The sequence below is a fragment of the Hypanus sabinus genome, unplaced genomic scaffold, assembly GCF_030144855.1.
Source record: "Hypanus sabinus isolate sHypSab1 unplaced genomic scaffold, sHypSab1.hap1 scaffold_1187, whole genome shotgun sequence".
In the NCBI taxonomy this organism is placed as follows: Eukaryota; Metazoa; Chordata; class Chondrichthyes; order Myliobatiformes; family Dasyatidae; genus Hypanus; species Hypanus sabinus.
In genome coordinates, this window is record NW_026779248.1 from 25,130 (window position 1) to 97,218 (window position 72,089).

Sequence of the window (72,089 nt, forward strand, 5' to 3'; positions counted from 1 at the left end):
CTCCCCCAGCAGATTAAACCATTCCCAACACATACATGTTCCTCAACCAGTGGAGCACCTCACCACAGTCATTGTTTGTCTCATCAGTCAGACAACCAAATTATTTTCTCTGTCAATCAGCTTCCAAATGTTGCAACTCTGTCATTCGTTGCCACGCCCCGCTGCTGCTTCCCTTCTCATCATACGTTCATAATCCAAAGCCCCAATCTCTGCCCTGTGTAGACCCCCCTCGGGTTTCTGACCCTGCTTCGTTGAACATCCGACAGGTGGTTCCCCATTCTGCTTTCAGTCTTTAAAGGACAGGGGTGTTTTCAACAAATTTTAGAAGCAGGGAAAATGACACATAATATGGAAATGAGTCGTGAATAAGGAGGTTAACTAGCAAAGTCATTCTTCCTCAGTCCAGAGATGAGAGGGGCGAAGAACATGTTGGAGAGAACTGCAGTCATCTCGTCTTCTTCAGTCTGCAGATAATGCAAGGGGAACCTCTTCCACCAGAAAATGGTGACTGCAACCCATTTCGCAGGGAGAACGAGAGGGGAACAACAGGGGAGGATTTAAAAGGCGTGTGGTGGAACAGAATCAGTGGTAGGGTTTAGCAGGCCTGAGTTGACTCTACTGTACACTAGCACTGTTATAAATTCAACAGATTCCGAAGACTTACTAATGAGGCCGACATAATGCAGGTGTTCCAAACTATAAGTGTACAGAAACGGAGAAAGTGCGCTGTTGAGAGAATTCGGCCTTTTCTCCTTGGAGCGACTGAGGATAAGAGGTGACCTGATAGAGGTGTACAAGATGATGAGAGGCATTGATCTTGTAGATAGTCAGCGGCTTTTCCTCAGGGCTACAATGGCTGCCGCGGGGTTAATGTGCTTGGGAGCAGGTACAGAGGAGATGTCAGGGGTAAGTTTTATACTCAGAGTGGTGGGTGTGTGGAATGGGTTGCCAGCAATGGTGGTGGAGGCGGCTACGATAGCGTCTTTTAAGAGACTACTGGATAGGTACATGGAGCTCAGAAAAATAGAGGGCTATGGGTAACCCTCGTAAATTCTAATGTCGGGACATGCTCAGCACAACTTTGTGGGCCGAAGGGCCTGTATTATGCTGTAGGTTTTCTATGTTTATTTTTTTCCTTTACTCCACTTTTGTGGAATCAACAAACAGAGAGGACTGGTTTAAGGTGAGAGAGGATTGATTTAATAGGGATCCCAGGGGAAAATCATTAATCCACTCTCCCTTCCGTTTCATTGTTTAACTAACACGATGAGTGCACTCTCAGGTTGGAGGAGCAACACCTCATATTACTTCCGGTTAGCATGAGCATCGATATCTTTAACTTCTATCTCCATGTTTTCATTTCATCAACCCACACGCCAGTCTCCTCCATTCCGTCTCCCCACTTCTCTCTTCTCCACGGCGGATCGTCTCCCTCTGGTTCCTCTTTACTTTCTCCCCATTGTCCGCTCTCCTCTCCTATCAGATTCCTCCTTTTCAGCCCTTTACATTTTCCACCAACCACCTCACAGCGTCTCACTTCATCTCCCACCTCCCTCACCCACTCACCTTCACTCTTATCTGGCTTCACCTATCACCTACCAGCTTGGACTCTTTCCACTCCCCGCACCATCTTATTCCGGCTTCTCCGCACTTCCAGTCCCGATGAAGGGTCTCGGCAGGAAATCTCTGTTTTGCTTTATCCCCTCTATAGAAGCTACCAGACCTCCTGACTTCCTCCAACATTTTGTGTCTGTTACTCTGCATCTCCAACATCTGCAGAATCTCAGCGGGACAGAGTGCAGAATGCAGAGACTACATCGGGTCTCACTGATGTCGAGGAGGCCACACCTGGAAAACTGGAAACAGTGGATGACCCCAACAGTCACGATGCTGAAAAGTTGCCTCAAATGGAAGGACTGTTTGGGACCCTGACTATTGGTGAGGAAAGTGGTTTCGGGCAGGTCTGGCACTTCACCCACTTGCAGTTGGCTTCCAGTCCACTTCACTATCGCTGTAAACCTCTCCCTTCTGTGGACAACACTACCACTTGGTGGCGATTTGCCACAATAACAGGACCACCGATTTGTGGACTCCATTGTCACGAGAGATGAGCTTACCAAAGTTGATTGGAAGGGGACACTAGCAGGGATGATGGCAGAATTGCAATGGCTGGAGTTGTTCAACTTGACAGCCTCAGGGTTGAAGAGAAACACATCATATTACACCTGCAGAGCTCCAACATGAAGGCATGAATATCGGTTTCTCCTTCCAGTAAAAAAAAATACTGCCCACCTTTCCTTCTACATACCCCCGAGTAACGTAACTTTACACATTCTGACCACTGATATCTGGGACTTCCATATTACTGCCAGTGTCTTCTACAGATAAGAGTGATGTACGATACTTATTCAGTTCATCAGCCATCATCTTTCACCCTCACCCCATTAATACCTCTCCAGCATCATTTTCCGTTGGTTTGATATTCGCTTCTGTCTCTCTTTTACACTATATATGCCTGAAGAAAAAATTGTATCCTCTTTAATATTACTGGCTAGCTCACCTAAGTATTCCATCATTTCCTTCTTAATGATTTTAGTTGCATTCTGTTTGCTTTTAAAAGCTTCCCAATCCTCCAACTTATAGTAATTTTTGTTCTGTGCCCTCTCTTTGTTTTATATGTTGTCTTCAGTTTCTCTTATCAGCCACGGTTTTGTCACCTTACCTTTAGAATACCACTTCCACTCTGTGACTTCTGAATTGCTTCTAGAAATTCCAGCCATTGTTGCTCTGTTTCATGTTCTTTTTAAATTAATTTTGACATTTTTTCTCTCATGCCTCTCTAATTCTCTTTATTCCACATCGACTAGTTTCTCCTTCTCTAATATCGGGGTGAATTTGATCAGATTAAGAACACTTGCCCCTGAGGGTTCTTTGGACTCAAGTGACCTAATTAATTCCGGTTCATTACTACACCCAATCCAGAATAGCTGATCCCAAAGTGGGCTCAATCACGAGCTGCTCTAAAAAGCATCTTGTAGTCATTCTAGGAATTCCTCCTCTTGAGACCAACACCATCCTGATTTTCCTAATCACCTGCATGACAATCCCCATGACTATTGTAACATTGCCCGTTTGGCACTCATTTTCCATCTCTCATTGTAATTTGTGGACCACATATTTACTACTGTTTTGGGGTCACTATAAAATTCCCATCAGGGATGTTTTGTACATTTGCTGTTCCTTAATACTACCCACAGATTCTACACTGCCCAACGCTATGCCACCTCTTATCTAATGATTTTATTTAATATTTCACCAACAGAGTCACACAACCCCACGACCAGCTTGTTATTTCACTAAACATATAAATATCTGGGTAACAGGAGAACCTGCAGATGCAAGAAATCAAGAGAAATTCACACAAAGTGCTGGAGAAGCTCAGCAGGTCAGGCAGCATTTATGGATGGGAATCAACATTTCCGGCCATGACCCTTCTTTGGGACTCTTGATAACCACGTATCTGGTAAATCAACAAACAAAGACAACAGAAAGTAGTGCAATATTGAGAAAACCTGTGACAAAATTTATTTCAAGGCTTTAAAAACTGCGGAACAGAGCTCAATAATCAACAAATACAACAAAGGCAATAAACACTTCCATCAATACCGACACTGACTTTTTTTAAATGAAAATATCTTAGTCCCATTTCGATCATAAAATTTACAAAGATAAGTAAGAACAGAAATGACAAGTTTAGAAAAGACTATTTACACTCAAACCCACCGGGATTAACACTTCCTTGGACAGAAGGAGGAAGAAGAATAACGCACATGAGAAAAAAACGACCACAAGACACAGGAGCAGAATCGGCCATTTGGCCCATCGAGTCTGCTCCACCATTTCATCATGAGCTGATCCAATCTGCCCTTTAGTCCCATTCCCCCACCTTCTCACAATAACCTTTGATGTCCTGACTACTCAGATACCTATCAATCTCTGCCTTAAACACACCCAATGACTTGGCCTCCACTGCTACCCGTGGCAAAAAAATGCCACAGATTCACCACCCTCTGACAAAAAAAAATTCTCCACATCTCTGTTCTGCATGGGCGCCCTGCAAACCTTGAGTCATGCCCTTTTGTACTAGGCTCCCCCAGTCACTCTTGAAATTGCATTCAGCAATGGGGATGGACTAATATCCAGCCTGCAGCTTATTGGAACTTTCTCCCCAATGTGAACCCAGTCGTGTGTTACAAGGTTAGATTATTGAGTGAATCCCTTCCCATATTCACAGCAGGTGAACGGCCTCTCCCCAGTGGAACACAATGATGCAGCATTCGTGAAGACGGTTGAGAGAATCTCTTCGCAAAGTCTGAGTAGACGATCATCATCTAACCTGTGTGAACTTGCTGGTGTTTTAATAGACGAGATAATCGTGTGAATGCCTTCCCACATTCAGATGTCGACGGCCTCTCCCCAGTGGAACTCACTGGTGTGCCAGTAGATCAGATAACTGAGTGAATCCCTTCTCACAATCTGAGCGGGTGAAATCCCTCTCTGCTGTGTGAACTGACTGATGAGTCACGAGGTGAGATGATGTGGTGAATCGCTTCCCACAGTCTGAACAGGTGAACGGCCGCTCCCCTGTGTGAACTAGCTGGTGTCCCTATAAGTTGAATGATCGAGTGAATCCACCCACACAGTCTGAGCAGGTGAACAGCTTCTCCCCAGTGTGAACTTGCTGGTGTCTCTGTAGGCTGGATGACTGAGCAAATCCCTTCCCACAGACAGAGCAGGTGAAATCCCTCTCTGCAGTGTGAACTGACTGGTGAGTCACTAGGTGAGATGATGTGGTGAATCTCTTCCCACAGTCTGAGCCACACAACCCCATCAGTTCCATTATCCAAGTCATTGACAAACTATGTAAGAAGTAGCGGTCCGAATACTGACCCCTGAAGACCACTAATCACTGCTGGCCAACCAGAAAAGGCCCCTTTTATTCCCACTCGCTGCCTCTTGGCTGTCAGCCATTCCTCTGTCCATGCCAGTATTACTTCTGACTTTTATCCTGTTAAGCAGTTTCATGTGTGTCACCTTATCGGAAGCTTTCTGAAAATCCAAGTAAATGATATCCACTGCCTCTCGTTTGTCCATCCTGCTTATGACTTCCTCGAAGATCTGTAACAGACTTGTCAGGCAAGATTTCCCTGTACAGAACCTATGCTGGCTTTGACATTATATCATTAGTCTCCTAGTACCCCAGAACCTCATCTGTTATCATGACTCCACACTTTCCCAGCCACTGAGGTTAGGCTAACTGGACTATAATTTGCTTTACTTTGCCTTCCTCCCTTCTCATACACTGGATTGGTATTTGCAATCATCCTGTCCTCCGGGACCATGCCAGAATCAAGTGATCCTTGACGTGTCATGACCAATGCATCTGTTATCTCTCCAGCAACCTCTCTCAGGACTCTGGGATGTAGTCCATCTGGTCCAGGTGACTTATCCACTTTAAGAACCTGTGTTTGCCTCAAACGTTTTCCTTTGTAATAGCAATGGCACTCACTCCTGTTCCCTGACACTCATGGATCTCAGGCGCACTGGTGGTGTCTTCCACAGACGGATGCAAAGTACCTATCAAGTTCATCTACCATCTCTTCCCCATTTGTACCCCATGAACATCATTTTCCAGTGGTCCAATATCAACTCTCGCCTCCCTTTCGTATATTTTATAACCAGTTGATATTATTTTATAGTTTGCTGTCTTATTTCACCTTTCCCCTTATAGCTTTTATTTTTAATTTGCCTGTTGTTGGATGTTAAAAGCTACCCAATTATCCAACCTACTACTCACTTTTGCTACCTAATATTCTTTTGTACAGTCTTTCACTTCCTTTGTCAGCACTATGTCTGTGGGACATATCTATCCTGTACATTATGAACTATTCCCAGAAACGTCAGCCATTTCTGTTCTGGCGTCATCTCCACCAGAATCCACCTGGGGAATCACCTCTCTCATTCCTCTGAAATTCCCTTTCATTCCATTGTGATACTATGCATCTGACCTGTGCTTCTCCCTCACAAATTGCAGTAGGAATTCAATCATTTTATGATCACTGCCTTCTACTGGTTCCTTTACATTAACCTCCCTAATAAGATCTGGGTTATTACACAACACCCAATCTAAGATCGCAGTTCCCCGAGTAGGCTCAACCATCAGCTGCTCTAAAAAGCCATTTCGTTAGCATTCAATACATCCTCACTTTTGCGATCTCACGCCAATCTGACTTTCCCAATCCTCCTGCAGAGTGAAGTCACCCACTACAGTTGTGTCATTAAATTTATTACATAAAAGCCAAACATTCAGCAGTACCTGGGGCAGAAGTGAGGATAAATGCTTTTACCAAGGAGAGAAGGTGTTGTTGAAGCTGAAAGGCCTGAAGGTAGATAAGACACCGCAGAGTTCAGAAAGAGGTAGCTGAAGAGATTGTGAAGGCATTAGAGTCATAAAATACTACAACACAGGAAAATGCCATTCGGTCAGTCTAGTCCGTGCTAAAGCATTAATCTTCCGAGTTCCAACAACTTCCACCTGGACCATAGCCCTCCATATGCTTATCATCCAGTGACCTAAGCAAACTTCTCTTAAAGATTACAATCGTCCGTGCCACTTGCTCTGCAGCTCGGTGCACACTCTCCCCGCCTCTGAATGAAGAAGTTCCCCCTTAGTTTTCTCTTCAAGTGATGAGTAATCATCGATCACAAATCATTAGATTTTGGAACGATTCTGGTGGACCAGACTTTTGCAAATGCCACTCCAGTCTTTAAGAAGAGAGGGGGCACAAGAAAGAAAATCATTGGACAGTTAGTCTGACCTTAGTTGTCAGGAAGATGTTAGAGTGTACTAAGAGTGTGTTTTTTGGGTACTGTAATTGGTGAAACATGATGAAGTAGGCCAAAGTCAGTCGGATTCTTTCAAGGAAATCTTGACTGACAAATCTCTTTGAATACTTTGCGGAAATAGCAGGCAAGATAGATAAAGCAGAAGCAGTGTATGTTGTTTGCTTGGATTTTCAGATGATCTTTAACAAGGTACCCCATGCAAGGCTTATTGAGAAAGTAAGGAGGCATGGGATCCAAGGGCACATTGCTTTGTGCATCCAGAACTGGCTTGCTCACAGAAGACAAAGAGTGGTTGCAGACTGGTCATATTCCACATGGAGGTCGGTGACCAGTGGTCTGCCTCAGGGATCGGTTCTGGGTCCCCTACCCTTCGTGACTATTATAAATGACCTGGATGAGGAAGTGGAGGTATGGGTTAGTAAATTTGCTGATGACACAAAGGTTGGGTTAGATTGCAGGGGGATATTGATAGTCTGCAAACCTGGGCTGAAGAGTGGCAAATGGAGTACAACCCAAAGAAGTGTGATGTTTGTCATTTGCTTTGGTCAAATATGATAGAATATAGTATAAATGGTAAGCCTCTTGGCAGTGTGGAGGAACAGAGGGATCTTGGGGACGGAGTCCATAGGACACTCAAAGCTGCTATGTAGGTTGACTCTGTGGTTAAGAAGCCATTCTGTGTATTGACCTTAATCATCCGCAGGCTTGAGTTTAAAAGCCGAGATGTAATGTTGCAGCTATATTGGACTTTGGTCAGACCCCACGTGGAGTACTGTGCTCAGTTCTGGTCGCCAAACTACAGGAAGGATTTGGAAGCCATAGAAAGGGTGCTGAGGAGATTTACGAGGGTGTTGTTTGGATAGGGGAGCATGCCTTTTGAGAATAGGTTGAGTGAACTCAGTCTTTTCTCCTTGGAGTGGAGGAGAATGAGAGGTGACCTGATCGAGGTGTTCACGAAAATGAGAGACATTGATCGTGTGGATAGTTGGAGGCTTTTTCCCAGGGCTGAAATTGCTAGCACGAGAGGGCATAGTTTGAAGATGCTTGGATGTAGGTACAGAGGAGATGTCAGGGGTAAGTTTTTTTTACACAGAGAGTGGTGAGTGCTTGGAATGGGCTGCCGGCAATGGTGGTGAAGGCGGACACAATAGGGTCTTTTAAGAGACTCCTGGATAGGTACACGGAGATTAGAAAAACAGAGAACTGTAGGTAACCCTTGGCATTTCTAGAGCAAGGACATGTTCGGCATCGCTTTGTGAGCCAAAGGGCCTGTAACGTGCCGCAGGTTTTCTATGTTTCTAAGGTGCTGCACGTGAGGCTGCTTAACAGGATCACAGCTCATGGAATTACAGGGAAGAAACTTGTACTGACAAGGGAGAAAGTGTCAGAATAATGTGGGCAATTCTGTTTTGCTGTCGGTAACGAATGCTGTTCTGTAGGGGTCAGTATTGAGACCGCATCGTTTCATGTTAAATCTGAATGTTATGGATGACGGAATTGATACCTTGGTGACGAACATTGCGGTTGATACAAAGATAGGTCTGGGACAGATAGTTTAGAGCAAAGCGGGAGTCTGCAGAAGGACTTCGATAGGTCTGGAGAATGCCAGCAAAGTAGCAGTTGAAATACAGTGTATGCATGTCATGTACATTTGGTAAAAGTAATTGGGCGTAGAAAAAAAATAAATGGGAGAAACTTGAAAAAATTAGATGTGCATAAGTGCTTGTGAGTCCTTGAGCAAGAGGCCCTAAAGGTTTGCTTGCAAATTGAGTTGATTAAGGATGACAACTGCAATGTTAGCAATATAAGAGCAGGGATGCGATACTATAGCTTTATAACGCATTGGGCAGATCACTGTTGGTGGATTATGAGCAGATTCCGACCTGTACTTACGATTTATTATCTGAGCAAAAGATGTGTTCGTATTGGAGTGGGTCTGCAGAAGTTTCAAAGAATGATTCCAGGAAGACCAAGAGTGGATGACCTGGATGAGGAAGTACGTGGGAAGGGATTCACTCAGTCATCCAACCTACAGAAATTTATCAATATCCACTGCTGCTGATTTCTACACACAAATAAATCAAAAGGGATATGCCCAATCAAATAGATGATTAATCGATCAATAGCCCCCAAAACAACACGTCCCAGCCGGACACATAACAGGTGACTTTACATCTCACAACAGTGGATTCAGTAATGAAACCCGTGATTAATGTTGTTGTCCCTCTGAAATCATAAGAAACGCACTAAGGTGCAGTTAAATGAGAGCGCATCCCCACAGGTGATGTCGCACAGACCCCCCTCGAGCCTGACGTCACGCATGGGCTTCCCACACCGGGATCTGCCCTTACGTGCACAGCGTCTTACGTCATCCATGCGCTGGTGTGCTCAGTCTTTATCAGTTTAATAGCTTGGCTAAGAATCACGTGACCAGCCCTCCCCCACCGCTGTCAACAGAGGATTCAGGGGCTGCGCTATTCCCATTGGTGCAAATGTCAATCCCTTGTTACCACCAGTCGCAGAGGTGGACAAGTCGATGGGGCGTTACCCCCGCTGAGTTCGCCGCCCGCTCCGGCCACATCACAGCGGAGTAAATGTCCGTTTTTTGATTTATTTCCATTTCCCTCCAAGGGAAGTTGGGGCGTTTGTGAAGCGTCTCCTGCGGCCGGAGTCTGATGTGTCGCCGAGAGGTGGAGACCGCTCGGCCCGTCGGTCTGATGCCAGCTCCCTGGGGAGGGAGAGGAGGGATTTTATTGAAAGGAAAAAGATGGTGTGACAGGGAGCGGACAGAATGTTTGTCCCGGTGGATATCTGTGGAAATGTTTGAGCCCACGGTGGTGGTGAGCAGAGGGATTCACATGGGGGGGGCGGGGAACACCGACAGACGGTTCACCTGCAAGTGGGGCCAATGACGGGGGTAGGAGGTGAGTGGTTGGGGCAACACGGGGCTGCGGAAGATGGACATTTTTTGCACAGAGGATTAAAAAAGTGATTGGAGAGTATTTGTATTAGAGAGTGCAATGAAGTTTCAACAGACTGATCCCTGAAATGGTTGTGTAATCATATAAAGAAAGATCAAATGTGATAACCCTTTCATTTAGAGAATCGAGGACTGAGGGGTGAACACATTGCAATGCACATCATTACTGGTTGAAACAGGGATCCCAGTCTCTGAACAAGGGGGTGGATGCCTATATTTTATAATAAAACCCCTATTGGTTTACCTTTACCTCCTCTCCTAGTTTTATGCTTGCCCTGGTCCTTCACACCCCCTTACCTGCTTAAGATTCAGCCCATTAGCAACAGTCAGCAATTCATTCTTTTTGGCTTTTCGTAATGCCTCAGGGGTTGGCACTTCCAGAAATTTATAAATGTCCATTGCTGCTGATTTCCACACACAAATAAATTAAAAGGGATTTCCCCAATCAAATCAATAATTCATCGATCAATAGCCCCCAAATTTGTTACGAACCATAATGCTTTAGAAACAAGCCAGCAGCAATAGACTACACCTGGAGTCTGGTTTTGATGTTAAATCTGTCTTTATTAGAATCTACTTGTAAAATTGCAACTTAAACAAGATAAACAGAAGTTAACAGTGTTAAGTTTATAAATGTGTGTAAATGTAACTCCCAAACTATTGAGCTTGGGGGAAACAAGGCTTACAGTCTTGAGATGATAAAGTATGAAAGTTCAGTTGAACTACAGATTAGGCGATGAGAGAGAGAGAGAGAGAGAGAGAGAGAGAGAGAGTTATAATCCAGGGTAAATGGCGAGAGAAGGCAAATATGTAGAATTGCACAGGTTCCACGGTGGTAAAACGAGAGAACAGTCGCTGGAGATTTTATCCGTCATCGTTCGAAATACACATACAAATTATCATCGAAAGTGACTTGTCACAAGGGGTATCATCTTCAAGTGAACTACCACACCACAGCCAGGCAAGGGTTAACACATAAGTGGTCTCCACAGGATACCCCAAATCCGATCCACTGTTAAGGATCAAACGAGGTGACAACCACACATTCGATGTACGGCGAATCGATAATTAACCCACCCTTGTGGGCATAGGAAGGTTCCAAACAGTGACCCTTGGCCACTAGTTCCCTGGTTTCGATTCTTCCATTTTTCCTCCTTCGTCTCTGTCTGACTCTGAGTGTCTGTGTCCTCGGTTAAAACTAAACAAGCTGCGAGCGATGTAAACAAGCTGCAAGTCAGACTGAGTCGGCATCCTAATCTCTGTCTCTCTCTCTTAAAATGACAGTCCACAGCAAACAAAACCCAGGGATTCATAATAACAAGTGTTGTTATGAATTCAACACCACCAGTGTGCCAGAGATCCGTGAGTGTCAGGGAACAGGAGTGAGTGCCATTGCTATTACAAAGGAAAACGTTTGAGGCAAACACAGGTTCTTAAAGTGGATAAGTCATCTGAACCAGGTGGACTACATCCCAGAGTCCTGAGAGAGGTTGCTGGAGAGATAACAGATGCATTGGTCATGACACGTCAAGAATCACTTGATTCTGGCATGGTCCCTGAGGACAGGAAGATTGCAAATGCCAATCCACTCTTTGAGAAGGGAGGAGGGCAAAGTAAAGCAAATTATAGTCCAGTTAGCCTAATCTCAGTGGCTGGGAAAGTGTGGAGTCATGATAACAGTTGAGGTTTTGGTGTACTAGACTAATGATATAATGTCAAAGCCAGCTTGGTTCTATACAGGGAAATCTTGCCTGACAAGTCTGTTACAGATCTTCGGGGAAACCATAAGCAGGATGGACAAACGAGAGGCAGTGGATATCATTTACTTGGATTTTCAGAAAGCTTCCGATAAGGTGTCACACATGAAACTGCTTAACAGGATAAATGTCAGAAGTAATACTGGCATGGATAGAGGAATGGCTGACAGCCAAGAGGCAGCGAGTGGGAATAAAAGGGGGCCTTTTCTGGTTGGCCAGCAGTGATTAGTGGTCTTCAGGGGTCAGTATTCGGACCGCTACTTTTCACAGTTTGTCAATGATTTGGATAATGGAACTGATGGCTTTGTGACAAGGTTTGTGGATGATACAAAGGTAGGTGGAGGCGATGGTAGTGCTGACGAAGCAATGCGATTGCAGCAGGACACAAACAAATTTGAAGAACGATCAAGAAAGTGGCAGATGGAATACAATATTGGGAAAAGTACGGTAGTACATTTCGGCAAAAGGAACAATAGTGAACTGTTATGTGATTGGGGAGAAGGTTCAAGCCACAGAAGTACAGAAGGAAACGTGATGATGATGATGATGATGATGATGATGATGTCCTCGACTCAGGACTGACTCGGGGCAGCGTCGGGCATTTCCATGCCTTACAAGGCGCGAATCGGAAGGTTGTGTAGGGAGCTTCTCCTCACATAGACATTTCACAGTATTTTTCTTTATTTTATGAGGTCGAATTGCGAGCTCAACACTCAACCCGGCACGGATGGAAAGCGTACAAGGGAGAGGACCGACTGTATTCAAACCCGGGAACCTCCGTTACGGAGTCCGGCGCTGACGTCACTACGACACCAGGACCTTGGGCAAGACTCCCAGAAGATTAACTTCCGGGTTGAGTCTGTGGTAAAGAAGGCAAATACAATGCTGGCTTTATTTAAAGTGAAGTAGAATATATCAGCAAGGAGATAATGCTGATACTTTACAAGAGACTCCTCAGGCCGCACGTCAGACCATAAGAAATGGGAGCAGGAGTCGGCCATTGGCCCATTGAGTATGTCCCGCCATGCAATAAGATCATGGCTGATCCGTCAGGAAACTCAGCTCCATCTACCTGCCTCTTCCCTATAACCCTTCATTACCTTATTCTGCAAAAACCTATCGAACTCTATCTTAAATATACTTCGTGAGGAAACCTCAACTGCTTCCCTGGACAGAGAAGTCCACAGATTCACCATTCTGTGGGAAAAGCAGTTTCCCCTCATCTCCGTCCTAACTCTTCTCTCCTGAATCTTGAGGCAATGTCCCCGAGTTCTACTCTCATCTACCAATGGAAACAACTTTCCTACTATCTTATCTATCCCTTTCAAAATTCTGGGTATTTCTATAAGATTCCCTCTCATTCTTCTGCACCCCAGAGAGAAAAGTCCCAGGCGACTCAATCCCTCCTCATCCCTGGAATCAAACTGTTTCACCTTCTCTGCATTGCCTCCAAAGCCAGTACTATATATCCTTCCTCGAGTACGGAGACCAGAACTGGACACAGTACTCCAGGTGCGGCCTCACCTGTACCCTGTATAGTGGCAGCATTACCTCCCTGCTCTTGAATTCAATCCCTCTACCAATGAAGGCTAACATTCCGTTAGTTAGAGTATGCGGGACTTCTATCTTAGAAAATGTGTGTTATCATTGGAGAGAGTCCAGTGGATCTTCAAGAAGACGATTTCGGGAATGAAGGGGTTAAGCATGAGAAGCGTTTGCCAGCTTTGGGCCTGTATTCCTGCACTGACTTATGTTTAGTAAATGTGGGTGGAGGGTGTTCAGAAGCTGCAGAAGGCTGTAAATCTCGTCACCTCCATCTTGGGTACGAGACTACAAAGAATCCAGGACATCTTCAGGAAGCGGTATCACAGAAAGGCAGCGTCCATTATAAAGGACCTTCAGCACCCAGGACATGCCCTTTCCTCACTGTTACCATCAGGTAGGAGATACAGAAGCCTGAAGGCGCACACTCAGTGATTCAGGAAAAGCTTCTACCCCTCTGCCATCCGATTCCTGAATGGACTTTGAAAGCTTTGGACACTCTTCAATATACAGTATTTCTGTGTTTACACATTTTAATAAAATATTCATCACACATAATTGATTTACTTGTTGATTATTGTTTTAATTAGTTTATTATTATTATCTATGCCAGAATATGTATTGCATTGAACTGCTGCTGCTGTCAACAAATTTCAAGCCAAATGCCTGTTGTAATAAACCTCATCCTGAATCTTGAATCTCACTGAAACCCACTGAATGTGGAAAAGGTCCGGATAGGGTGGATGAGGAGAGGCCTTTTCCTATGGTGGGGGTAGCCATAACAGAGGGCACAGCCTGAAAGCGGAGGAGCAACCTTTTAGAGCAGTTGAGGAGGATTTTATTTAGTCAGAGAGCAGTGAATCTGTGGAATTCTCTGACACAGACGGCGGTGGGGGCCAGGTCTGTGGGTACATTTCAGGCAAAAGCTAATAGTTTATGGATCAGTCGAGGCATTACAGGATATGCCGAGGAGACAGGTGCATGGGGTTGAGTGAGAACCGGGATCAGCCATGATAGAACGGCGGAGCAGACTCAATAGAGCTGAATGGCCTAATTTTGCTCCTATGTTTTATAGTATTATTCTGCATGTGTCTTACACAGTGAAGATTGACACAAAATACTTGTTACATTCGGCCGCGATTTCTTTGCTCTATTACTAACACGCCAGCATCATCTTCCAGTGGTACAATATCAACTCTTCCCTCTCTTTTACTCTTTGTATATCTGAACAACTTTTGATACCTGATATTATTGGATCACTTACCGTAATTTTTCATCATGTCTCTCCTGTGTGTGTGTGTTTTATTTTTGTTGTCTCCTGTTGGTTATGTAAAAGATTTCCAATCCTCTCACTTCCCACTGTTTTCTTACTATATTACATGACCCTGCTTTTGCTTTTATCAAATACAGGAGAAAATCTGTGGATGCTGGAAATCCAAGTAACACATACACAAAATGCTGGAGGACCTGGGAGGCCAGGCAGCACATATGGGAAATAGCAAACAGTCGACGTTTCGGGCCGAGACCCTTCATCAGGACTGGGAACAAAAAAGATGAGACGTCAGAGGAAGCAAGTGTGGGGGTTGGAGGGGTGGAAGATGTGGTAGGTGATGGGTGAAACTGGGAGAGGGGGAGCAGTGAAGGAAAAATCTTTGGATTTTATTTCCTTAACGATTCTCGAAAGATCAATGCTAATGCCTCCACATCACTTCAGCCACCTCTTTCGGATCTCAGGGGTGTACACTATTTGATCTAGGTGACCTATTTACCTTCAGACCATCTCTGTTTCCCAAAGAACCTTCTCCCGTGTAACGTAACTTTACACATTCTGACCACTGACATCTGGGACTTTCATATTCCTGCCAGTGTCTTCGAGAGATAAGAGTGACGTACAAGACTTATTCAGTTCATCTGCCATCACCTTGCAGCCCCACCCCATTTCTACATCTACAGCATCATTTTTCAGTGGTCCGATATCCACTTCAGCCTCTCTTTTACACTATATGTACCTGAAGAAAAATTTGGTATCCTCTTTAATATTGCAGGCTAGCACATCTATGTATTCCATCTTTTCCTTCTTAATTATTTTAGTTGCATTCTGTTTGTTTTTAAAAGCTTCCCAATTCTCTAACTTCCTAATAATTTTTGCTCTGTGCCCTCTCCTTGGTTCTTACATTGTCTTTGGTTTCTCTTTATCAGCCACGGTTTTCACACTTTACCTTTAGAATACTACTTGCTCTTTGTGATGTGCATATACCCTGTGCCTCCCGAATTGCTTCCAGAAATTCCAGCCATTGCTGTTCTGTTTTCATCCCTGCCCGTGTTCTTTTCAAATCAATTTTGACCAATTCTTCTCTCTTGCTCTCTTTTTAAATCTTGTTATTAATTTTAAACAAACATAAATGAAACGTGAATACAAATTGTTTGGGAGTACATATTTAACAGTTTAAATAGACATTCAGATATATAATAATAAAAATAGATAACCTCCCAAACTCATAACATTGATGAACAAAGAAATAAAAAGAAAAAAAAGACCTCAGAAAAAAAAACACTAACCAACATGGGCCATTCAATAATGTTAAGTACGTATACAGTAGTGCTAATAACTCCGAACCTCCATCCAAATAATTAAATATAATATAAGTAAGGTTTAGGAAAAGACAATTCAACTCATATGAAAATGTTTCATCATTTCCATCGAAATACATCTTTATGTCATCAGGGACGCACCTTCTGAATTCTTCAATTAAAACCAACTCTTTCAAGCTGTTAAAATCATCATACATGATCAGATGTGCACCAGCAGTCAAAACACACAAATTTCTCATAAGCAAATTCTGTATGTCTGGTTCATAGATTTCTTCAAATTTCTAAACTTTTGCCTGTCTGCTTCTGGGACCAACTCGTAAGGTTTGAGCACAGCCTGTTTCACTGGGTCATAATGTGTGGTGCGTGACCATGTGGTTAAGGTGGTGAACTAGCGATCTGAAGGTCATGAGTTCGAGCCTCAGCCGAGGCAGCTTGTGTGTCCTTGAGCAAAGCACTGAACCACACACAGCTCCTGCATATTTATAGCCCAGTGGCGATGATTGGGGCAGCATAAATAAGTAAATAATCAGCTGCTTCAGCTACTGTCAAAGCAGAATAGGCATGCTAAGCCTTCCCTTTAATTACACTTTGTAAGAGAATTTTCTGTCTGTTTTTCTGCCTTTCCAGCCTGAAACTGTCTCTGCCTTTCCAGAGCCTCCATCTTCAATTTTTCTAACTTCTACTGGAGCTCAAGCTCACTAGGTTTACTTTCAGGAAACACCTCCAACTCCTCCACTTTAAACACACCCTCAGATACATAATGCTCAGCTGTTATCCTCTGCATCACTGCCCTCCTCATTGTCAATTTCACCTCAGCAAGTATTAACGTTCTAGCAATACTCAACAACTCAATCCTTCTGGTGTCCTCTAATGCCTGAGAGGTTCACACTTCCAGATATCTATCAACATCCATTGCTGCTGATTTTCCACACACAAATTAATCAAAAGGGATTTCCCCAATGAAATCCATATTAAATCAATCCTTAAATTTGTTCATATCCCAGGTGCAGGCCCCATTTTGTTACAAACCGTAACGCTTTAGAAATGAACCAGCAGCAACAGACTACTCCCAGTGGCCATACATTTTAATTCCATGTCCCATTCCCATTCTGATATGTCTATCCATGGCCTCCTTTACTGTCAAAATTAATCCAAACTCAGGTTGGAGGAACAACACTTTATGTACCGGCTGGGTAGCCTCCAACCTGATGGCATGAACATTGACCTCTAACTTCGATTAATGCTCCTCTTCCCCTTCTTACCCCATCACTGACATATTTAATTGTTTGCCTGTTTTCCATGTCTCTCTGGTGCTTCCCCCCACCTTTCTTTCTCCCGAGGCCTCCTGTCCGATGATTCGTTCCCATCTCCAGCTCTGTATCACTTTCGCCAATCACCTTTCCAGCTCTTAGCTTCATCCCACCACCTTCGGTCTTCTCCTATCATTTTGCATTTCACCCTCCCCCCACCACTTTCAAATCTCTAAGTATCTTTCCTTTCAGTTAGTCCTGACGAAGGGTCTCAGCCTGAAACATTGAAGTTCTTCTCCTTATAGATACTGCCTGGCCTGCTGTTTTCCACCAACATTTTGTGTGTGTTGTTTGAATTTCCAGCATCTGCAATTTCCTCATGAGTGTTACGTTTATAAATATAACTAGCAAACTATTGAGCTCGGGGGAGACAAGGGTTGGAGTCTTGAGATGGTAAAGTATGAAAGTTCAGTTCAACCACAGAATAGGTGATGAGAGAGATATTTGTAATCCAGGGTAAATGTTGAGAGAAGGCAATTATGTCGTATTCCACAGGTTCCATGGTGGTAAAATGAGACCAACAGTCGCTGTAGATTTTATCTGTCATCCTTCTAAATTCACAAACTAATTATCACCCGAAGTGACTTATCATGAGGGGTATCGTCTTCAAATGAATTACCACACCACAGCCAGGCAAGGGTTAACACATAAGTGGTCTCTGCAGGATAAACCAAATCAGATCCACTCCTACGGATCAAATGATGTGACAACCACACATTTGAGTACGGTGAATCGATAATTAGCCCATCCTTGTGGGCAAAGGAAAGTTCCAAACAGTGGCCCTTGGCCACTAGTTCCCTGGTTTCGATTCTTCCATTTTTCCTCCTTCGTCTCCGTCTGACTCTGTGTCTGTGTCCTCGGTTAAAACTAAACAAGCTGCACGCGATGTAAACAAGCTGCAAGTCAGACACATTTGCTCTCTCTCCCTCTCCCTCCCTCCCTCTCTCCCTCCCCACAGCAAACAAAACTTAGGGATTCATAACAATGATCACTCCCCATTCTGAGCTGACAGGTGTGCCAGTAGGTGGGATGACTGAGTGAATCCTTTCCCACATTCTTAGCAGGTGAACGGCCTCTCTCTAGTGTGAACTCGCTGGTGAGCCAGTAGGGTAGATGACAGAGTGAATCCTTTCCCACAGACTGAGCAGGTGAACGGCTTCTCCCCAGTGTGAACTCGCTGATGTACCAGTAGGGTAGATGACTGAGTGAATCCTTTCCCACAGACTGAGCAGGTGAACGGCTTCTCCCCAGTGTGAATTTGCTGATGTACCAGTAGGGTAGATGACTGAGTGAATCCTTTCCCACAGACTGAGCAGGTGAACTGCTTCTCCGCAGTGTGAATTCGCTGATGACTCTTTAGGGTGAATGATCGAGTGAATCCCTTCCCACAGACTGAGCAGGTGAACGGCTTCTCCCCAGTGTGAACTCGCTGATGTACCAGTAGGGTAGATGACAGAGTGAATCCTTTCCCACAGACTGAGCAGGTGAATGGCTTCTCCCCAGTGTGAACTCGCTGATGTACCAGTAGGGTAGATGACTGAGTGAATCCTTTCCCACAGACTGAGCAGGTGAACGGCTTCTCCCCAGTGTGAATTTGCTGATGTACCAGTAGGGTAGATGACTGAGTGAATCCTTTCCCACAGACTGAGCAGGTGAACGGCTTCTCCCCAGTGTGAATTTGCTGATGTACCAGGAGGGTAGATGACAGAGTGAATCCTTTCCCACAGACTGAGCAGGTAAACGGCCTCTCCCCAGTGTGAACTCGCTGGTGACTCCGTAAGTCAGATGACATATTGAATCCTCTCCAACACACTGAGCAGGTGAAAGGCCTCTCCCCAGTGTGAACTCGCTGATGACTCTGTAGGGTGGATAACCGAGTGAATCCTTTCCCACAGACTGAGCAGGTGAATGGCCTCTCTCCAGTGTGAACTCGCTGATGTCTCTGTAGGCTGAATAAATTAGTGAATGTCTGCCCACAGACTGAGCAGGTGAACGGCCTCTCCCCAGTGTGAACTCGCTGATGATTCCATAGGTTGGATAAATGAGTGAAGCTCTTCCCACAGACTGAGCAGGTGAATGGCCTCTCCCCAGTGTGAACTCGCTGATGTCTCTGTAGGTTGGATGACTGAGTGAATCCCTTTCCACACACTGAGCAGGTGAACAGCTTCTCCCCAGTGTGAGCTCGCTGATGTCTTTGTAGGTTGGATGACAGAGTGAATCCTTTCCCACAGACTGAGCAGGGGAATGGCTTCTCCTCAGTGTGAACCCACTGGTGAGCCATTAGGTCAAATGACTGAGTGAATCCCTTCCCACAGAGTGAGCAGGTGAACGGCCTCTCCCCAGTATGAACTCGCTGATGTCTCTGTAGGTTGGATGACTGAGTGAATCCCTTTCCACAGACTGAGCAGGTGAAAGGCTTCTCCCCAGAGTGAACTCGCTGATGTACCAGTAGGGTAGATGACTGAGTGAATCCTTTCCCACAGACTGAGCAGGTGAATGGCTTCTCCCCAGTGTGAACCCGCTGGTGAGCCATTAGGTCAGATGACCGAGTGAATCCTTTCCCAGAAATTCAGCAGATGACCAGCCTCTGCCCGGTGTGGTGTGAACTGATTGGTGTGTTCACAGGTGAGAAGACCGACTGAACCCCTTCTCACACACAGAACAGGTGAATGGCCTTGCCCAGTGTGTGAACCTGCTGATCTAACTTCAATTGTGATAACCGAGTGAATCCATTCCCACTGTCTGAGCAGGTGAAAGGCCTTTCTCCTGTGTAAGTTACAGGTGTGACAGTTGGTCAAATGACCGAGTGAATCCCTCCCCACAGTCTGAGCAGGAAGGATGGTCAATTGGATCCCTTGCTCCACTTGTTAAATATCTAGACAGAGACAACAAAACTGGTGTGCCGTGTTTGAGCTTCCTGGAGACGAATTCCTTCTCAGTTTTAACCTGTAAAAAGATTTACAAAATCCATCAATGGGTGTAGGACAACATTTCAGATGAGATTACTTGAGTTGCCAAGTTTTCATCTGGTATCACACTGTTACAGTGAGGTTAAACACAAGTTGGACAGAGAAATCATCTCCTGACTGGTCAGAGTGCTGGTATCTGGAATGACCATCAATTCCCTGATGCTCTTCCTGTCTCTATAAGAATGGGGCATTTCTGCCATCTCCTGGCTCAGTTTGACTCTTTCCGTTGGTATTATTCCCTGTTCCTGCTGAGCAGCATGGGTTCTTCGCCCCACAGTAACTGAAACACTCTCACACAAATAGTCTTTCTTGACGTGTATTGGAGTGTTATATATTGGAGTATAAATTTTGCTGGACCAAAACTATGCAGTCAGCTTTGACTTGCTATTTGCTATGCATGTACCGAGAATGAAATCTTAGGAATGTAGAAGACAAAGGTGTGTTAATGAGGGGTAGCTGAGAGATGAAGATTAGAATATGATTAAATCAATTGGTAGAAACAATGGTGGCAAGATGTACGTGTAGTACGTGTGATACGCAACTATAGATTGATTACATATGCTAATACAACTGGACAAGTACTATAAAAAATGCTGTGTCCGAGGATCGGGTGGGGGGGGGGGGCAATCAGCGACTAGCTCAATGACTGTCTCAGCTTTGATTTGCAAATTAAAATTTAACCCTTCTTGAAGAATCTTCTGCGTCTCCTGGTCATTTGTGAGGCACGAAAAACCACGACATAATTGGCGTCAGGAACAGGAACGGAAATAGACCCGCAGAAAGGAAACGGCAGATTGTGGATGCTTCCCAGCCCTCTGGGGATCCCCACAAGGCTAACAGAATTAAGGATGCACCCAAACAAAAGGTAAGCGCTTTCTGCGACAATTTGGACTAAGAATTCGGTTGGCTTTGGGGAGGTCTTGGAGTCTCTGAAGTGTGGAACCACTGCCGAAGGGTCTCTCCGGTCCAAAGAATCTGGCAGAGTTGGGGGTTAACAGAGGAGGCTCAGAGGATTGATCAAGAACACTGCAGTGAGGGTAAGTACAAATAATTTAATAAGACGTTAAGAAAAAGTCCACGTGGTGTTGGTAGATCACTGTAGGTATCGCTTCGTACGAAACGAAGGGCTGAACGGGCAGGGAAAGGAAATTAGACTAGGCGTAGAATTAGAGTAAATTTAGTAAAGAAAAAGTCCATGTGGTGTTAGACAAGGCGTAGAATTAAAGTAAATAATATTATCCAGTAAACAAACTGTGAATCTCTGAAATACCTTAAAAAGAGAGAATAACCTGACAGGTAAAGGAATGGCAGTAGAGATTCTGAGCAAAAAATTCCTGTTAATTAAATATGAGATCACAAAAACTTCAGAAAAATGGGGAAAAGAACCAAAAACCTGGCCACAAAGTGGCCAAGGGAAGGAAAGTTTGATGTAAGCTTGTGCAAAGATATGGAGGGACTAATTAAAAAATTACAAACCAAAAGATAAATCTAAGCAAAGAGGACAAAAAAGAGAACGAGAAATGGAAGTGCAAAAACTCTTCAGAATGGAGGGGGAAAGGCTGAGGGGGACAGGCAGAATATTGATTACAAGCGAGGAAGACACTAAGGTGCCGGAGAAACACCAGAGAGAGAGGAGGGTACGGTGAGAAGCTGGCTTCAGCTCCGCACCCGGATGCGAAAGAAACAGAAAAGCCCCCTCCCTATAATGCGGAAGGAACCCCTAAGCAGTGCCCCCTGCTGACGAGAATGGTAAACATGCAGGAAGAAGTACAGGTTTGGGATAATGAGGAGGAAAAAAAAACAATACGAGAAGGAAAAAGCGGCGATATGGAAAGCGATACAGGCAGAAAGGATAAAGATAGAACAGGTACAGAGAGAAATGGGAGAAGAGATTGAACGGATGAAATACTTGAGAGAGGAAAAGGAGAATGAGGAGTATCGGTTATTCTATAGAAATAAACAGACTAGAAAAGAAAGTAGCTCATCAGAACAGGAAGAAAAAGAAGGTGACTCATTGGAGGAGCAAGAGTTAAGTAGAGAGAGAGAGGATGCGAGAATTTGGGGGAAGAGGGAGGAGGCATAAGCCTAGAAGGGGAGATGGAGGCGGTAGAGGAACAACTTGCAGAAGTAGAGAGAGAGCTAGATAAGTTACTCAGAGGGGATTGTCAGGAGAGATGCGAAAAATACTCTAGGGGCCAACCAAGTATAGAATCAAGACAGAAAGGAAGGACTCCACAGGGAGACCAAGGGAAGAAGAGGACCCCAGAGACATTTGTGTGGGAGGCAGTAAAGACATACCCTGAGACAGATGGGGAGTCAGGCGAGGAGGAGAGCCAGGTCAGGTGGGAAGAAGGAGGAAGAATGATGCCTTTGTTAGTTAAAGGATCAGGACAAGTGCAGTATATCCCTTTGGGATCCCAGGACCTAGAAGGGCTGAAAACCACTCTGCCCAATCTACATGAAGGAGCAGGGAAATGGATTAGAGCCTTTGAAGAAGAAACAGCAGGACGATTATTGGCTATGGGAGATTTGAAGGCACTGTTGATAAGGTTGATGGGAACCTCCAAATTTAACAAACTAATGGAAATGGCTGGCATAGTAAACTCGAACGACCCAAGAACTGATGGAGATGGGTTTGAAAGAGTGAGGCAGAGGGTATGGCAGGCTTTACCCACCCAAACTGGACCCCAAATCCTTAAAAGGGGATCCATTGGGAGACACTGAAAACCCAGCAGCCTACGTCCAAAACCAGTTGAAAATGTGAAGACTGGAGACTGAACAAGAGGTGGAGAATAGCTTATTTATGACCTCACTGTTCCGACATAACATTTTGGATGCAATGCCTCGACAAGTAAAATCCAAACTGGAGGAAGTGGTTGGGCTGACGTCAATGACCCCACAAGTATTTAGAGACCACATAGTCCATGCGGTTGAGAAATACCGGAAAGACAAACGAAGGTTGGCTGAGCAGCAGGAAGAGGTGCAAAGAATGTTAATACAAATGCAGCTTGAAGAACTCAAAAAGAAGGAAAAAGAGAAAAACAAAAAGTTGCTGCCAGCAACCACCGGTTCGAGGACAGCCATCGAACTGGACAAAGCACTGCTATATGGAGGGACCGATCATACTGTAAGACAAGGGCTGGAAAACCACATGCCAATAATCATCTTTGGAGGAGCATTCCCACAAATGCCCTATCAGGAACAGACTAAATTCAAGCAGCCCAGACAGGACTGGAAGTCCCAAGGAGGGGGGCAGAGGAGCTATGGGCCGAGGGGACCAGTGAAGAGACAGGGGGAAAGAGAGGTAGAGAGATTGTGCTGGGTATGCAATCAGCCAGGTCACATGAGAAGAGATTGTCTGTTTACACCATGGCCTGTCACACACCAGCAGGAACTGATAAGGGAACTAAAGTTTAGTCAAGGACAAGCCCCCACAGGCCCAAGCGGACCTGCGAACCCCTATGCGAGGTATTAGGGGTGCCCCGAGATCTTGAGTGGGAAGGGACATTACCCAATGATAAGGGAGGCAGATGAGGAACCCATTGTTCAGGTTATGTTAGAAGGACAACTGACACCAATGATGATAGATACTGGAGCCACGTACACTTGTGTACAGCCACAGTCTGCCCTTCACCTTCCCATGTCAGGAAAGTTTATTAAGACGGTAGGGTTCTCGGGGAAAACACAGTTGACACAGTGCATGGCTCCAGTGCGGTTGAGAATGGGAAATAAAGAAATTGTTTTGCCGGTGCCAGTATTTAAAGGAACTCCAATTAATTTGTTAGGCAGAGATGCCTTATTGAAATTGGAATTAAAATTAGATTGTACTAGAAATGGGCTGAGTGAGGAAAGAGCAGGGGCTCAATTGATAGTGCGAGAAGACAAGAAGGCTAATGTCTTTTGGATAGGAGACATCACAGATCAGATTCAGGAAACCTGGGAGAAATGGAAAAAGGGCGCCCAAATCTGAGCTACATTGTACAGTGATTTTTGACAAGACTCAGAACAGGGAGTTCGAGGAGAGATGGCAACTGGAGGCATCTACCCAACAGCACCTGGAAGGGGAGGCTGTGATAATTGGAAAGCAAGGGGCAGCTTTACAAGTTAAGTGGAACACCTTATTAGAAAAATGGTACAGGATACCGGAGGCTGTGCCCCACATAACGTTGTTGGTAAACAAGGGATATCAGTCTAAAGACTTAGGACCCTTAGTTAAGAGTGCTGAAACCGTAACAGTGTGGAGGAAAATCACGCCCGAGGTGTGGGTATCAGAAGACGACAATTGCATTAAAATAATGGTAAGTGTAGTTATGGTAGGGACAGTGAGAGAGGTCGAAATAACTCCCCAACCAGACCTGCCCTTGCTGGGAAAGGATACAGGCCAGCAGAAAGATAAAAGGTTCTATGAGTTGCCGTCTATTCTGTGGTCACAGCCTGACAAGGACGTAGGGAAAATAAAAACAGCTCGTCCGGTGGAAATAAGGCTGAAAAAAGGAACAATTCCACCCAGGAGACCACAATACCCACTAAGTCCAGAAGCAGAAGAGGGAATAGCATCGACAGTGCAGGGATTGCTTGAAATAGGGGTGCTTAAAAGAACAAACAGACCATGTAATACCCCGTTGCTGCCGGTCATAAAAGCAGATAAATCTAAGTGGAGATTGGTGCATGATTTGCGAGCGGTAAATGATGTGGTAGAGGACTGGCCAGCGGTAGTCCCCAACCCACACACGCTTTTGACTAATGTCCTACCAGAAGCAAGTTACTTTTCAGTGATTGATTTGTGTTCGGCTTTCTTCAGCATTCCTCTAGCCGACCAGTGTCAGTATCTGTTTGCATTTACTTACAGAGGTGCTCAGTATACCTATACCAGAATGCCGCAAGGATTTAAACATTCACCACACGTTTTTAATCAGGTGTTGAAGGCAGACCTAGAGGGCATGCCATTGGAAAGTACATTGTTACGGTATGTGGATGACCTGTTGATTTGCTCCCACAGTAAGGAACAGTGTGAGCAGGACACTATAACTCTGTTAGAGAAGCTGGCATACGGAGGACATAAAGTATCCAAAAAGAAACTGCAATTTTGCACGCAGCGAGTGGAGTACCTAGGCAGGGTAATATCCAAGGGAGTGAAGGTGAGAGCACCAGATCAGATTGAGGCAATAACTAAGGCCCCCAAACCCCAGACTGTAGGGCAGATGATGACGTTTTTGGGAATGGCAGGGTACAGCTCAGATTGGACAGGAGAATACGCTGAGATTGTGGCACCTTTGGGAAAGATAATGAAAGAAGCAGGACATACAAATTTGAAGAATGGCTTACAGTGGATTGGAGAGGCGGAGATAGCTTTCAATACTATTAAGCAGGAATTGCTGTCAGCACCAGCATTAGCTTTGCCTGACTATGAGAAGGTTTTTCATTTGTATGTATCCAACCGACAGGAGGGTTATGTCACAGCGGTTCTAACACAAGAGACAGGCACAGGAAAAGCAAAACAGCCGATAGCAGACTACAGTACGAGACTAGATGAGGTGGCTCAGGGGTATCCACCCTGTTATCAGGGATTGGCGGCGCTGTACTATGCATACGAAAAGGCGTCACCTGTCACCCTGGGCTATCCTGTGACTCTGTCCACACACCACAAAGTAGCAGAATTGTTGGAAAGTGGGAAATTTGTGCTAACGCCAGCCAGGATAGCAGCGGATCAGATGCTATTGACATTTCCTGACATATCAATACAGAGATGCACTACCAGTAATATAGCCGATTTTGGCCCTTTGGACTATGAAGGCGAATCCCATGATTGTGTAGGGAAGACGATGGCATTTGCCAAATTGAGTGCAGATTGACGGTCAGAACCTCTAGAGGATGCAGATAAAAAAGTTCTGTTCATAGATGGCTCTTGTTATAGGGATTATGATGGAAATCATGCAGTGTTCTCGGTAGTACAGCAGGATCAGTCGAGGTATAAGATTATTAGGATGGAGTCCTGTCTCCAACCGTGTTCCGCCCAACTAGCGGAAATCAAAGCCCTGACAGCTGCGTGTGAAATGATGGAAGGTGAGAAAGTAGACATCTATACTGATTCGGCATATGCTCATGGAGTTTGGCATTTGTTCGGGGCAGTGCGGAAGCAGAGAGGTTTTAAAAAAAGTAGCGGAGATCACATACAACATTGTCAGCAAATTCTAGACTTAATAAAAGCTATAATGAAACCTAAAGCATTGGCTATAGTAAAATGCCAGGCACATAAAAAGGGAAATGATGTAATTACAAAGGGAAATCAAGCTGTGGACGAGGCAGCCAGAAAGGCATCTGGATGTACATCAGCTGTCATTGCCTCCCAGGTAAGCCTAACTCCAGAACCTGAGGTAGAGGACCTAATTGAAATACAAGGTAAGGCAACTTTGGCAGAACAGACAATGTGGAGAAAAAGGGGGGCCAAGCAGAACCCAGAAGGCTTGTGGAGCACGGAAGACGGTTTGTTGGTAGTGCCCACCCCTCTACTGACGATTCTGATTTCAGAAGCGCATGGGATTGACCATTGTGCACGGGGGGATAAAGAAAATAAAGGATGGTTTTTGGTTACCTTATTTACAGGCTTCAGCGGACTTTGTCTTGTCACAGTGCGAGGTATGTGCACAGAATAATGTTCAGAAGAGAATTACAACCCCAATAGGTCACACTCCTATACCTGAGGGACCATTTAAACATCTAGTGATCGATTACGTAGATATGATAAAGACAGTGAGAGGGAAAAGATACATGCTGGTAGTAATCGATCGATTTAGCAGATGGGTGGAGGCGGTACCTTCAAGAGATCAAGGGGCAAATACAGTGGTAACATTTCTGACAAATGAAGCGATCCCAAGATTTGGAATACCTACAGAAGTTAGCTCAGACAATGGTTCAGCTTTTATCCAGAAAGTGGTCAAATTGGTACTACAGGCGCTGAGGAAAAAGCAAAGATTTGGATGTGTATACCACCCTCAGTCACAGGGCATGGTAGAGAGAATTAATGGAACCCTGAAAGCCAAACTAAATAAAATTTGTGCAGACACTAAACTTAATTGGGTTGATGCTTTACCGTTAGCATTGATGTGTTACCGCATGCAAACTAATCGAATGACATGCCTGACACCGCATGAGGTGCTCACTGACAAGCTATCATACCTGTGACAGGGGTCAGCAAAAATGTTGAATGGATAAACTATATATACTATAATCAGCAGAGATTCATCAACTACACCGATGATGCACTGGAGGCCTTAGGGCAACAGCTAGATGCAACTAGCAGGATGGCGTGGCAAAACAGACAGGTACTGGATTGGCTTTTGGCAGAAAAAGGGGGTGTGTGCGTAATGTTTGGAGAAGAATGCTGCACTTTCATACCGAACAATACTAGCCCAGAAGGGTCTTTCACCAGAGCAATGAATAAATTAAAGAATCTGCGGTCGGAGGTCAAACATAATGCAGGATTTGGACATCAGTTCTTTGGTTGGTTGGAAAGTAGACTCGGAGCATGGGGAGCATGACTGACTAAAATTGCAATAACTGTCAGTATTATATTGTTGAGCTGTGCGCTTGTGCTGTGCTGTTTTCTTCCTTGTCTCAAATCTCTTGTAGTGCGTGCTGCAACCAAACAATTTCCGATGCTCGTGGCAATTACTGAAGCAAGCTTAGTGGAGAAAGAATCACCGAAAATGTATCGTTACAGCCTACAACACCTGCAGGATGAACATTAGCAAAACGACAGTGGGGGAGTAGATTGTAAGGGCTTCTGAGTCTTTTTCCCTGTCTCAGGTACAGAGGGACAGGTTTTTGGCTCAGCGGCCCAGGGTAGCAGGGAGAGAATACTTTGAGGTCTTGGTGCAGAAAATTATAGTTTACCCGAGATTTGGGAATAAATGCTTGAGTTTATTGAGGCTTTTGTGCGCGGACTCTTAGTCTTCTTTCTCTGTGTGAAACCCTCTGGGTCTCAAAGGGGGGATATATTGGAGTATTGGAGTATAAAAATATTATGGAGTATAAAACTTGTATATTTTGCTGTGTACCTAGTCAGTTTGCTATGCTCGTACTCAATTTAGTAAAATGAAGTCTTAGGAATGTAGAAGACAACGGTGTGTTAATGAGAGGTAGCTAAAGAAATGTAGATTAGAACATTGCTCAGTTCTGAGTTTATTATTTGCTGTGCATGTACTCAATTTGGTAGGAGACTGAAGTCTTAGGAATGTAGAAGACAATGGTATGTTAATGAGAGGTAGCTAAGAGATGTAGATTAGAACATGATTAAGCCAATTTATAGGAACAATAGGGACATGATGTACGTGTAGTACGTGTAATACACAACTATAGATTGATTACATATGCTAATACAACTGGACAAATACTATAAAAAATGCTGTGTCCAGAGATCGGTGGGCAATCAGCGACTAGCTCAATGACTGTCTCAGCCTTGATTATCAAATTAAATTTTAACCCTTCTTGAAGAATCTCCTGGTCATTTGTAAGGCAAGAGAAACCACAACATAATTACCCCACAGATAGTAAGGGATAAAATTGGTCCTATTGAAGATCAGAGTTGTCGGCTATTTATGGAACCAAAAGAAATGGGGGGAGATCTTAAATGTTTTTTTACTAAGGAAACTTGCATGGAGTTAATGGAAATAAGGCAAACAATTCGTGAGGTCATGGAACCTTTTCAGATAGAAGAGGAGCTTGCTATCTTGAGGCAAGTCAGAGTAGATAAATCTCCAGGACCTGACAAGGTATTTTCTCGGACTTTGAAGGAGTGCAGAGAAGGTTTATGAGGATGTTGACAGGACTTGAGAACTGAGTTACAGAGAAAGGTTGAACAGGTTAGGACTTTATTCCTTGGAGCATAGAAGAATGAGCGGAGACTTCATAGAGGTATATAAAATTATGATGGGTATAGATAGAGTGAATGCAAGCAGGCTTTATCCACTGAGGCTAGGGGAGAAAAAACAGAGGACGTGGGTTAAGGGTGAAGGACAATAAGTTTAAAGGGAACATTGGGAGGGCTTCTTCACAACTGGTTCTGACAGAGGCATAACTGGTTCTACTGGGCACATTCAGTCTCACTCCCAACCAGTGTTTGAGTAAATGAGACTCACCAAACTTTCTCCTGACTGAATCACTGGAATCTCCAAGTCAGATGGGTTCTCTACAGTCGGTGCTCTCAGTCCTCGGGCTGGTTCACGTTGCTGTTCCCACGTCTTCAGTCGTGGTTTGCTTCCAGTTACGGTTTTTCTTCCAATAAATCTCTCACCACAGGTCTAACTTTAACCAGAGAGATAATGAAGCACATTAACAATAAAAAGGAGAACCAAACATTTCTGCTTAATGTTACTCTGAACAACACTCACTGACTGTTAAACACTGAAGGCAGATTTAATGATCTCTGTGAACCATCTTTCATTGTCCCTCACATGTCACAGAATGATATGGGATAAGAAGGAGCCATCATTCAATCATGGTAAGACATACGACACAGGAACAGGTGATTCAATCCATCTGGTCTGCCCACCATTTAACCACAACTGATTTTTATTCCAACAACATATTCCTGTCTTCCTCCAGTAACACTGAAGCTACTTAGCAATCATGAATATATTAATCTTTGTCATAAATATACCCAAATGGCATCCTCAACCAACCTCTACGGCAAAAAATTCCACAGATCAGACATCTTTTAGCCAAAAAATTTTTCTTATCTCAGTTTTAAAGAGAAGTATCTTTATTCTGAGACTGTGCTGTCAGATCACAGACTCTGTCTAATGGAAACCTCCCCTCCCTTTCCAGTGTATACAGGCTTTTCAGCATTCGGTAGGTTTTCTTAACCATACATCCCTCCACTACCACCACCGTCCCTCTGAACTCCATTGCGCACAGGCCCAGACCCATCAAATGCTCCTCATACATAAAGCCGATCATTCCTGAGATTGTTCATGTAAACCTCATTAGCAACAACTGTACTGAACACATTTCCAGCAATAACAGACAAACTGGTACCAGATAATTGACAGGGAAAAGTTGTGCTTTCTTTACTGATGTACTATCACAGGACGAGTCATTTCCATTTCCAGGTTAAATCAGGTCCATTTCAGGAAGTACAAATCAGTCCTGGGTAAATGTAATAAAAAGAAACTGGAATTACCAGAAACACTCAGCGGGTAAGGAACAGCTGTGGGATCTACAATTCAGGTTAATAACGTTTCATCAGAATGACTTCAAACATTTTCAGATTTTAGTGCAGATCTCCAGCAACTTGAAATTCTGCTTGATTTCCACCAATTTTACTTGGATCAAAAACTGATATCCCAGGACCCAATCTCACAGAGTCACACAGCTGAATCTGCCACTCACCGACCCTGAGAGTCTCTTGGACTCGAGTCCCGTGCTTAGTGACGATTCCTGGGGTTACACCCATTGCTACTGGTCATCTATGTCAATAATTTAGTTGAGAAAGTACAGGGTATGGGTAGAGAGTTTGCAGCAAGTTCAAACAAATACTGTTTTTGAAAGACAGTCAGTATAAACACTCCCCTCTCTTTCCCTCTCCCCACTCAGAACTGACCAAAAGCGACTTCAGAAGATGCAAGAGTAACCACTGTGAGGGAATGGGAGTGGTTTCAATGGGCCGGGCTGCTGGAAGCACATTACCAGACCTGGAGTGATTGTAACTGGGTCTGACAGAGGCATAACTGGTTCTTCAGGGCACATTCTCCAACTCCAACTATTTCCTACCTTCCTTTGTACAGGTATGTAATGTCAATGTGTGTTATGTGGTAAACACTTGTGAGAAGGGATACTCTGTGGAAATCACTGTCGGTAATACTTTGTGTGTTGGATCTGGATTGGGAGTACCTTGCGGAATCTACCTGTGTGTCAACCCCTGCCTGGGTGGTCATTCCCTTTGCAGACAGTACTCCTGTGATAAGCTACTTTTAGTGATAATACATATGTGGATTTAGAACAACGACGGATAAGACCTACGGCGACTGTTTTCCTGTTTTACCACTGTGGAGTTTATGGAATTCAACGTAATTGCCTTCTCCCGACATTCACCTTCGATTACCAATATCTCTCTCTCGTCATTGATTCTGTGTATGAACTGAACTTTCATACTTCACCATCTCAAGACTTAAAGCTTGGTATTCCCTGAGCTCATTGGTTTGGGAGTTATATTTACACTTATGTGTACTCGTAACACCTTTAACTTTTGGTTATTGTGCTTAATTTGTTATATAATAAGTAGATACAAATAAAGACAGTGGTTTTAACATCAAAGAAGGTAAAAGGGTTAACACTTCATTAAAAAAATAGCAGCCTGTTTTTCTGACAGAAACTGCTGATGATCAACCAATGTGCTAAGCCTTGCTGAGCCATATTTCTTCTTGAGGGTAGCTAGCCAGGGTTTCAGGATGCTTATCTCCTTGTGCAATCATGTGTAGAGATAGGACAGCTTCAGTCTGTTCTGTGTGTGCAAGCCATTATGACTGTTTTGTAATTTGTCTTTAGGGGCTGTCATGCAGTAAGTAGCTTTGGCTCCAGCCTGTCTTGGGTGGGGAGTATCTGGATGGATATATCTGGGGTGTAAGGGGAATTGTTGGTCAGTTAGTGGATTGGGTGGGAACAGTCATCGAATGTTCCTGTTTGAGCGAGTAACTGAGTAAGCCCCGGGTACTTGGAATAAAGACTTTGTAATTATATGGTATCTGAGAGACTTTCACCGGATTCGATTTCCACAGATTGGGAGTGGTTTTAAAGGGCTGGGCTGCTGGAAGCACTGTACCAGACCTGCAGTGATTACAACTGGGTCTGACAGAGGCATAACTGGTTCTTCTGGGCACATTCAGTTTCACTCCAGCTATCTCCTACCTTCCCTTGTACAGGTATGTAATATCTAAAGGACCAGTGTTTGAGTAAATGAGACTCACCAAACTTTCTCCGGACTGAATCACTGGAATCTCCGAGTCAGATGGGTTCTCTCCAGTCGGTGCTCTCAGTCCTCGGGCTGGTTCACTTGTTGCTGTTCCCACGTCTTCAGTCGTGGTTTGCCTCCAGATGGGGTTTTTCTTCCAATAAACCTCGCACGGCAGGTCTAACTTTAACCAGAGAGACAATGAAGCACAATAACAATAAAAAGGAGAACCAAACATTTCTGCTTAATGTTACTAAGAACAAACCTCACTGAAATGTAAACATTGAAGGCAATACAGTAATGATCTCAGTGAACAATCGGTTATTGTCCCTCACATGACACAAAACGATATGGGATCAGAAGGAGCCATCATTCAGTCATGGTAAGACATAAGGAACAGAATTAGGTGATTTGATCCATCTGATCTGCTCCATCACTCAACCATGGTTGATTTTTATTCCAACACCATATTCTTGCCTTCCTCCTGTAACCCTGTAGCTACTTAGCAATCTTGAATATATTAATCTCCGTCATAAATATACCCAAAAGGCTGCCTCAGGCAAACTCTGTGGCAACAAATTCTACACTTCAGACACGTTTTGGCAAAAAAAAGTTTCTCAAATGAATTTTAACGGGAAGCATCTTTATTCTGAGACCGTGCTGTCAGATCACAGACGCTGTCTAATGGAAACATCCTCTCCGTGTCTACTGTATCCAGAGTTTTCAGCATTCGGTAGGTTTACTTAACCATACATCCCCCCACCACCCCCACCGTCCCTCTGAACTCCACCCCCACCATCTCTCTGAACTCCAGGTCCAGAACCATCAAATGCTCCTCATACATAACGCGGATCATTCCTGAGATTATTCATGTGAACCTCATTAGCAACAACTGTACTGAACACATTTCCAGGAATAACAGACAAACTGGTACCAGGATAATTGACAGGGAAAAGTTGTGCTTCCTTTACTGATCTACTATCACAGATGAGTGATTTCCATTTCCAGGTTAAATCAGGTCAATTTCAGGAAATAAAAATCAGTCCAGGGTGAATGTAATAAAAAGAAAGTGGAATTACCAGAAACACTCAGCGGGTAAGGAACAGCTGCGGGGAGAGGAACAAACTTTACAATTCAGGTTCATGACGTTTCGTCAGGATGACTTCAAACATTTAGTTTTTAGTGCAGATCTCCAGCAACTTGAGATTCTGCCTGATTTCCAGCGAATGACAGACTGGTGACAGTGAGGGGTGGGGAAATTTCCAAACACAGTTTGAACGCCAGACTCACGGGTCTAATCCTACTGTTGTAAACATGAAAAAGCCGTTCCGGAGACGTCAGAACACACCAGAGCTACTGAATTAATGATACATACTACTGTATAAAAGATTCAAAAATCACAAAGTTAGAATAAACAACAAGAACTTTGTCATATATACTTTGACTCTCACCAAATTTTTATCAACACACCATAGAAAGATTCCCATACGGACACCTCACGCTCTGCATGGTAACTGCTCTGCCCGTGACTGTGAGAAACGGCAGCGACCTTTGGATACAGATCAGCACATCACAGAAACCATTCTCACCCCGAGACTTCACGGTCCCTCGGTAAAGCAGGCAGTGAAATCAAAGATCCCCACAACCTAGGACGTTCTCCTTTCTCACCCACCCCAGTCCGGGAGAAGACACAACAGCCATAAAACTCCAGGACAAACGCGAGGAGCCTCAGGAAGCGAGTCTGGTTCGGGAAAGTTAATGGGACTCCGTGGCCAAAATCACACCACGTGATCTGGCATCACAAAGCGGAGGGCGGAGCGAATCTGCGGCACACAGCCTCACGTGACCTGTCGGCGGGACTTCCATTTCAATTCTGCGGAAACAGACAGCCTGGGCTCCTGGTTTGGATCGTTCAATGCAGATTAAGTGGAGTCGACACATTTCTGACGAGCCCGGATAGTTGGGAAACAAATGAGTTCCTGGCCCTCAGTTCGGGGCTCACGGCCAACATCGGATCTCCCCGCTCGGGATCGGTCTCAATACTCACCGATGGGAAAGTGATATCTTCGGCCCGCAGACAGTGATCCCGACGGAAGAGACGAAAGTCTTTCCCGAACACACCACCGACCCACTTCAGCTCTGAGCGGAGAGGATAACACCGTCCACCCGGAGACTGTGAACATGCGCGAAGAGATTGTTACATCATCGGGAGGCGGGGCCTCGGAAACAGACGCGCAGATGCTGCCCACCTGCGGTTAAATGGGAGGGGCAAACGGGATCACGTGTCAGGATTGGTGACACCGCCCCCACCCAGGCCCCCATCCAGCTACTCATTCGTCTGTGGAAAGAAGCAAACTTGCCGCTCACATCTCCTCTCACCTTAAATGTATTAGACATTTCAAACCCCAGGAAAAATATATCGTCTGTCCACTCTATCTATTCCTCTCGTAATCTTATAAACGTCCATCCACTCTCACCCCAGCCTGCGCCGCTCTGGAGAAAACAACACAAGTTTGTCCAACCTCTCGTTATAGCTCATGCCCTCTAATCCAGGCAGTGTCCTGGTAAACCTCTTCTGCGCCCTCTCCAAAGCCCCGACATCCTTCCGAGAATGGGGGCGACCAGTACTGTATGAAACACTCCAGATGTGGTCTAACTAGTTCTATAAAACTGTGTTACGAGCTGTAACGTTTTAGAAACGAACCAGCAGCAATAGAGTTCACACTGGAGTCTGGTTTTGATGTTAAATCCATTGTCTTTAGTAGTATCGACTTATAGTATAGTAACAACGAAATAAAGGAAAGTTACCAGTGTTAAGTGTATATATGTGTAAATATAATTCCCAGACTATCGAACGTGAGGGAACAAAGCTTAGAGTCTTGAGATGGTAAATTAGGAAAGTTCAGTAATCCAAGGAATAACTGACGGGAGAGAGATATTTGTAATCCAGGGTGAAACGTAGAGAAAAGGCCGTTACTTCAAAATAACCGTCGACGAAGTTTTTATCCGTTGAATCCGTCCACAGACGAGTTATCAGCGAAAGTGACCTGTCACAGGAATACCGTCTTCCAGGGGTTACCACACAACATACCCAGGCAAAGGTTAACACAAAATATTCCAAACCCCACTCCTATGGATTATACGAAGTGACAGCCACACACATTCGTTGTGTTTCCGTGTACCGATGATCAACCCACTCTTGTGGGCATAGGAGAGTTCCAAGCCTCAGCTGCGACTAACTGAAACGATCAGCTTTTCCAGTCTCTCTCTCTCACTCTCTTTAGACTGGCCGACTGCCTGTCTGCAGATCTCTCTCTCTCTCTTTCATGGTTCAGTCCACAGTCAGCGCTGTCAGCCTGTGTCTGACGTCATAGTCCCGCCTCCTCACGCCGGCGCTCTTAAAGAAACAGTCACAGTACGACCGCAGGCTCGTAACAGCCGCAACACAACTTCCCGACCTTTGAACTCAATGTTTCAACTAATAATGACAACGATGTCTTTTGCCTTCTTAACCACCCGGTCAAACTGTGCAGTCTCTTTCAGGGAGCGATGAACTTGGAGTCTAAAATCCCTTTGATCATCGACACTTTTCAGGGTTTTGCATTTAACAGTGTACTGTCTCATCCATTCGACCTACCGAGCTGCCAAGATGATCATCACTAATCAAATTTCACTGAGATTTCTCAGGTCCTGTTGAATTTAATGCCAAGTGCACAAGTACGGGAAGGTACAGGGACGGAGAAACACTGACTTGTGGCGGCATCACAGGCAAGTACATTCAGTTAACACACGGAACATAAATTATACGATTCTCTGTCAGTAACAATCTGTAAATACGATTTATGTCATTAGCAATGTATATAATACTTTGTGTCATGATCAATATTAAAATGTGCATTTTGTCTCAATAATAGACTTGGAAATGTTGAATTTGGTCCCTGTCTCCATTCCTCCTGCAATCCACAACCAGCTCCTTTGTTTTTGTCACACTGAGGGAGAGGTTGTTTTCTTGACACCACTGTGTCGGGGTGATGACTTCTTCTCCGTCGGCTGCCTCGTTATTATTTGAGATTAGGCCAGTCAGAGTAGTGTCGTCAGCAAATTTAATTAACAGATTGGAGCTGTGGGTGGCGACACGTCGGGAGAATACAGAGAGTAAAGGAGGGGGCAAAGAGGCACCCGTGTGGGGTAAGTGTGCTGAGGGTCAGAGAGAGAGAGAGAGAGGTGAGGGAGCCCACTCTTACCACCTGCCGGCGATCTGACAGGAAGTCCAGGATCCAGCTACACAAGGCAGTGTGAAGGCCGAGGTCTCTGAGCTTGTTGTCGATACTTCACGCCTTCGTATGGCTACTGCTCTGCCCATGACTGCAAGGAACTGCAGAGAACTTTGGAGAGCAGAGAACATCAGAGAAACAAGCCTCACCTCCATGGACTCTTCCTACACTTCCCCTGCCTCGGAGAACCAGGCCATGTAGTCAAAGAACCTCATTACCTGGACATTCTTGCTGCAAACCCGCTCCCACATCGGGGAAGAGATACAAAAGCCTGAAAGCGGGTAACACCCGGCTCAAGGACGGTTTCCTGTCTACAGTTACAAGCCAAATGAATGATAAAATGGACTCGACCTCACAATGTAACTCGACGTGACCCTGCACCGTATGTCTAGTGATTGTTTTGCCAATTTCATTTTTCATTTTTAGAATCTTTTCTATTGATACATAATCTTCTACACCTATAAAATGATACAAAACGTCAATAGATTAATATGCATACAATTAATAAAGCTGAAAAAAACTGATTGTAAAATATAAGAATGGAAAAATATATATATAGAAAAATAAAGGAAAAAGTATCCCATCTAACTCGGGAAAAAACCCAGTAACCACAAAAAAAGGGGGGAAAATCCATTAGGAATGAACCCTCCGGAGCAATACGTTTGACCATCATCTAAATATTTTAAAAAAGAATCATCAGCCGGCATATCACATTTATAAAAAAAATAAAATCGGACGGAAACCATATAGCATAATTCAAATTAAATGATAATATTTGGCAAAAGAGCCCCATCTTCTCTCTAAATCGAATCGAGGATCAATTGTTCTACTATTTTTTCCAAACTAAGACATAACATTCCTTGAGAAAACGATTCAGTTAATGTAGGGGAAGAAATATTTTTCCATTTTAATAAAATAGCCCTTCTTGTCAGTAGTGTAACAAATGCATGTTGATCTGAAGATGAAATACCCTGAATATGTTGTGGAACTATTCCAAATAGAACAGTCAATCTATTAGGTTGTAAATTAATTTTCAGAGCTTTAGAACTTGTAGAATAAAAAAGATTTCCAAAACTATTTTAATGAAGAACATGACCAGAACATATGTGACAAAGTAGCTACTTCGGTTTTACATCTATCTCAGCATTTGTCTATACTAGGAAATATTTTAGATCGTCTCCCCTTTGTTAAATAATAACGGTGAACAGTTTTAAATTGAATTAAACAATGGCTGGCACATTCAGAAGAGGAATTTACATTTTTCAAAACTCGAAGCCAATCTTCACTAACAAGGGTCATATTAAGTTCTCTCTCCCAATCTTGTTTAATCTTGAGTGATAGGTTCTCGTTTCGTAACAAAAATAAATTATAAATTCTGCCAATAGAACCTTTCACAAAGGGATTCAATTTCAAAATGGTGTCCAACATATCAGATTCTTATAAACAAGGAATCTTAGGTAAATATTGTTGTAAAAATGTCTAAACTGAACATATTGCAAAAAATGTGTATGAGCGAGAGAAAATTTGTTAATTAACTCTTCAAAGATGATAATGGACCATCACAAAATAAATCTGTAAAGGAATGGATCCCTTTATTTTTCCACAGGAGAAAAATGGGGTCAGGTGTTGAAGGTATAAATGAGAAGTTTCGATGGAAAAAAACTAGTCATCTTAAGTTGTTTAAATTTTTTTTAAAAAACGAAACTGAACCCAAATCCGTAGGGATTGTTTAATAACCGGGTAAGGATTTAAATTTGGAATTTTAGAGAGCTGTAAAGCTAATGGAGCTCCTAATATTGAAGTTAAATGAAATTGTTTAACTGCTTTTAATTCCAAATCAACCCATAATGGATTTTGGTTTTTATCAAGACAATATAACCAAAAACAGAATTGTCTAATGTTCACAGCCCAATAATAGTCTTAAATTAGGAAGTGCAAATCCACCAGCTTTTTCAGATTTTTGTAAATGATACTTATTAATTCATGGACTCTTATTGTTCCAAATAAAGGAAGAAATAAGTGAATCAATTTGGTCGAACTCTCTTTTAGTTAAAAAGATATGTATATTTTGGAAAATATATAAAAATCTAGGTAAATCCTCATTTTCACAGCATGAATACGACCTATTAAAGAAAAAGTAAGTGGATTCCATCCAGAAAATTGTTGTCATTTCTGTGGAATGGAAATATATGGAAAAGGCTTCAATCTCGCATTACGATCTGCGGTAACTGGGATCAGGTGACCGGTGGTGGGTCTCCCATATCAATATCAGAATCAGGTTTAATAGCACCGGCATATGTGATGAAATTCGTTGTCTCTGCGGGAACAGTAGAACCTAATTCATAACAATAGATTTTAACAATTGTGATTTAATATAAGAAGATAAATATCACGTAATTAACCAAAGCCCCGACATCCTTCCGAGAATGGGGGCGACCAGAACTGTATGAAACACTCCAGATGTGGTCTAACTAGTTTTATAAAACTGTGTTACAAACTGTAACGTTTTAGAAACGAACCAGCAGCAATAGAGTTCACACTGGAGTCTGGTTTTGATGTTAAAAGCACTCTGTTTATTAGTATCTATTTATAATATAGTAACAACGAAATAAAGGAAAGTTAACAGTGTTAAGTGTATATGTGTGTAAATGTATTTCCCAGACTATCGAGTCTGAGGGAACAAAGCTTAGAGTCTTGAGATGGTAAAGTAGGAAAGTTCAGTAATCCACGGAATAAATGATGGGAGAGAGATATTTGTAATCCAGGGTGAAACGTAGAGAAAAGGCCGTTACTTCAAAATAACCGTCGACGAAGTTCATATCCGCTGAATCCGTCCACAGACGAGTTATCAGCGAAAGTGACCTGTCACAGGAATACCGTCTTCCAGGGGTTACCACACAACATACCCAGGCAAGGGTTAACACAAGATATTCCAAACCCCACTCCTATGGATTATACGAAGTGACAGCCACACACATTCGTTGTGGTTCCGTGTACCGATGATCAACCCACTCTTGTGGGCACAGGAGAGTTCCAAGCCTCAGCTGCGACTAACTGAAGCGATCAGCTTTTCCAGTCTCTCTCTCTCTCTCTCTCTCTCTCTCTCTCTCTCTCTCTCTCTCTCTCTCTCTCTCTCTCTCTCTCTCTCTCTCTCTCTCTCTCTCTCTCTCTCTCTCTTTAGACTGGCCGACTGCCTGTCTGCGGATCGCTTTCTCTCTCTGATGGTTCAGTCCACAGTCAGCGCTGTCAGCTTGTGACTGACGTCATAGCCCCGCCTCCTCACGCCGGCGCTCTTAAAGAAACAGTCACAGTACGACCGCAGGCTCGTAACAGCCGCAACACAACTTCCCGACTTTTGAACTCAGTGCTTCAACTAATAAAGACAACCATGCCCTTTGCCCTCTTAGCCTCCCGGTTAACCTGTGCAGTCTCTTTCAGGGAGCGATGAACTTGGAGTCTAAGAACCCTCTGATCATCAACACTGTTCAGGGTTTTGCATTTAACAGTGTACTGTCTCAAACATTCGACCTACCGAGCTGCCAAGATGATCATCACTAATCAAATCTCACTGAGATTTCTCAGGTCCTGTTGAATTTATTGCCAAGTGCACAAGTACGCGAAGGTACAGGTACAGGCAGAGAAACACTAACTTGCGGCAGCATCACAGGCATGTACACTCAGTTAACACACGGAACACAAATTATACGATGCTCTGTCAGTAACAATCTATAAATAAGTTTTATGTCATTATCGATATATAAAATACATTGTGTCATGATCAATATTAAAATGTGCATTTTGTGTCAATAACAGTGTTGGAAATGTTGAATTTGGTCCCTGTCTCCATTCCTCCTATAATCCACAACCAGCTCCTGTGTTTTTGTCACAATGAGGGAGAGATTGTTTTCTTGACACCACTGTGTCGGGGTGATGACTTCTTCTCTGTCGGCTGCCTCGTTATTATTTGGGATTCGGCCGATCAATGTAGTGCCGTCAGCAAATCTAATTAGCAGATTGGAACCCGCCACTGCAGCCCCACAGTGCACTATGTACTGATTGCAAAGCTACGAAATTGCATGTGAATAGCCTCCCCTCCCCCAACTCCACTCTTTCTGCCTCACCAGCAGACTGGGACATCTCACATCTCGCTGCCTCCGCCAGGACATTAAACTGTGAACAACTGTGGTCAGGGACTGACTGATCTCTGGGGTACTCCAAACGCTACCTCCTTCCAGTCTGAAAACGACCCACTCATCCAGACACACACTACCGGCAGTTTATCGATCTCCAATGAAAAAGCCTAATCACCTACTCCTGAGGGTCAATACCATTGCTGACTCTGAGTTTACCACCGTCAAATGCCGGGAGGGACATAATAATCAGAAAATCTCTAGTCACAGCCGTGTAAATACAATGTGATCTCAGTGGGTGTGTGGCGCATGCTCAGAATGCGAAGGAGACGGACAAACTGAGCCAAGTCACAGACTGATGAAGGGGAGGAATGATCCATTTTGACACAGAGAGGGAAGCAGAGAGTTTGATGTTGTGCCTGATGCCGGAACTGTGGCCAGTTAGAAGATGAAGGTTTGTTCCTCTAACTTGTTTTGAGTTGTGACTGTGTTTTAATCAGAAGGCACCATGGAGAGTAAAATTACCTGAGTTGAAATGTTGTCCTTCACACACTGACGTGCTTTGTAAACTTTTAACAGTGTAGAAAATTAAAAGGATTTGTGTATGGGAATCTCGAACACAACAGCACGTTAGTTCCGCTCTATCTGTCAGTTCACCAGCGCTTGAACACAAAGTACACTGCAGATGCTGTGGTCAAAGCAACACGTACAAGACGCTGGAGGAACTCAGCAGGTCGGGCAGCATCCGTGTAAATGAGCAGTCAACGTTTCGGGCCAAGACCGAAGACCGAGATCTACAGCTTCGCACTGGGAAGTGGCTGTTCACCTGCTCCGTGTGTGCGAAGAGACTCATTCAGTGAACCCACCTTGTGATGCTCCGGTGAGTTCACAATAAATAGAGGCCACATTTCTGTCTGGAGTGAGCAAAGAGTTTCACTCAATCATCCCAGCTGCTGCAACACCAGCAATTTCACATCAGGGAGGAAGTTCAAATCAGCTCCGTGTTAAATGTTTAACCATCACGGTGACTGAAGGCAGCTGCAGGTTCATGGGGGACTGTTACTGTCAGATTCTGCAGTTCTTGCGGCTGCTCATCGCACCCAGGACTGAACCCTGGTCACTGAGCATTGGAGGAGTCTGTTCTGTTGATGTTAGCCTTAGACTGGACTGGTGCTTAATAATGTGGATCTGTGAAACATAAATCAGTCTGTATCAAATCCCCTGTCTCACTTGAGTGGCCACTCGGCCCAGCTGTTCCCTGCCCATGTTTCTGTTCCATATCAGTATATGAAAATCTACCCCTGCCGTTCCCCTCTCACTCTCCCTGAGATGACAGGTTGCAACTAGTCACCACTCCGTCGGATAGGAGATTTCCCTTGAATTTCATAGAATCACAGAAATCTACAACATATTACCGATGCTTTGGCCCAGAATGTTGTACCGACCATATATCTTACTCTAGGTCTGTTTAGAATTACCCTACCGCATAGCCACCCATTTTCCTGAGCTCCATGTACCTATCCAAGAGTTTCTTAAAAGACCCTATTGTATCCGCCTCTACCACAGTCGCTGGCAGTGCATTTCACTCACTCACCACTCTTTGTTTAAAAAACCTGTCTCTGACATCTCCTCTGTACCTACTTCCAGGCAGCTTAAACCTATGCCCCCTCGTGTTAGCCGTTTCAGCCCTGGGAAAAAGCCTCTGGCTGTCCACTCGACCAATGCCTCTCATCATCTTATACACCTGCATGAATTTCCTGCATGATTTTCTCCGGGCTGAACAAGGCGATGAGCTCACTGTGGTTGTGACGTTCTTCAGGGCTCCAGACGAAGTCGGTTAAACTCCTTCTTCCCTGCTCTTTTTAATGTTCTGGGTCATTTTCACCAATTTTAAAGGACTGTGCCTCAGACAGCTGGGTTGTTGCAATTGTTACCTACCAGCAGCAACAGATCACTAACGGAGTCTGGTTTCGATGTTAAAACCACTCTCTTCATTAGTATCTGCTCCAAATCTAAAAGATTGAAAGAAATAAACAGCAATTAACAGTGTTATGCGTATATATAGCTCCGAAACTATCAAGCTTGGGAAACAATGCTTAAAGTCTTCAGATGGTAACGTGGAAAAGTTCAGTAATCCACGGAATAAGTCAGTGAGAGGAGAGATTTATAAATCCACACGAAAATGTAGAGAGAAGGCAATTACGAAGAATTCCACACACATTCCACGCTGGGTAAACCAAATAACTGTAGCCGAAGATCTTATCCGTCGATTAGTTCCGAATTCCACTTAGAAATATCACCAGGTGACAGTGACAGGAATATCGTCTTCAAGTGATTACCACAGAACACCCCGATTCCACGTATGGGCCAACAAAAGTGATACCACCGGATACTCCAGCAAATCCACACATATGGATGATACGAAGTGACAGTCACACATCCGTTGTGCACTGCGTGCCGATGATCAGATCAACCGTACCTTTTGGGCAAGGAAGAGTTGTAGCCTATAGCAGTCACACGCTGAAGTTCCAACAGCTTGTCTCCCTCTCCCTCTCCCTCTCCCGCTCCCGCTCCCTCAGGCTGCCGCAGCCTGTGTCTGACGTCACAGCCCCGCCTCACTCTGGCACTTAAAGCGACACTCACAGTAAACGAACCTGTGGTCTCGCAAAGCAATGCACCTCTAAAGTCTGACAGCAGACTCGCGAGTGAATCTTCGATGGTGTAGAGTCAGAAACCGAAGATTTGCCAGATTGAGTCAGGGGCTCCAGAGAGAGATGGGGTCCAGAGGAGGAGGACGAATAAGACCAGCACGATGTGTTTAAAAGTGAAAGATTAGAAGCATTTGGAAACTGGTTGAACGAAAAAAAAGGTGGTTAATTTCAGCAAAACACAGGTGGAAATCAACAGATCAGGCAGAAATTTTGGAGAGGAATACATAGAAAACGTTTTGGCAGAGCCCCTTCCGCATGCCTAGCCTTTGTACTCCGCTGCTTAGTTGCTCTCTGAATTCAGAGTTCCTGCAGCGTTTTGTGTGTGTGCGTCTCAGTATTTCCAGCAACTGCAGAATCTCCTATGTTTTATATCTGCATTTTACATTGGCATTAGATACATGTTGATATTGAGTATATTGTTTATGGGAGCCACTCTCGGCGTTAAAACAGCTGCAGATTTTTTCGATACCCACGATATAAAAAAAATGAGGTATGGCCATTGAACCGGTGCTTGCAGAAATGTTTAATGGCACCGTGTCTACCCATAGGGCCATGCGTTAAGAACTTCGCCGGCGCTGAAGCGCCGATGAAATGCGCAGGCGTTAGGCTGAGGACGACCATGAGTTTCACGCATGCGCACAGTACTCTGAAGGCTTTGAAAATGTCGATTGCAGGTAAGAGCGATTCTCCGTCTTTTTATCTTGAACAGCGACTTCAGGACGATTCTTGTGAAATCCAGACACCGTGATCCGCAATCCCGGGACAGTCCTGTCCTCTTCCCTCTCTCTCAGCCCCACGATCCGTACACGGGCCCCGGGGAGCTTCCGCCTGCTGAGTGAATGGGAACCGAAGGATCTCTCAGACAGAGCTGAGCTCCAGCTATCTAAATGCAAGGATTAGGAACTCGGAGAAAGGGAACAAAATCTTTTACATCTCCAGTTGAGAAAATCGGCATTAGCACACTTTTCCGTAGATGCTTCCTGGCCTGCTGAGCTCCTCCAGTATTTTGTGTGTGTTGCTTCCTCTACCTCCTCTTGTTCTGGACTTTTCTACCGGTGAGAACATGTTTTGTCCCATTCTCTCTGGGTACGTAATGATATCAAACACCTTTGCCCTGGGCAACAAGTAGCTTTCACTTCACAAATGTGCCAGACTCCAGTGAGACAGACTACTGCCATTCCCTTCATATTCATTGGGATTGCCATCACTGAGTTCACCACCGTCAGTCATTGGGGGAGGGTTCAGGGGGAATATTTATGTAGAATACAGAAACTAGTGATGCCTGTTTGCATTTTGGTGATGCAAAAGTTGGTGGAGAATTTGCAAGTGGGAAGAAGTGGAGTGATATTTGGAAATCTGACTTTTTAAAGCATAATTTAGCAAGCAAACCACATATAGACAATGTGCAAAAGCTTTGGTGAGAAAATCCTCCATTTCCTGTTCCAGGCCTGCTACATAGGTCGTGTGAGAGTGCAGATGAACTCGATCAAACCCAGAGGAGATCAAAGTTCCTATTGACAGTGATTTGCCAGCTGTGAAAATGAATACCTCTCTATATAAAATTCACTGTGCATATCTTGTTACTGGGTAATAAATACACAGTGCAAGATTTATCTGCACACTGATTATTACAAATCAGAGGGGAGATTATTACAAATTAGAGGGGTACTGGAGGGAAGGAGGGGAGACCTCCAGTGTCCCTGATGCCCTCACCTACAAGATGTACAGCTTGTAACCCTGCACTTCAATGAGCTGCAACTTGAAATGGGTGAATTCCAGATTATCCAGCAGTTGGAGGGGGTGATAGATATGACATGAAGAGAGGTGAGTTACTCCCAAGGTGCAGGACACAGGAAACTGGATGAGAATCAGGAAGGGGAATGAAGTTAAATAGGCATCGCAGAGTACTCTAGTGGCCATCCCCCACAACAACAGGTGGAATTACCTGGCAGAGGAAAGTCAAAGGGCTGATAGGGGATTTGTCAGTTAGAGGAACAGAACAAGAGGGAGTGAATAACCTAGTGGTAAGGCTTACTAGTGGTAGTGAGCAAGGGAGGGGGTGATGTAGTTAAAATAAGTTGTAGAGGGAATGGGAGCCAGAATGACAGAACAGATAGTGGAGAGGGTGAATTGAATTGACTTTATTAGATACATACTTCATAAACATGAGGAGTAGAAATATTTACCTTACATCTCCATCTAAATGTGCAACGTGTAATTTACATAGATAGTTTGCACATAGGACAGTCAATATAACATCGAAATGCAATTGTATCAGCATGAATTAATCAGTCTGATGGCCTGGCGGAAGATGATGTCCCGGAGCCTGTTGGTCCTTTTGCTGTGGTACCATTTCCTGGATGATAGCAGCAGGAACAGTTCGTGTTTGTGGTGAATTGGGCCTGTTTGTCCCTGATATTTGTTGGGCCCTTTTTACACACCTGTCTGTGTAACTGTACTGAATCATGGAAAGTAGATTGTGCAATGTATAATTTCCTTGTTTATATTTAGAGACATTTTTTGGTGTATAAAATGATGAGGGGTATTGCGCTTGTGAGTGGCCAGAGGAGTGTTTTTTACCCAGGGTTGAAATGGTTAATGCCGCTTTTCCACACTCCCACAGACCCTTTGTCCATCTCCTGAGTAAATTGAGTTTGAAAAATATTTAAGATCTCCCCCATCTGCTTTGTTACACACGTGGATTGCCATTCCGGTCTTCCAGAGGACCGACTTTTTGCCTTGCAATCCTTTTGCTCTTAATCTATCTCTAGAATCTCAGAGGATTATCCTTCACCTTTTCTGTGACAGAAACCTCATGCCATCTTTTAGCCATCCTGATTTATCTCTTATGTGTTCTCTTGCATTTCTTATACTCCATAAGAAACTGACTGCCTATCCCTGTTATGTAATTCCATTTTGTGCTTTACCAGGGTCTGAATATCTCTTGCAATCCAAGTTTCCCTACAGTTTCTATCTTTACCTTTGATTCTGACATACCCGCGTTCTACTTTAAGAATTTTGCTTTGAAGGTCTCCCATTTACCAAGCACACCTTTGCCATAAGGCAGCCTGTCCCAATCCACAGTTGCCAGATCCTTGTGTTGATTCCAGGTGTTGATCCATGCCCTGAACTCATCCACCTTTTCTACGCTGCTCCTTGTATAGAAATATACAGGGCTCAGCATATTCACTGCACCACACTCAACTTTTTCATTCCTGACTTTGTCTGAGGCCTGAACAACATCTTTCTCCACAACCCCACCACCATCTGTTCTGTTATTCAGGCTCCCATTTCCCCTGCAACTTTAGTTTAACCCTCCTTACCCCCACCTCCCACCATGCAGATCTATCACCCCTTTGGCTTTCCTCTCCCAGATCAATAAAAAGGAGGTGCATACCAGGTACAGGCAGATAGGAGCAAATGGGGTACTTATGAAATACAGGAAATTCAAGTGAACACTTAGGAAAGAAATAAAAGAAGGTATGAGTTTGCCCCAGCAGACAAGGTGAAGGAGAATCCTCAGGGATTCTGCAGATATGTTGAGAGCAAAAAAGATTGCAAGGGAAAAAAAATTAATCCTCTGGAAGATCAAAATGGTAATCCATATGAAGGATAGCATAGACTTGGGGAGATTTTTTTTGCATCCGTATTTACTCAGGAGATGAACACAGAGTCTATAGAAGTGAGGCAAAGCCGCATCAACTTCATGGACCCTGTACAGATTACAGAGGTGGAGGCGTTTGAGGCAAATTAGTGTGGATCAATCCCCAGGGCCTGACAAGTTGTTCACTAGGACCCTGCGGAAGACAAGTGCAGAAGTTATTGGGGCCTTAGCACAGATATTTAAATCATCCTTAGTGACAGGTGAGGTACTGGAGGATTGGAGGACAGACAATGTTGTTCTGCTGTTCAAGAAAGGCTGTAAAAATAAACTAGGAAGTTATCCGTTGGTGAGCTTGACATCAGAACTGGGAAAGTTATTGGAATGTGGGTGCAGGAACTAGGTATATACTGTAAGTATTTGGATAGGTGTGGACTGATCAAGGATAGACAGCATGGCTCTAGCCAATCTTTCAGAGTCTCTCGAGGAGGTTATCAGGGAAGTGGATGAAGGCAAGGCAGTAGATGTTGTCTACATGGACTTTAGCAAGGCACTTGATAAAGTCTCATATGGGAGGTTGGTCAAGAAGGTTCAGTCACTCAGCATTCTAGATGAGACAGTAGATTGGATGAGACACTGTCTTTGGGAGAAGCCACAGTGTAGTAGCAGATGGTTGCCTCTATAACTGTAATCCTGTGATTAGTTGTGTGCCATAGGGATCAGTGCTGGATCTGTTGTTTGTCATCTATATCTGTAATCTGGATGATAGTGTGGTTAACTGGATCAGAAAATTTGTGGATGACAACAAGACTGGGGGTTTAGCAGCTGCAGGAAGACTTTCATGGCTTGCAGTGTGATCTGGGCCAGGTGGGAAAATGGTTTGAGAAATGGAAAATGGAATTTAATGCAGACCAGTGTGAGTCGTGGCACTTTGGTCTGACCTACCAAGGGAGGTCTTTCACAGTGACTGATCGGGCATGGAGGAGTGTTGTAGAAGAAAGGGACCTGGGAATACAAGTCCTTAATTCACTGAAAGTGGTGTCACAGTTAGATAGGGATGGAAGGAAATATTTTAGCCCATTGCCCTGCATGAACCACAGTAGTGACAACAATAGATGACTTGTAGAAGACATTGGTGAGGCCTTATTTGGAGTATTATGTGCCGTTTTGGTCACCTACCTACAGGAAAGATGTAAAAGAAGTTCAGAGATTTCAGAGAAAATACACAAGGATGTTGCCATGTCTGGAGGACTTGGATTATAAGGAAAGATTGAACAAATCAGGACATTATTCTTGGGAATGTAGAAGATTGAGGGGAGATTTGATTGTGATAGAGAGGCACACATAGTGTTAATGCAAGCTGGCTTTCTCCACTGAGATTGGGTGGGACTACAACCAGAGGCCATGGGTTAAGGGTGAAAGGTGAAATGTTAAGGGGAGCATGAGAGGAACTTCTTCACATAGAGGGTCATCCGGCTGTGGAATGAGCAGCCAGCACAAGTGGTGCATGCGAGCTCGATTTTAACGTTTAAGAGGTTTGTGTAGATACCTGGATGGTAGGGGTGTGGGAGTGGGCTGTTTAAATAGTTCAGCACAAACTAGATTGCCCAAAGGGCCTGTTTCTGTGTTGAAATTTTCTATGATTGCGACAAGAACCTGAAATAATACAAAAATTCACTCTAAGTCCTTTTAACAGATGTGCGGCCAACCAGTCATTTCAGCAGGAATTTTTTAAATGGCGTTAAAATTGTGGCATTTTGTTAATAATACACAAGAGAAGATCCCAGCTGCACGTCAAGAAAGACAATTTGCATGAGAGTGTTTCAGTCACTGTGGGACAAGGAACACGTGCCGCTCAGCAGGAGCCAGGAATAATACCAATGGAGGGAGTCAAAATGAGCCAGGTCACAGATTGGAGACGACAGAAATGCTCCATTGTTATTGAGACAGGAAGAGTATCAGGGAATTGATGGTCATTCCAGGTACCAGCACTCTACCCAGTCAGGAGATGATTTCTCTGTCCAACTTAGGGTGAACCTCACTGTAACCGTGTGATACCAGATCAAACCTTGGCAACTCAAGGAATCTCATCTGAAATGTTGTCCTAAACCCATTGATGGATTTTGTAAATTTTTTTACAGGTTAAAAATGAGAAGGAATTCATCTCCAGGAAGCTCAAAAACGACACGCCAGTTTTGTTGTCTCTGCCTAGATACTTAAGAAGTGGAGCAAGGGATCCAATTGTCCACCCTTCCTGCTCAGACTGTGGGGAGGAATTCACTCGGTGATTTTGACCAACTGGCACGCCCATCATTTTACACAGGAAAAAGGACATTCACCTGCCCAGACAGTGGGAATGGATTCACTCAGTCATCCAACCTACAGAGACACCAGCGAGTTCACACTGGGGAGAAGCCATTCACCTGCTCAGTCTGTGGGAAAGGATTCACTCTGTCATCCACCCTACTGGTACATCAGCGAGTTCACACTGGGGAGAAGCTGTTCACCTGCTCAGACTGTGGGAAAGGATTCACTCTGTCATCCACCCTACTGGTACATCAGTGAATTCACACTGGGGAGAAGCTGTTCACCTGCTCAGACTGTGGGAAAGGATTCACTCTGTCATCCACCCTACTGGTACATCAGCGAATTCACACTGGGGAGAAGCTGTTCACCTGCTCAGACTGTGGAAAGGGATTCACACTGTCATCCCGCCTACTGGTACATCAGCAAATTCACACTGGGGAGAAGCCGTTCACCTGCTCAGTCTGTGGGAAAGGATTCACTCTGTCATCCACCCTACAGAGACACCAGCGAGTTCACACTGAGGTGAAGCCATTCACCTGCTCAGTCTGTGGGAAAGGATTCACTGTGTCATCCATCCTACTGGTACATCAGCGAGTTCACACTGGGGAGAAGCTGTTCACCTGCTCAGTCTGTGGGAAGAGATTCACTGACTCTTCCACCCTACGGCGTCACCAGCGAGTTCACAGTGGGGAGATGCCGTTCACCTGCTCAGTGTGTGGGAAAGGATTCACTGACTCTTCCACCCTGCAGAGACACCAGCGACTTCACACTGGGGAGAAGCCGTTCACCTGCTTATTCTGTCGGAAGAGATTCACTCAGTCATCCACCCTACAGAGTCATCAGCGAGTTCACACTAGAGAGAGGCTCAGAATGTGGGAAAGGATTCACTCAGTCATCCCACCTCTTGGCACACCAGTCAGTTCACAGTAAGGAGAGGCCATTGTTATGAATCCTTTGGTTTTGTTTGCTGTAGACTGTCATTTTAAGAGAGAGAGAGAGAGAAATTAAGAAGGTGAATCAGTCTGACTTGCAGCTTGTTTACATTGCTCGCAGCTTGTTTAGTTTTAACTGAGGACACAGACACTCAGAGTCAGACAGAGACAAAGGAGGAAAAATGGAAGGATCAAAACCAGGGAACTAGTAGCCAAGGATCACTGTTTGGAACTTTCCTTCGCTCACAAGGGTGGGCTAATTATCGATTCACCGTACATCGAATGTGTGGTTGTCACCTCATTTGTTCCACAGGAGTGGATCTGATTTGGGATATCCTGTGGAGACGACTTATGTGTTAACCCTTGCCTGGCTGTGGTGTGGTCATTCATTTGATGATACCCCTTATGACAATTCACTTTAGGTGATAATTCGTATGTACATTTGTAAAGATGATGGATAAAATCTAGAGCGACTGTTCTCTCTTTTTACCACCATGGAACCTGTGGAATACAACATAATTGCCTTCTCTCAACATTTACCCTGGATTACAAAAATATCTCTCTCACATCACCTATTCTGTGAATGAATTGAACTTTAATACTTTAACATCTCTAGACTCCAAGCCTTGTTTCCCCTGAGCTCAGAAGTTTGGGAGTTATATTTACACACATACATACACATAACACTCACGAGGAAATCTGCAGATGCTGGAAATACAAACACAAAAAAAATGCTGATAGAACACAGCAGGCCAGGCAACATCTATAGGGAGAAGCACTGTCGACGTTGTGGGCCGAGACCCTTCGACAGTACTAACTGAAAGATAGTAAGAGATTTGAAAGTAATGGGGGGAGGGTGAAATGCAAATGATAGGAGAAGACCTGAGGGGGTGGGGGTGAAGCTGAGAGTCGGAAAGGTGATTGGCGAAAGTGATACAGAGCTGGTGAAGGGAAAGAATCATGGGACGGGAGGCCTTGGGAGAAAGAAAAGGGTGGGGGTGGAAGTACCAGAGGGAGGGGGAGAACAGGTAAACAACTAAATATGTCAGGGATGGGGTAAGAAGGGGAGGAGGGGCATTAACAGAAGTTAGAGAAGTCAGTGTTCATGCCATCATGTTGGAGGCTACTCGGCCGGTATATAAGGTGTTGTTCCTCCAACCTGAGTTTGGATTCATTTTGACAGTAGAGGAGGCCATGGATAGACATATCAGCATGGGAATGGGATTTGGAATTAAAATGTGTGGCCACTGGGAGTAGTCTTTTGCTGTTGGTTCATTTCTAAAGCATTATGGTTTGTAACAAAATGGGGCTGTGTCTGGGATATGACAAATTTAAGGATTGATTAATTATCAATTTCATTGGGGAAATCCCTTTTGATTTACTTGTGTGTGGAAAACCCGCAGCAATGGATGTTGATAGATATCTGGAAGTGTGAACCTCTCAGGCATTAGAGGACACCAGAAGGATTGAGTTGTTGAGTATTGCTAGAACGTTAATACTTGCTAAGGTGAAATTGACAATGAGGAGGGCACAGATGCAGAAGATAATAGCTGAGCATTATGTATCTGAGGATGTGTTTAAAGTGAAGGAGTTGGAGGTGTTTCCTGAAAGTAAACCTCGTGAGCTTGAGCTCCAGTAGAAGTTAGAAATATTAAAGATGGAGGCTCCAGAAAGGCAGAGGCAGTTTCAGGCTAAAGAGGCAGAAAAGCAGACAGAAAATTCTCTTACAAAGTGTAATTAAGGGGAAGGCTTAGCAAGCCTATTCTGCTTTGACAGTTGCTGAAGCAGCTTATTATTTACTTATTTATGCTGCCCCAATCATCGCCACTGGGCTATAAATGTGCAGGAGCTGTGTGTGGTTCAGTGTTTTGCTCAAGGACACACAAGCTGCCTCGGCTGAGGCTCGAACTCATGACCTTCAGATCGCTAGTTCAACACCTTAACCACATGGCCACGCATTATGACCACACATTATGACCTAGTGAAACAGGCTGTGCTCAAAGCTTACGGGTTGGTCCCAGAAGCAGACAGGCAAAAGTTTAGAAATTTGAAGAAATCTGTGAACCAGACATACGGAATTTGCTTATGAGAAATTTGTGTCTATTGACTACTGATGCACATCTGAACATGTAAATGATGATTTTAACAGCTTGAGAGAGTTGGTTTCAATTGAAGAATTCTGAAGGTGCGTCCCTGATGACATAAAGACGTATTTAGATGGAAATGATGCTGCCACTCGGCAGGAATCTGCTGGATTAGCAGATCAGTTTGCTTTAACTCATGAAATTATGTTTACGCTGAATAAGAGTTTCCAAAAGGCACTTGTCAAGTTGTGGGTAAACCTAATGAGCTCACCCCAGTGGCCTGAACCTGCATTCGGTGAACCCTTTTCCAAAGTTATAGTGGATTGTGTTGGCCCATTGCCAAAGACTAAAGCTGGCCATCAGTATCTGCTAACTATTAGGTGTACTACATCCAGATTCCCAGAGGCAATGCCTCTCAGAAATATTAAAGCTAAAACTGTGGTGAAGGCTCTTACCAAGATTTTCACTTTATTCGATTTGTCTAAAGAAATACAGTCTGATCAAGGATGTATTTGTATATCTGCATTATTCAAGCAGGTAGTTTATGAATTGGGAGCAAAACAGATTGCATCATTTGCATACCATCCGGAACCAGAAGGGGCTTTAGAAAGATTTCATTCTACCCTCAAAACAATGATTAAGACATTGTGTTGAAAATGGAAAAGACTGGGATGAAGGAACATATTTGCTTTCATCCACAGAAATAGAGTCAGTGCAGGAATCACTGGGCTTTGGTCCATTTGAGCTTGTATTTGGTTGCAGAGCGAGGTGCCCTTTGACCTTGTTAAAGGTACAGTGGATTGATGGGGATGTACATGTTAACTTGTTAGACTGTGTTTTGAAGTCCAAAAATAAACTACACCAAGCCTGTAGTCTAGCGAGACAAATCTTAAAGATTTCTCAAAACAAAATGTTGGTTTGATAACAGCGCTCGCGAAAGAAAATACCAGGTGGGGGATAAGGTGCTTGCCTTATGTTGACGAATCCACTCCAGGCGAAATTCAATAGACCGTATGAGATAGTCTCTCAAATTAATAATGTGAATTCTGTTATTAAAACACCCGACTGACGTAAACTAACACAGGTGGTGCACATAAATATGATAAAGCCTTTTTTGACAAGCAGGCACCATCTGTAAGTATTGTTGTCAAAACAAATGAATCTGGTAACCCTGAGAATGAAACAATAGACTCGTCTGAGACTTTTCACAAGCCAAACATGGTCCCAGTTAGGCTAATGAACTCGGTTGTTCTAGAAAACATTGATAACAAGTTGGCTCATCTGCAGCCAAAGCAACAACAACAGCTGAAGGAATTAATTCTGAAGTACAAAGATTTATTTCCCGATGTTCCCAAGCAAACCACGGGCGCAGTACATGATGTAGATGTTGGTCAAGCCAAACCGATTAAACAACACCCACTTCGCATGAACGTAGACAAGTGTAAATTGGCTGACCAGGGAATTGTGTATATGCTGGAGAATGGTATTATTAGGCCTTCAAAATGAGATTGGAGTCACTCTGCATTATTATGCCCAAACATGATGGTAGTGTTAGATTTTGCACTGATTGTAGAAAGGTAAATGCAGTAACAAAAACTGATGCCTATCCTATCCCTAGGGTGGATGATTGCATCGATAAGGTTGGAATGGCTAATATCTTACAAAGATTGATCTGTTGAAAGGGTAATTGGTGTGTTCCATTGACGGACAGAGGTAGAGACATTTCTGTGTTTGTGACAGCATCTGGGTTGTATGAATACAATGTTTTGCCTTTTGGAAGGAAAAATGCTCCAGGAGCATCCCAGAGAATGATTGATTTTGTAATTCGAGGGTGAGAACACACAGATATCTATATTGATGACTTAGTTACAGGGAGTGGCACTTGGGAAGAGCATATATCTGCAGTAGAAAAGCTATTTGACAGGCTTTCCTAGGACAACCTTACAGTTAACTTGGCTAAGAGTGAATTGGGCAATGCCAGTGTGACCTGTCTTGGCTTTGTTGTCGGTCAAAGGAAGTTGGCTCCTGTTCGGGCAAAAGTCCAGGCAATTTCTCAAGTTCCTATTCTGACTGCAAAGAAGGCTGTTAGAAGGTTTCTGGGAATGGATGGATATTATCGTAAGAACTCTGCTGCTATTGCTCTTCCTCTGACCAATCTCCTGAAGAAGGGTGAAAAGTTTGTTTGGACCGAGCCTTGTCAGAAGGCATTTGATTGATTGTTATCAGTATTTCAGATTAGGCCAATCAATGTAGTGCTGTCAGCAAATTTAATTATCAGATTGGAGCTGTGGGTGGCAACACAAGTCATGGGTGCACAGAGAGTAAAGGAGGGCGCCAAAGAGACAGCCCTGTGGGGTATGTGTGCTGAGGGTCAGAGAGACAGAGGAGATGGAGCCTACTCTTACCACCTGCCGGCGATCTGACAGGAAGTCCAGGATCCAGCTACACAAGGCAGGGTGAAGGCCGAGGTCTCTGAGCTCCTTGTGGATACTTCACGCCTTCGTATAGCTACTGCTCTGCCCATGACTGCAAGGAACTGCAGAGAGCATCAGAGAAACAAGCCTCCCCTCCATGGACTCTTCCTACACTTCCCCTGCCTCGGAAAAACAGGCCACGGACTCAAAGATCCTCACAACCACAGACATTCTTGCTGCAAACCTGCTATCCCAGTGGGAAGAGATACAAAAGCCTTAAAGTGCGTAACACCAGGCTGAAGGACGGCTTCCTGTCTGCAGTTATAAGCCAAATGAATGATAAAATGGACTCAACCTCACAATGTAACTGGACGTGACCCTGCACCATATGTCTATCTGCACCGCACTTTCTCTACAGCCATAATGCTTTGTTACAGTGATTATTTTGATGTATATCAGCTCAATGTACAGTTGAAATGTATCCATCTGTCTGGATGGTACATCAGGCAAGATTTTCACTGTAGCTCAGTACATGATGATAATAAACCAATTTCCCATATTAATTGTGTGGAAATATTAGACAGACTGAGCTTCTGCTCTGGAACCACAGAAGGAAACTGAACTGTTGTCATTTCTGTGGAAAGCAAATATATGGAAAATACTTCAATCTCACATTACGATCTGCGGTAACTGGGATCATGTGACCGGTGGTTGGTCTCCCATATCAATATCAGAATCAGGTTTAATAGCACCGGCATGTACCATGAAATTTTTTGTCCCTGCGGTAGCAGCAGAACCTAATTCATAGCAATAGTTTTGAAAAATTGTGATTTAAAATAAGAATATACATTTATATAGTACAAAAATAGAGAAAAAATGTAATAAGCTATTTTAATTGTGTGGAGCAGTTTGACTGACTGGGTGTTGCTTTAGAAATTCTGAAGTGAAGCTGAACTAAACTTTACACATTTTTAAGAAGCTCAGAGAAATACAAATGGCTAAATTCTCACATAAACGGGTCAGACACCCAGAAACATTGGCAGCACTTCAGCACCTCAAAACAGTGGAATGAAACAACAGAAAATATTGCAGAAAAAAAAAACATTGTCCACGCACAATGAGAGGACGTGACAGATCCGGATCTCACTGCCTTGTCTGAACGGGTGAAAGGTGAAGCTACATGTACATGTAGAGCAGTGACCCGCAAATGCTGTAGATCTGCAGAAAAACGTGAACAGGAAACGGGATCAGGTGACGGGTGGAGGGACTCCCTCCTGAGCTGGTGACTCTGCTCCCCTCACATGCTACCCGACCCATCCACCGCATTCCCCACATTATTCCATATTTACCCCAGATACATGATTATTTTTCCACACCTTATCTTCCCCGATCCTTTTCCCTCCACGTCCAGGTCACAGAGTAACCGGCTCAATTCCTATCCAGGTCCAAAACATAATTCAGACGCAAAAAGGAAATGTTCACGTTTCATTTAAATCAGTTTTGTGTTTCTAAACACGAATTTCTATTCACATTCCTCCAGAGCCTTGCTGGACAGGAACACTGAAACATCAAGTGAGAAACAGCAGGAGGCCATTCAGCCCCTCTAACCATCAGCAAGTTGGCGGCTGCTCACCCATCTCAGCCACGTGTTTCTGCCCGATCCTCATTTCCTCGATCCCTTCGGTCTCCACACATCTGCCGTCCTCTGTTTTACGTGCGGACGATCACTGAGTCTTCACCACCCCTCTGTGGTGGGGATTTATAAACATTCACCACATTCGGAATGGAGACATTTCCCCTCATTTCAGTTCCGCACAGTCCATCCCTGTTTCAGAGACTGAGATCCCTGGTTCAACCGGTAATGATGTTGTGCATTTCAGTGTGTTCACCTCTCAGTCCTCGATTCTCTAAATGAAAGGGTTATCACATTTGATCTTTCTTCATATGATGACCCCACCACCCCAGGGATCAGTCTGGTGAATCTTCATTGCACTCTCTATTACAAATACTCTCTTACCTCTTTGTTAATCCTCTATGGAATTAATTTCCATCTTCTGCAGCCCCGTGTTGCCCCAACCTCCCACCCCTGTCACTATTTTCACCTTCCCACCTCCCCCTCACCTGGATCTACCTCTCACTCCCCAGCTCTTGCCCCATCCCCATCCCTCACCTCTTTTCTCTGACTATTTCCGTCCACTCTCACTTCAGAGGGAGGGTCTCGGCCCGAAATGTTGACGGTCCATTTCCCTCCACAGATGCTGCCCGACCCACTGAGTTCCTCCGGCAATTTCTTCTTTGGTCTGTATAACCCGTGTTAGTATGGGGAGCGGGATTTTACACCATATTCCAGGTACAATCTCAACAAAGCACAAATTATTGTCACTCTGCCCGGACCATTGGCCCCGCTTGCAGGGCAACAGTCTGCCGGTGTTTGCCCCCAATGTGTTGAATCCCTCTGCTCGGCACCACCGTGGGTTCAGACATTCCCACAGATGAGCCCCTCCTGTCCCCACCGGGACAAACATCCTGTCCGCCCCCTCTCTCACCATCTTCATCCTGTCAATAAAATCCCTCCCTCCCCGGGGAACCGGCATCGAACCGACGGGCCGAGCGGTCTCCTCCTACCTCTCAGCGATACATCAGACTCCGGCCGCAGGGGACGCTTCACAAACGCCCCAACTGCCCTCGGAGGGAAATGGAAATAAATCAGAAAGCGGACATTTACTTTGAGGTTTTCTCCGCTCTGTTGAGGCGGTCAGCGCTTGAGCGGGAGACGGACTCAGCGGGGTAACGCCCACTCGGCCTGTCCGCCTCCGCGACTGGTTGTAACCGGTGATTGACATCGCTTCGCACCAATTGGAATAGCGCAGCACCTGCATTCTCTGTTGACAGCGGTGGGGGAGGGGCTGGTCACGTGATTATTAGCCCAGCCGTTCAACCGATAAAGCTCGAGCACAGCAGCGCGTGGGTGACGTAAGACACCGCGCACGTGAGGACAGATCCCGGTGTGAGGAGTCCATGGGTGACGTCAGGCGCGTGGGAGGAGGAGCTGTGTGACGTCACCTGTGTGAGAGCGCTGGCATTTAAAAGCACCTCAATGGACTTTTCAGTGGGACAATAACATTAATGACGGGTTTCATCACTGAATCCAGTGTTGTGGGATGTAAAGTCCCCTGTTATGTGTCCGGCTGTGCCGTGTTGTTGGTGGAATGGGCAGCGTGGTGTTTGTCTCGATTCAGGTCACAACACCAGAATTGCCAGCGGGGTCCACACACAGTGTGAAAACCCCCCGTCCCTGCAGTCTTTGTCTCCTGGTAAACTCAACACCCTGACAGTGTGGACCATAGATACCCCTTCCTCTCAGAGTCAGGGGATCATTCAGACAGCTGATCGCTGAGAGGAATTATATTTATTGGTCATTAAAGTTCACCCAGATTCGTTTGGACGGATTTGATGTGGAGTTCGGGGTGTCACAGTGAAAGGGCCGGACGGCCGAACTCTCTCCGTTGTCCAATCATCCTTCCAGGTGAGGCGACACTTCACCTGTGAATCCTCCGGGGTTGCCCATTTTGTCCGCTGTCCCCGATGCGGCCGCCTCCACACTGGTGACACCGGCTCCTCCGCAGTTGTGCGGGTTAGAGTTGTTCTCTTTTCATCGGGGGTCGATGTTATTGTTCCCTTTTGTGCGGAGGGGTGGGTTTTGGGGTTTGATGATTGGGATCCCGCTCTTCTTGATCCGGGTGGTGGGGTAGAAATCGGGGCCGGTTGGCGTGGAATTTCAACGTGATAGGCCGAAGGGCCTGTATTGTGCTGTAGGTTTTCCATGTTTCTATGAAAAGTGCCGGGAACGAGCTCTGCCGGACGGCTGGAGGCTCCGGGCTCTCCGGTCCTGCAGCCCTGGTTTTAGCTTTGCGCCCGAGCCCGGGCTGTGGGATCTGTTAGTTGTGCTCCCAGATTAGGAGGGGTTTAGGGTGAAGGGGATCTGTCTGTGTGTGTGCGTGTGGGTAGAGATTATGAGTGGGCCATAATCGGGGGGGGGGATGGGGGGTGGGTTTGCTGTTGTGAGAAAGTGGGATGATCAGAAGTTCCGTGACCCGGGTCAAATAAAGTTGTAAACAGGGGAGGATCTGCTCCGTTGTATCGGACGCTCGCGTGTCCTTTCAGGAAGCAGCAATTCTCTCTTCAAATGAATCGCTGTCTAATCTTGCTGTTAACATTGTGTTTGTTACAAAGCCCCAGAGTCTGGAAGAGCTGTCACCGTCATGGGCTGTTGATGCAGATTGGGATGACGGTGGGGTGTCACTGACCTCTGTATCAGAGAACGACACGGGTTTCTACATCCTCCTCTGAGATATAAATGTCCTCACAGTGGATTCGGATCAGCTGGCATAGCTGTAGTTTTCCAAGGGAAAGGGAATAGGGAAGGGCTGAGGAGAGAGAGTTTTAATAGGGAAACCATCGTCCGGGGTGGAGAGGTACAGGAGCTGTCTGATAGATCGTTTTACAGTAATTGTGTTTTTATATAATCTCACAGACGGTGACTGAGGAAGAAGCTTGGTGAGCGAGGAGACCCGGTGAGCAGGTCAGACACGGTATCAGGAGAGTGACAGAGATGTGATTTCCTGTGTCACGGGTCCTGACAGTCGTCTCAAGTGAGGAGTTTGTGTGGAGATGCAGCTTCCCTGGAGGTGGAGGAAAGTGGACTCACCAACAGGTGGAACCAGCTGTGGGAAGACACGGTTTGTCAGGTCTGACGACAAGCTGAATGTACCATAACCTTCAGACTGAATCAGAAAACCATTCTGAGGGTATTTGAAATGTCAGAAGCAGGGGAGATGTGATCACATGTTTCCATCAGACCCTCGGTGAGATGGTTCCAGTTATAACGTGCAGGGATGAAATCACAGTGTTTGGGGCTAGATGTAATCACTGTTTCTGACACAGTGAGAGGGTTAGTTTTGCTGTAAGGCAGCAACATTAATGGAAGAAACTTCATCAATTGCCAGTTGTTCAGCAAAAGTGATCAACTTGTATGTTACCTTGACAGAAACTGATACTCACAGTGGTGACAAAGGGGTTCAGTCTGGTTTATTTCAGGTTGGAGAGGGGTGTGGAGTTTTGAAATCAATGCCTTGCGGTGCCACCATCGTTAATTTAGCATGTCCGGATTGGTGGATCACACAGCACGGAAACAGGCCTTTGGTCGGCCATACCTGTTCTGACCATCCACTCACTGTCTACACTGGTCCCATTTATCAGCACTTGGTTCACAGCCGACTGTATCTCGGCAGTTTCAATGCTCATCCGCTTCGTAAATGTTGTGAAGGGACCTGCCCCTCCACCACCACCTCGGGCAGTGAGTTCCAGATTTCAGCTACTCCTCAGATCCCTCTAAACCTCTTCATCCTCTGCTTAAATCTATGCCCTCTGATCGGTGACACCTCTGCCCCAGGATCAGTGCTGATATTGGCATCAGTGAGGCCTTCAAGAACGTTCACATGGTAAGTTGCTGTGGGAAGTCAGATCACACGGGATCCAGGGAGAGCTGGCTCACTGGATGCACAGTTGTCTTGATGGTAGGAAGCAGAGAGTGATGGTGGGAGGCTGTTTATTGGACTCGAGGCCCGGGCTTAGTGAGGTTCCCCAGGGTTACACCCCATTGCTCTCACTATTCATTGATACTTAACTATATTTGCATTTGCAGTTTGTTGAATTCTATGCTCCACTTGATCTTTCATTGATCCTGTTACTATTCTATAGATTTGCTAAGTGTTCCTGCAGGAAAAGCAGTCTCCGGGTTGTATGTGGTGACATTTATGTACTCTGATATTTACTTTGAACATCAACCACTGCAACTTGTCATCGAGATCAGTAATTTGGTTGAGAATGTACAGGGTATGGAGAGTAGGTTTGCAGCAAGTTAAAACAATTAATTTTTCTGAAAGATATTAAGTATAACCTCTCCACTCTGTTTCCCTCTCCACGCTCGACCACCCCCTCCCCTTACTGTCTTCCCTCTCTGCCCCTTCCCTCCTCTCACCCTGACATTGGACATACGTTCAGGGTGAAAGTGAATTATTTTCGGGGAATCTGAAGGGGAATTCTTCACTCAGAGGTTGGTGAGAGTGTGGAATGAGCTGCCAGTGGAAGTGGAGGATGTGGGTTTTATTGAGACACTCAAGAGGAATTTGTGTGGGCACGTGGATGGGAGGTGTATGGAGGCTCTGGTGCAGGTAGCTGGAACCAGGCAGTAACAACAAAAACTGGTCGGCATGGACTAGAAGGGCTGAAAGAATACAGAAAAAATTACGCGGCTATTGCCGGGACTGAATGTTTTCAATTAAAAAGAAAGGTTACACTTTATTCCCGAGCGGGCACGGAACCGAGGGGAGATTTCATAGAGGTGTACAACACTATGAGGCGGATGGAGAGTGTAACTGCAAGCGGACTTTTTCCACTGATGTTCGGTGAGAATACAACTAGAAATCATGGACGAATGGTTTAATGGAAACATTAGGGGAAACTTCTTCACCCAGAGGCTGGTCAGAGGGTAGACAGTGTCGCCAACGCAAACAGTGATTGAGATTCCGATGCCAATGTTTACGAAATGTTTGGATAAGTACTGGGGAATGGATGGCCACGGTCCGGGTTCAGTCGATGGCAGTAGGCAGTTTAAGTAATTCCTCAGTGGCCTGACGGGTTGAAGACCCTGTTTCTGTGCAGTGGATCCCTATCGGTGTCTGACTGTCTGTCTGGGTTAGAACTTCAGTGTGTCACAGCACCGACCAATCTAGAAAGTCGTTGATAGTGTTCTTGAATGGTTATAGCATGAGAAGATGGAAGCTTTGGAAATTGTTTATTTTGTATTCCCCAATTGCCTGCGATGGTTTTCAAGGAAGTCAAGAGTGAGCCCTGATATTTGCTTTGCCTTCACTGCGTTTTCAGTTGTGTAGATTTGTGTATTTCAATTATTATTGATTTCAGAGGGAGACACGGATTCCACACCTGCCATGTGGATTCAGGGTTAAATGGATCGAAATATGAGCGTGTCTACACCCCATACGATAAAACCACGATTCAGAGGTAAATTGGCATTCAGATAAATTGGTGTGTACCTGAATTGGGAATTTGGAATTGACATTTTGAAAGGGAGGTTCTTTTAATAAGCGCCAGAAGATGCTGCTAAACACTTTGAAATGCTGGTTTTAAGTTCTAGGTCTTCACTGGAAATCAGGTTGTAAAGTCATTGTAGCATTTGCCCTGTAATATGTAAATGACAGATCAGTTTAGAAAACTCGCAGGTGCAGTCAATCGCTCAGCGATTTGTTTACATCGTCAGTCCTAATTCCATTAATTATCCAGGAGCTGCTGTGTGGTCAGATTAAATCGATTATTTCCTCAGCTCTATTTCTTGGAGCACTGTAACTGCGGACTCGCAATGGACTTGTAAAGTGTACCGAAGTTTCGACTCTCCGTGCGGAACACGGCTGTCCTTTGTCTTCCAGCCAGAAATTATTCTGTCTACCACAGCATCTGCTTTAATTTAGGAAGCCAATTCTGAATCAACGCAGTCAGCTTTCCCTCGATCCCATGCCTTCTGACTTTCTGAATGAGTCAACTATGGGGAGCTTATGAAAAGCCTGAGCATAATTAACGCAGCCACATCGACTGTTCTAATTCTTCTGTTTGATTTATTTTCACTTTTTCAAATAACTCAGTCTGGCTAATAAAGGACAACATGCCATGTTGTCTCTCCGTAGCCAGACTACGTTTCTCCAAATACACATAAATTCCTTCTTCAATTATCCTCTCCATAGTTTACCCACTACTGATGTAAGACTGCCTGCTGATAATTAAAAGAAATACCCCTATTATCTTTCGTCAACAAATGAATAACATTTTCCGCTCTCCAATCATCTAGTTCTACTTCCGTGGCCAGCAAACACACAAATATCCTGTCCAAAAGTGCAGCAATATCTTTGCTCGCTTTTCAAAATCATCTGGACTATATCCCTTTCGGCACCGGGGAATCATCTATCATAATGTTTTCCACGTTTCCAGCGCATCCTCTTTCTGAGCGTCGGCAGGTTCTGGCATTTCTGCCTTTTTCCGCTGTGTTCACATTGATCAAAGTATTCAGTGAGGAGCTTCACCGCCTCCTTGGACTCCAGACACAAGTTTTCCTCTTTTACATCTAATCTGCCCACACTCTCTCCAGTCATCTCCTGTTCTTCACTTATCTTAGTGCATCTCTACTCCCCTTCTAACTTTGAAGTCCATTGTTAAATTCATTTTCTATCTACATTTTTACCCGCCCTAAGCCAATCTGATGCTTTCTTCCTGAACCTTAAGTATCTCTCTTTCTTCCTCTTGACAAGCTGTTCCAATTTCTTGTCAGCAAGGGTTACTTTCCGCTATCGTCCTTTCCCTGCCTGAATGAGACAAGCTTTTACTGAACCCCATGTAAGTGTTTCCTGAACAATCTCCACATATGTGTTGTGCATTTCCCTGAGTACATCATTTTCCTATTTACCTTCCCAAGTTCCTGCCAGGTAGCCCGATATATCGGAATTAAATAGTTCTATGCTCTCTGGTCCTATCCCCGTGCAGGGTGGATGTCGGGGAGTTCTCCCTGTCGTTCTGAAATGCTGACCCGCGGAGAGATCTGACACCTGATCCGTTTCCTTTTCTAATATTCGATCCGGAATGATCTGTTCGCACGTCCGCCTGCCTTCATATAGTGACATGAATCCTTCCAGCACACAACTGAGGATTTCTGTCATAACCAAACCTTTTACCCTGGGGACGTGCCAAGAATATTAGGGAATTTTCAGTTGCCCTTGACAATAACATGACACGTGTTCAAGTTCCGCTTCCCGATCGGTACCTCACTGTTTCAGTCGCCGTTTTTATTTTTGTTCAACTTGTGGGCAGCTGTATTGAATACTCCAAACGGAGAGATCGCGTCCTTCACGTTTCTGTGTTCGTCTCCCAGTCTATTAACAAACGAGCGCTCCACGTTGTCCTTCCTTTCTGCAGCTGCGATACTATCCCTGGTTTCCCATCGCACTCCCTTTACACTCTGTTACCCGACCCAGTCCATTTTGAAACACCTAAAACCCGGAAAGTCCTGAAGCCATCCCTGCCCTGTTGATACATTTCAGTGGCCATTGACATTGTCAATTTATAATTTCCTGTCAGACACATATCATGTTCAGATGTTCGCGCAACCAGCGTTTAGTTAAGTACGTAAAATTAGTCTATGTACATAAGCGAACTTATGTCCATTTCACAGACAGGCGTGTGTCTGTGATAGATTGTAACATAATTCAACCGATCTAACAATCACGGTAGCAGCATTGAGCGTTTGTATTGCTACCTACCTGAACTGTATCACGTCAGCAATCTTCCGCCAATTCTCCAATACCCGGATGACCAGGCATATGGAATGTTTGAATTTATGACATACGTGCCAAGCCTGTTATCTACACAGATGGCCATTTAATGTAAACATATACTTCATTCCATTCCTCAGCTCCTCTCTGAATTTCCTCTGTGTCAGTGTATAGATACAAGTATTGGTGCACATGCTGAGAAATTGTAACATGAACCCAAATTGTTGCAGGATGTATACCGGGGAACTCAATTATCTGTCCTCGTAAAAATAGTTTTGCGCTTGCCATTTCAGAGAACGGGCTACATGGGGCATCCACAATAATATGAAATTAGCTGATATAGAAAACAACAAAATCATCGATTTTCTGCGTTTTTCCACCTCGGCATCTTTCTGATTATCGCTGCTGTGCCGAAGCTTTCTGCGGACTGTATTTGCCACAACGATATGTCTGACGGTTAATCCGTTAAACACCAGGATTAAGCCGATTGGTAGCAATGGTGTTAAAATGCTCTCCAGTAATTCGTATCCTTTCCACACGGGTGAAGTAGCGTATTCATATGTGGTGGTGCACCGCCACGGCGTGTTGTCAATGATGACGTAAGGTTCAATGACAAAGTAAAACGGGACCCCTGTCCCGCAGCTCACTATAACAACGGTCACCATAACCACCGTTGCTGTTCTCTCGGTGCAGTATCGCTCCCGCAGCTTTCGGCAACATATTGCGATGAAGCGATCGAAGGTAAAACTGACCGTGAACCAAACAGAACAGTCCGTCATTACAGCCCGAAATACAAGTGTCAGAGCGCAGACAGGAGTGATGAGCAGGGATTTGGAATAAATGTAGATATTGTTGGTCTGTTCCACTAAAGCAGCAACGATAACCACCATCAGATCCGCTGTTGCCATTCCAACCAGGTAACGGGTGATGCATTTGGAGAGTCCGCATTTTCCCCGAGAAAGGATCACAATCGCCGTTAAATTAACTGCAAGAAATTTGAAAAGAGATTAGCGATATGGTCGTCTCCCTGCATGCCCCCATTCTACCGATGGTGTGCAGGGGAGGGTCTTGGAAGTGGAAAGCGGGAGTCTCCGTCGCTGCACTGCGGCTGGGCAGGTTAGAGCAAAGAATCTGACTTCCACGGCTCACGGACCGGTGAACGGGCGATCTTCCCAGTAAACAACACCATTTCCATTAATAGAGGTGAAAGAGTTGAAGGGATTGTTTGCAGCCGTGACAAAGTGGAATCAAAATATACAAAACACAATTTATCATTTACAGACCCGCGTGTCGGAAATAGACTGGACAGTCATTTAAATAAGCTGCCATGTTGTTTTAAGGTCGAAGTGTCTGTACTGATAGAAACTTGGACCTAGAAAAGCAGAGACCAGCATCACTTCAGAAAGCCTAGCGAAGTAGGTATCTTCAGCCGATAGTAGCATCTGTGCTCAGTAACAGTGCGGATACCGCAGCGGAGTAACGACGGCACCATACATAAAGTAACCAGCTCCGGCATCTTACCGGGGACACCAACCGCTACAAGTGTGGGATAGAAAACGGCCGCGATGTAGTAAATCGCGGGATATCCCATATTCCGTCAGTAGCAGCGTTCAGTTCTACGGAACGTTTCAGCTGCTCAGATGGACTGGTGATCGGTTTATCAGACTTTTATTAAGGTGAGAGCAATTCCACTGAGGTAATTAGCGTGGCGATCTCGTCAGGGACATTAGTGACAACGAACTACACAAACATTTACGTTAAACTATTTTTACTCTCTCAATCCCCTTGTCATGGATTTAACTCCTCAAGGGATTTTGCAATGTCATTACTTTAAAACAAAATACGATGTACTTTTTTTCCCCATGTTATTTTCCATGATAACTGGCTTCAGCTATTTAAATGGAGATATGTTTTGTCATTGTTGCTTTTGAACCAGGCATTCAGCTTGAAGTCGATTTATTTGGAACATTTGACGGAGCACATTCGCTTCTGAAATTGAGGGAAGGAGTTTCTTCTGGCAGTTGAAGTGGAGAACACTTATTTATTAAAGGGGAGCGTTCATCATCTTTTCTTTCCTTCGTTCCAGTATTCCGAGCGGTTTGAGTGATGGAAATCACAGTGACAGCTGACATGTGTTACTATAAAATACACTGCACATATTCCTCCAAACACTGTAAAAGATCCACAGCGATATTCCAGAGACCTGTCGTCAAAAAGGAAGAGTGTCCTCGGGAGATTAGCGAGGGCTGTGGACAGTTTGAAGAACAATGTTTTCCAGCGCACACATGACCCGTTTGGCAGGAACTTGACCTCTGCCAGTGAAGGACTTGACCGCCCCATACCCGTGACCTGCGATGCAGTCTGTTTAACTTTAAAGATATTCTCAGACCTGCTACAATTCTACCACTATTTCTCCATCCATTCTCTGTTTGAACAATTATAGTAAGCAACATCTATGATCAATCAGCAGGTACTCAGGCTGTTGTATCATTTGCCACGAAGTTGTATTTCCCCCGCCCCGCACCCCCCCCCCCCCCCCGATTTACTGTCAGGTATATTGCCTTTCGAGCGTCACTATCAGTATGTGCAGAACAGCAGATGTGGTCAAGCTCACCTGTCAATCACACTTCCTTCTGCTCCTGCAATGAACCGCTCCGTGCCGATTGTGGTTCTCGTACTGATGAGCGGCCCTCGGCTTATTGGAGAAAGTCTCATCACTCTGTTTCCATTGTGGAACTCGTACTAATGTGCGGCCCTCGGTTAACTCGAGAAAGTATCACATCTGCCTTCAAATTCATCCTTCCAAAGTGAATCACTCCGTAACACTCCGGGTTGAGCATCATCTGTAACTTGTCAGCACTGCTCTGCGTCCTGTCACTGTCCTGTTGTAAACTCTGACTACCTTCTATATTATCCCTAATTGCATCAAACTCCACATCATTGCAAATACAATAAACCACCCTTCCACTTATTTATTCACATCATTTCAAAGCACAAATATCCTGGGGTCTCAGAACAGATCTCTGCAGGACACCACCGGCACCAGCATCCGGGGAGAAAAAGCTCCATCCACAACTACCCTCGGCCTTCTGGGGTGTCAGTCCTGAATCCACAAGCAAACTTTCCCAGGACACCAAACCTTCTGAAAGGTCCTGCCATGGTTAACCGTCACATCCTCACAGAATTGACCCAGGCTCGTGAGACATGATCCGCCCCTCACAAAGCCATGCTGACTCTCCCAACTTAGGTAATCTTTCTCCAAATTCTCGTAAATTCTGTTTCTAAGAATGTTCTCCAATAATTTACCCGTCACTGAACTAGGACTCACCGCTTCCCGCAGTCTCCCAGGGTTACTCGCGACCACACAAGAGGACTTATCTATCCTATGTATTTTTGTTTCGCTCCGTGCCGATTGTAGTTCTCGTACTGATGAGCGGCCCTCGCTTCACTGGAGAAAGTCTCATCACTCTGTTTCCATTGTGGAACTCGTACTAATGTGCAGTACTCGGTTGACTCGAGCAAGTGATACCTCTGCCTTCAAATTAATCTTTCCAAAGTGAATCACTCCGTACCTTTCCGGGTTGAACTCCATCTGTAACTTTTCAGCGCTGCTCTGCCTCCTGTCACTGTCCTCTTGTGTTCTGTGACTACCTTCTACACTATCCATAATTCCACCAACTTCAACATCATTGAAAACACAATTACCCATCATTCCACTTCCTTATTCATATCACTTTTAAAGCAGATAAATCCGAGGGTCTCAGAACAAATCTCTGCAGGACACCACTGGCACCAGCATCCGGGGAGAAAATGTTCCATCCACAACTATCCTCGGCCTTCTTGGGCGTCAGTCCTGAATCCACAAGCCAAGTTTCTCAGGATACCAAGCCTTCTGACGCTCTGAAAGGTCCTACTATGGTTAACCGTAAATTTAACCGTCACATCCTTACAAATTGAAGCAGGCTCGTGAGACATGATTTGCCCCTCACAAAGCCACACTGACTCTCCCAAATTAGGCAATACTCCTCCAGATTCTCGTAAATCCTGTTTCTAAGAATGTTCTCCAATAATTTGCCCGTCACTGAACTAGGACTCACCGCTTCCCGCAGTCTCCCAGGGTTACTCCCGACCGCACAAGAGGACTTATCTATCCTATGTGTTTTTTTAAAGTTCCAGTACATCCTCTTTCTTAACCTCGGAATGTTGTCGCACATCGGCCTGTTTACCGCTCTCCTCACAAGTTTCCCTGTCACTGGTAGATACTGAACTAAATTCATAATTCAGGACCTGCCCTTCTTCTCCCGAACTCAGGGGCTTGTTTCATCTTCTATCCCCGTCAGTTCTTACACTCATTCCAGTCATCGTTTTCCTCACAGACATCTAGAATGGCTTGGCTTTTCTTTAAAGTTACCGCAGACCTTCAGTAGACGTTTCTAGTTATCCTAATTCCATTCTTCAGTTTGTCCCCGGCTGCTTCGTAAATCTAGAGTCCTGTCTGATCCTTGCTGTCTAATCCTGAGCTCAGCTTCCTGAAGCTTCTCTCTTCCTCTTGACCAGATGTTTCACATCTCTAGTCAACCATGGTTCCTTCACCATACCGTCCTTCCCCTGTCTGAATGGGGTAAACCTATCCAGAACCCCGTGTAAGTGCAGCGTCAAATACCTTCACATTTCCGATCTGTATTTCCCAGGACATATCCGTTCCTGCTTTATGCTTCGATGTTCCAGCTTAATATCATTCTACTTCCACTGACACAGTTAATTACTTCGGGAACAGACAGACGGCTGTGGGACGCAAACGGGTAGAGTGATTAATTTGGACCCTGACACGCGGTTGTGGGCAGAGTTTGGGGCAATGGGATGGGTATGGGGAATGACACAAGATTGTGGGGACACAGCGGGGCATTGAGATTACTTGGTGACTGACGCGGTCCTATGTGATTAGTGTATGTAACCCTTTTACAAAAGGAGTGTGCTGGATCCTTTGTAATCTGCCTATCGACACAACCGATCGACAGACGGCGCAATAGCTACTGTCTACACACCGTCCCTACACATCTGGGGAAGAAGGATGATTACGTGAGAATGCTATTCTTGGACTACAGTTCAGTATTCAACACCATAATTCCCCCCAGGCTCGACAGGAAGCTCAGAGATCTCGTCCTTGACCCTGCCTCTCAGATCGCCAGCAGGTTGTAAGAGTGGGCTCCCTCACCTCCACCCCTCTGATTTTCAACACAGGAGCCACTCGGGGCCATGAACTGAGTCCCCTCCTTTACTCCCTGTATACCCATTACTGTATCGACACCTACAGCTCCAATCTGTTAACTTAATTTGCCGACGACACTACATTGATAGGCCTAATATCAAAAAATAACGAAGTGGCCTACAGGGAAGAAATTATCTCCCTGACGCAATGGTGTCAAGTAAACAATCTTTCCCTCAATGTCGCAAAAACAAAGATCTGGTTGTTGATTACAGGAGGAATGGGGATGGGCGAACCCCTATTGACATCAATGGATCTGCGCTTGAGAGGGTAAACAACTTTAAGTTCCTGCCATCCACATCACCGAGGACCTCACGTGGCCTGTACAGACCAGCTGTAAAGTGAAAAAGGCACAACAGCGCCTCTTTCACCTCAGACTGTTGAGGAAGTTTGATATGGCCCCGAAATCCTAAGCGAGCAGCAGCACCACATTCTCCGGGGAGCGAAACCCCACCAGCTACGATTGCGGTGGATTGGAAGTGGGAGAGTGTCCCGCCCCCTCCTGCATTTAGCGGACTCTGGAGTGGTGGTGCACTTTTCTACTGTGCACAAATATGTCCTTCATGGAAGAGTCATCAGAAGAAAACTTTTCCTGCGTCCTCACCACAAAATTCAGCATAAGAAGTTTGCAAAGGAACATCTAAACAAGCTTGAAGCATTTTGGAAACAAGTCCTGTGGACTGATGAAGTTAAAGCAGATTTCTTTTGGCCTCAATGAGCAAAGGTATGTTTGGAGAAAAAAGGTGCAGAATTTCATAAACACGTGGTGGATCGATCATGCTTTAGGCTTGTGTTGCAGGCAGTGTCACGGGAAACATTTCACTGGTGGAAGGAAGAATGAATTCAATTAAATACCAGCAAATTTAGGAAGCAAACATTACGCCGTCTGTAAAAAAGCTGAAGATGAAAAGAGGATGGCTTCTACAACAGGATAATGATCCTATGCCCACCTCAAAATCCACAATGGACTACCTCAAGAGGAGCAAGCTGAAGATTTTGACATGGTCCTCACAGTCCCCCGACCTAAACATCTTCGAACATCTGGGGCTGGACTTCAAAAGAGCAACGCGACCCCAGAATCTCACAGAACACGAAGCCTTTTGCAAGGAAGAGTCGGCAAAATTCCATCAACCAAGAAATGAAAGACTATTAGCTGCCTGCAGAAAGCGTCGACAAGCTGTGATACTTGACAAAGAAGGTGTTACCAAGTACTGCCATGCTGGGTGTCCAAACTTTTGCTTCGGGCCCTTTTTCCTTTTTTGTTATTTTCAAACTGTAAAAGATGAAAATAAAATGTAATCTTTCTTAATATATTAAAGAAATGTGTAATCTTTAACATTATGCCTTTTGGAAATCAGGTCAGCTTCGACTCGCTTAGATATTCACAGTAAAAGAAATTTTGACTACGGGTGTCCAAACTTTTGCACGCCACTATATATAGAAGCAAAGTGAGATTGAAGGCAAGTGGGGAGAGAGGAATAAGACAGGGGAAAGGGGAAGGTGAGGACGGAGGAAAGAGGCTGAGGGAGAGGGGGTGAGCTGAACTATTAGAGAGGGTGAGAGAATGGTGACGGTGAGGAAGAGGGGAGGGACGAAGTGGTAGACTGCGCGGTGGAGAAGAAGATGCTCGGGGAGCTGTTCACATTCAGAAACGGTGTTGGGGGAGTTCCATTCCTTCTGTGGTAATATAGGACCGGGTGGGTAACACGAAAATATCGAAAACACACAATAAAAGACGAACAAAGACAAGACGATGAAGGCAGAAATTAAGATTAACCAGAAATTATTCAACACATTACAGTATCCTGAAACAGTTTAACTCAAGCTGATTACTCACACAGGCACAATCAAGTGGCAGGCATAGTCACCAAAATCATGCTTTAAATTGTAAACTCATGAAAGATACGATCCATTACTCTAAATCGAATACTGAGGGAGTTTTAGAGTTAGAGTCCGACAATTTTATTATGACCAATCCATTCCTAGAGATAGGGCAATACATCAGACACATCCGGATATAACATTACAGGATTAAACAGCAAAAGCAATTTACTTAATAGTCAACCAATAAAAAACAAGAGACAAATCTGCAGGTATGTATGTGTCATACCAAACACACATAATAGACAGAAATCAGTACTTGAGAAACAACAAAAATATTCTGACTTGAAAAATAAAATTGAAAGACTATGGTATATGAAAAGGGTATATAATGTCCCAATTGTAATTTCCAATGGTAGTTTCATCCCAGAGTCACTGCGCAACAATAATTACTCCTATGCAGCAATATTTATGTAAATCTCCAGAAAGCTACAATAATAAATATCACTAGAATAGTAGGAAAGTTCCCAGCAATTGAAAAATGAGTTTTACCAGTCTTAGCTGTGAGAAAAAAAAAAGAAAAATTATTAACATACATGGGTTTGTACTGGAGTAAATGCAGAGGAGATTCAACGTGTATTTTGCTCGGATGGAAATTTGGAAAACTGCCGAATTCGACAGTTACAATTCTGGTCTGTTTACAGGCGGATGTTGTCTGCTCATCGCGTGTTGACGGATCCCATGTTGGGTGCAAACAGCTAAATCTCATTGCGGTGCTGCCCACTCACTGCGAGCTCGGACCAGTCCCGATCTGACCGTCGGGGTGCTCACTGTGAATTCCGTCCGCTCTCCGCGTGACGGCCATATTTCCAGCAGCTGCTCCGTCTGCGAGAAGCACCGGCTTTGTCCGTCACTTGAGCGCTGAGTATTTACACCGTAGGGCGGGATTTATTATTGAACGTGGTTCGGCGATGACGACAGCGGGGTTATGGTCAAAAATCAAAATAAGATGCAGAATGAATTTAATCACTGGTCGGAGGTGAAGGTCGCGGGGTGCGGGCGCCGAGGTGTCTGTTCTCATGATGTGTCTCCGTCGGGCTGCAAACCAGTTTTATTCTCCCCGATGCCACGTTCTCCAATTGCCGCCGGTT

General features: G+C 44.6%; 1 protein-coding gene across 5 annotated transcripts; it reads right to left on the reverse strand.

Moving 5' to 3' along the window:
• Positions 1-9,376: 9,376 nt before the first annotated feature.
• Positions 9,377-34,644, reverse strand: LOC132386516 (zinc finger protein 271-like). 5 transcript variants are annotated; one of them, XM_059958803.1, is made up of 5 exons: positions 34,051-34,644; positions 32,020-32,187; positions 30,092-30,202; positions 29,194-29,359; positions 18,046-20,033 (listed from the first exon to the last, which is right to left on the reverse strand). In XM_059958803.1, the coding sequence occupies exon 5, from the start codon at positions 19,618-19,620 to the stop codon at positions 18,145-18,147; it is 1,476 nt and encodes a 491-aa protein (XP_059814786.1). In that variant the 5' UTR covers positions 19,621-20,033; positions 29,194-29,359; positions 30,092-30,202; positions 32,020-32,187; positions 34,051-34,644; the 3' UTR covers positions 18,046-18,144. The 5 variants fall into 5 exon arrangements, 3 of the variants coding, with proteins under 3 accessions (XP_059814786.1, XP_059814787.1, XP_059814785.1); XR_009509560.1 differs by lacking the exons at positions 18,046-20,033; positions 30,092-30,202 and adding an exon at positions 9,377-9,634 and having other exon boundaries at positions 34,051-34,635; XM_059958804.1 differs by lacking the exon at positions 30,092-30,202 and having other exon boundaries at positions 32,020-32,183.
• Positions 34,645-72,089: the final 37,445 nt, after the last annotated feature.

Bases quoted from the DNA above. Each gene is read 5' to 3' on its own strand.
- LOC132386516 (XM_059958804.1), bottom strand. From the start codon at position 19,620: ATGGCTCACCAGCGGGTTCACACTGGGGAGAAGCCATTCACCTGCTCA.